The sequence below is a fragment of the Schistocerca nitens genome, chromosome 4 (genome assembly GCF_023898315.1).
Source record: "Schistocerca nitens isolate TAMUIC-IGC-003100 chromosome 4, iqSchNite1.1, whole genome shotgun sequence".
Lineage (NCBI taxonomy): Eukaryota > Metazoa > Arthropoda > Insecta > Orthoptera > Acrididae > Schistocerca > Schistocerca nitens.
The window spans coordinates 239,088,412-239,160,500 of record NC_064617.1 but is presented as its reverse complement, the minus strand read 5'-3'; positions in this window follow the sequence as shown (position 1 = coordinate 239,160,500).

Below are 72,089 nucleotides of genomic sequence, written 5' to 3'. Positions count from 1 at the left end.
ACCAAATGAGTTAAGTTCTGATTGTAATTTCCGTACATTTAACTTCAAATAATGTATAAGTTCAGTACCTATTATTATCAGGATATACAAGGGCCCAACTTTTGGTCAGGATCGAGTTTCAGATGAGGAGCCTGTGTTGGTTAGAACAACAACAATGCTTCAACTTAACTGTGAAATAAGTGTTACACAATTAGGCCATGTGTTAAAGCAATGACAGTGTCTGCTCCGTATGTACCTCCCTATTTGTCAAGAACTGTAAACTTTGTGGTGAGGTTTTTACGTCTCGTAGATGTTCAATAGTAGACTATTGTAGCAGTATGTGGATGTTTGCCTGAAAACTATTAATGAGGCTTATCGAAAGTTAAACAATAGTGCACTGGCCATATAACTGTGTACTATTGGAGGGTTGAACAGTGAAATTAAAGGACTGTGAAATGCAACTGTGCAGCTGTAGGCTACATAATTACAGTAGGCAGTGTCGGAATCCACAACCCATTTTTTGCAGCCAGTGTAGCAACTCAGTACGTCGGCACCGAGGACAACCAACGAAGAAATAGAAGTAGGTGAACGACTACAAGTTTTAAGAAACTTATAATAAAAATATAATGTTGATGAGCTAGCACAAAATTACACTCTCTAGCCAAATTACATGTAGCATTAACAAACAAAATTGTAAAATCATATATTACCATAACTAAGTACTGATATTACAACGCATGATTTTTGTAAAATAACTTTTAAAATCTGTACGAATTTCAATGCCAATTTTGGTTCTGGTTAAGCACATGTATGAAAGCAATACTGTAAGAAATTTGTAAAATGTAAACTTTCATGGCCAGAAATGTCATAATTAATAAAATGTTCCAGTCTATTATGCTGTGGTCGAATGGATTTCACCTTAAAACCTGATGTCTCATCCCCATCCATGGAGGACATTTTCAAGGGGGATCATAGCTTTGTTTAATGTCCAATTGAGACCATGGTTCACTACTGACTCAGCAGTGAGGCAGGGTGTGAATTGGACATTCAGCAAAGCTGTAATACTCCTTGAAAACGTTCTCCACAGATGGGGAAAAAACTTCTAAGTGAGCCATGGTGTGAATCAGACATTCAAGAAAGCTACTAACCCCCTTGAAAATGTGCTCTGCAGGTGGGGACGAAACATTGGATTTTAAGGTGAAATCCATTTGACCACAGCATAATAGCCCATAACATTTTATTAATTGCTACTGTAAGAGATTGTCTGATACTGGAAGTTTTCTGCAGACCTCAAATTTTTTCTGAGGCGAAATGGACATGAAATGTGTACGTTCTAGTGGTCAGATGTTTGTGAGTATTGCTCTGTAATTTACACTATTGCTGAAAACTGGTGAAAGTGATGCAACGTACATACTGGGTAGTTATCAACATACCAGTGAATAAAGGAAGATGTCTACCAGCTTAAAAGTGTTCTTACTTATTTACGAGACAATAGGGTCCCTTAGTACACAGAAACCACATTGAACCTTGAATCTGGGGAACACAATACAACTTGATGAAAACAACTCAACAAAAGATAGGTGCCAAATTTTTATATCTGTAGTCACTTGACCATCTTGCAGCAACAGCTTTTGCAGTGCATGACTCATGAACTATTTGAATTCCAGACAAGAAAGCTGAGTGCAGCTTACAGTAGTCAACTCTGTTCTGGGCAACAGTTGCATGGTGGCCATTCATTCTAGCAGATAACTGGTTTGTGGTCAAGCCCGTATAAAATGCTGTATGTAAGCTGCAGCAGAGGTGGTATACAGTGATCAGAGAAATCAGCTGCCATTCCTCCCTCCCCCATTCCTTCGCTGCACACCAGTTACCTCCCTCTGAGTCACTAGCTATACATTACCAACCGTTCTTCCTTCGTCCTGTCTCATTATGCCTCTACCGTCACCCAATACAACCCCCATGCCAATCACCTGCCAAATTGCAATCCCAGCATTGTGTGCCCAGCTGGCAAAATGTAGGTGTAGATGTAGGTGTACGTGTGTGTGTGTGTGTGTGTGTGTGTGTGTGTGTGTGTGTGTGTGTGTGTGTGTGTGTGATAACTCAACGTATCTGCTATTTGGTGAGTGGTCTTTACTCCCAATTTTTTTTCTAATTCCACCAAATTCAGAGAACAATTTGTAATCAAGAGTTAAAGCTTCATTACCACCAGTATTGTATAATCTTGCATTATCAAGTGAAATACACGCAAAATGCTAAAAAATAAACATTTCAAGTATAATGTAAAAGCACTTGGTAACATTATTAAACAAGAAACAAATTATACACAAAACTGACTTACCAGAAAATAACTGTTGTTGATATAATGACACACTGAATCATTGGCACCATATTCAAAGTTTACTTGTGCAAGTGGGCAGTTAGAGTTGCACTTAGTAATATCAATCATGTCCAGGTGGATTAAATTTACTTCAGTTGACACTTCATGCACAATTAACAATATTATTTTCTAAAATGCAAGAATAAAACTAAATCCATAGGGTCGATGAAAGGTAGTAATTTCATTTTGTATGATGGTGTTTCCTATAGAATGTTAAAATCTTCTGCTGGCTTGATAAGACTACCATTAAAGTACGAGGGCAAGTCACACATTATCTGAAGAACATTTTTCTAATTTACTACAACAGTACAAAATTTACTATAACATCACTTTTCAATAGTCACCCTACTTTTCAGTCCACTTGGTCCATGGTTGCACAGGCTTTCAAATACCTTCAGACGAGAATTTCAATCCATTAGTAAGCACTAATTCAATAGGTATCTGTTGAGAGACCAGGCAAACGTGTGGTTCCTGAAGAGGGGCAGCAGTCTTTTCAGTAGCTGCAGGGGCAACAGTCTGGATGATTGCCTGATCTGGCCTTGTAACACTAACCAAAACGGCCTTGCTGTGCTGGTACTGCGAACGGCTGAAAGCAAGGGGAAACTACAGCCGTAATTTTTCCCGAGGGCATGCAGCTTTACTATATGATTAAATGATGATGGTGTCCTCTTGGGTAAAATATTCTGGATATAAAATAGTCCCCCATTCGGATCTCCGGGCAAGGACTACGCAAGAGGACGTCGTTATCAGGAGAAATAAACCTGGCTTTCTACGGATCGGAGCATGGAATGTCAGATTCCATAATCGGGCAGGTAGGTTAGAAAATTTAAAAAGGGAAATGGAGAGGTTAAAGTTAGATATAGTGGGAATTAGTGAAGTTCGGTGGCAGGAGGAACAAGACTTTTGGTCAGGTAAAATACAAAATCAAATAGGGGTAATGCAGGAGTAGCTTTAATAATGAACAGGAAAATAGGAGTGTGGGTAAGCTACTACAAACAACATAGTGAACGCATTATTGTGGCCAAGATAGACATGAAGCCCACGCCTACTACAGTAGTACAAGTTTATATGCTGACTAGCTCTGCAGATGATGAAGAAATTGATGAATTGTATGATGAGATAAAAGAAATTATTCAGATAGTGAAGGGAGACGAAAATTTAATAGTCATGGGTGACTGGAATTCAACAGTAGGAAAAGGAAGAGAAGGAAATGTAGTAGGTGAATATGGATTGGGGCTAAGAAATGAAAGAGGAAGCCGTCTGGTAGAATTTTGCACTGACCATAACTTAATCATAGCTAACACTTGGTTCAAGAATCATGAAAGAAGGTTGTATACATTGAAGAACCCTGGAGATACTAAAATGTTTCAGATAGATTATATAATGGTAAGACAGAGATTTAGGAACCAGGTTTTAATTGTAAGACATTTCCAGGGGCAGATGTGGACTCTGACCACAATCTATTGGTTATGAACTATAGATTAAAACTGAAGAAACTGCGAAAAGGTGGGAATTTAAGGAGATGGGACCTGGATAAACTGACAGAACCAGAGGTTGTACACAGTTTCAGGGAGAGCATAAGGGAACAATGGACAGGAATGGGGGAAAGAAATACAGTAGAAGAAGAGTGGGTAGCTTTGAGGGATGAAATAGTGAAGCAGCAGAGGATCAAGTGGGTAAAAAGATGAGGGCTAGTAGAAATCCATGGGTAACAAAAGAGATACTGAATTTAATTGATGAAAGGAGAAAATAAAAAAAAATGCAGTAAATGAAGCAGGCAAAAAGGAATAAAAACATCTCAAAAATGAGATCGACAGGAAGTACAAAATGGCTAAGCAGGGATGGCTAGAAGACAAATGTAAGGATGTAGAGGGGTAAGATAGATACTGCCTACAGGAAAATTAAAGAGACCTTTGGAGAAAAGAGAACAACTTGCATGAATATCAAGAGCTCAGATGGAAACCCAGTTCTAAGCAAAGAAGGGAAAGCAGAAAGGTGGAAGGAGTATATAGAGGGTCTTATACAGGGGTGATGTTCTTGAGGACAATATTATGGAACAGGAAGAGGATATAGGTGAAAATGAAGTGGGAGATACGATACTGCGTGAAGAGTACGATAGAGCACTGAAAGACCTAAGTCGAAAGAAGCCCCGGGAGTAGACAACATTCCATTAGAACTACTGATAGCCTTGGGAGAGCCAGTCCTGACAAAACTCTACCATCTGGTGAGCAAGATGTATGAGACAGGCGAAATTCCCTCAGACTTCAAGAAGAATATAATAATTCCAATCCCAAAGCAAGCACGTGTTGACAGATGTGAAAATTACCAAACTATCAGTTTAATAAGTCACAGCTGCAAAATACTAGTGCAAATTCTTTACAGATGAATGGAAAAACTGGTAGAGCCCGACCACGGGGAAGATCAGTTTGGATGCCATAGAAACGTTGGAGCATGTGAGGCAATACTGACACTATGATTTATCTTAGAAGAAAGATTAAGGAAAGGCAAACCTACGTTTCTAGCATTTGTAGACTTAGAGAAAGCTATTGACAATGTTGACTGGAATACTCTCTTTCAAATTCTGAAGGTGGCAGGGGTAAAATACAGAGAGTGAAAGGCTATTTACAATCTGTACAGAAACCAGATGGCAGTTATAAGAGTCGAGGGACATGAAAGGGAAGCAGTGGTTGGGAAAGGGAGTGAGACAGGGTTGTAGCCTATCCCCGATGTTATTCAATCTGTATATTGAGCAAGCAGTAAAGGAAACAAAAGAAAAATTCGGAGTAGGTATTAAAATTCATGGAGAAGAAGTAAAAACTTTGAGGTTCGCCGATGACATTGTATTTCTGTCGGAGACAGCAAAGGACTTGGAAGAGCAGTTGAACAGAATGGACAGTGTCTTGAAAGGAGGGTATAAGATGAACATCAACAAAAGCAAAATGAGGATAATGGAATGTAGTCGAATTAAGTTGGGTGATGCTGAGGGAATTAGATTAGGAAATGAGACACTTAAAGTAGTAAAGGAGTTTTACTCTTTGGGGAGCAAAATAACTGATGATGGTCAAAGTAGAGAGGATATAAAATGTTGACTGGCAACGGCAAGGAAAGCTTTTTTGAAGAAAAGAAATTTGTTAACATCGAGTATAGATTTAAATGTCAGGAAGTCGTTTCTCAAAGTATTTGCATGGAGTGTAGCCATGTATGGAAGTGAAACATGGACGATAAATAGTTTAGACAAGAAGAGAATAGAAGCTTTCGAAATGTGATGCTACAGAAGAATGCTGAAATTTAGATGGGTAGATGACATAACTAATGAGGAAGTATTGAATAGAATTGGGGAGAAGAGGAGTTTGTGGCACAACTTGACTATAAGAAGATATCGGTTGGTAGGACATGTTCTGAGGCATCAAGGGATCATCAATTTAGTACTGGATGGTAGGGTGGAGGGTAAAAATCGCAGAGGGAGACCAAGAGATAAATACACTAAGCAGATTCCGAAGGATGTAGGCTGCAGTAGGTACTGGGAGATGAAGAAGCTTGCACAGGATAGAGTAACATGGAGAGCTGCATCAAACCAGTGTCACGACTGAAGACCACAACAACAACAACAACAACAACAACAGTAAGCACTTCACAGTGGCAAAACACTGCCCTCATGTTTTGCTGAAAGTCTTCTTTGGATTTCAGATAAACCTTCAGATCACAAATGCAGGGTGCAGAATGCCATTCAGAATTGCTGTAAATAGAGAATAGGAAACTATGCTTATTTTGCAAAAGCACAAAGTGAACTGATGTGATAATGAAGAGAACTGTAGCATCTAGCAACTAGCAAGTACACTAAACCATGGGTGACAATCTTGTGTGCCACTTCTACATGGATAAATTGGTGAAATGCGATACATAGTTCACCTCACTCACTCAGTGATATGCCATTTACTATTGCATATCTTTTGTGTTTATTTACTATTATTGAGATAGCAGGTGGACACAGAAACGTAGCCTAGATTAATGATGTTAAAGTTATTGTACATTTTAGTTGGGACTCTACTAATTGACTGGAAGCAGGATGTTGTATTTATGGTGAGATCTTGCATGAAATTAATGCACTGGTTTTTAGGATTTTTAACTATGAATGGTTATTCAAATAAGCTCTTATTTCACTAAAAGTTTGTTATTTATAGTGAAAGTTGTATGTTATGTTACTAATGTGAAATCTGACAGTCCCACTTATTTAATAATACAAAAATATCTCTACAATAATGAGAAAGAAAAATGTTTGCAAATGATCCCTAAATAAGTTAAATAATGCCAGAATGATTACCCATTCTATTGACTCTGTGTAACTGGATGTTGCAGATAAGCTTCCTTGACACATTTCAACTGTGCATCTTCTTGTGTCTTCAAATAGTATTTTCACTTCTCTGTAGACAAAAATATTGAAAGTAACGTGGGCATAGCAATAACAGACAAACATAAGGTTCAACTTTTGCTTACCCTACAGAATGAGGATTAGCTATAAATTACAGTTATTAAGGTGTGATATTTAAAGCACATCAGAGGTTTCATGGAGATAGAACAAGAGTAAATATCTAAATGCTATTTTTGTATATAAATCGCGAAAACATTCACAAATTTTATTTACTGTTCTTCATTTTCAGGGTGACTATCCACTTCTTTCACAGGAGGAGCTGTCCCTAAAGATGTATCTTCAGTCTCCTGTTTACAATCTCGATAACTTGGTTTGTGGAGTCCATGGAATGCCTCCAAGTGAAAATTTCGGTTAAGATTCTCTGTATCAATGTCTGAATTCAGACGCATCACTCCAATGGCTAAATGATCATTATCCTGTACAAACAAATGTTAATTGTTGTGATATCTGTAAGAATTAATAACATTATTATTATTATTATATTATATTTAGACTCATTGATATTTTAGGTCATAGACACTTATCGATAGTGATTTATAACCAGCTGTCCAGTCAGTTATGCTGGCCACATATCCGTGACCATGAATTATCATGAAACTGCATAGCACACCATGGTAAGGCTACTCAGCAAAGCCCTGACCAGTAAACAGGTAGTGAATATTATAAAGGTGCAAGGAAATTAAAGGTTCTATCAACGTGTGACAAGGAATAGATCAAGATGACTTAGAATACTGCCTCGTTGATCTCACAAAAGACTTCATCTTAAAAGTTGGAATGTAGCAAAGAGGAAGTCTTTAATTTCTATAATACGGCTCCTAATACAAATACTGTTTTTTCCCCCCCTATTCTGCTCTCTTTCCTGTATGCAGATATGTATACCATGCAATTATGTATTCTCCAAATTCGTTTCTAAACTATAATTTTCCACATCTTATTTTTCTGTGTGTAGTTTTCAGGCAGCTAATAACTACAGTATAAATAATTCGTGAAATGTTTTCCTCAATGAAATACTAAAAATTTACAATTTGCTACAATGATGTGCACTTCAATTTCAATCCTGCTAATAATTCTCTAATTTAAGATTGACATACTTTATCTAAAGGCCCACATTTTTTCCTCTGTTAAAAACATCTGACCTTTTTCAAAAGTATGTATTTAAAAAGTTATCTTTATTCAAATTTATTGCTGACATAAGAATTCTAGAATGTTTGAGTCTCAGAATGCAGTACTTTCAAAAACCTTTGCCATAGTATTGCAGACCTGCCTTCTTCAGGTAGAAGTGCTGAAGGGGAAGGAAGAAGGGTGAATGAAAAGGACTGTAGAGGTCTAGGAAAAGGGGTAGATTTTTGGAAAATCGCCTAGAACCACTCTCTTTCTGAAGTATAAAACTTTAAAAAGTCTGTGACAGCTTATCAGCTACAAAACTACTTTTATTCTCCCTTGCAGTACCTTATGCATGAAAACATGTAATTCATACATTTAACTGTAAAAGTACAGTGTGCAGTCAAATTTGTAATTATTCAATGTATGAATCCAATTTGCTATAAAAAATTTAATGATATTTGTCTGCTAGTTGTGAAACCAACAAGTAAAAAGATTTTTTGTCTGACTCATTCCACATGTTTACTCTACAGGATGAGAAGGAAAGTCTTTCCTTCTCATTCTGTAGATAAGTCTCCCCTGACCTGCAGTTCTGGGTAACTGGACATCTTTTACCAGAGCTCTATTTGGATGTCTTATTTTGATGTACACAGCATGATCATGTTGTGCTGTGTAATATGAGCAAAATAAAGTGTTGCACACTTATTATTTGTATTTTGTGGTTACCAGTAAACATTCATATGCAAATCCATTCCCATTACATGTTAGGGATTCAGCACCAGTGCTGTTTGCAGATGACACAAATCCATTGACTGAAGTAAATAATGAAGAAGATCTTTCTGCGTTTGCAAAGGATGTTATAAAAGAAGTGAACAAATGGTTTACCAGAAACACACTGATAGTAACAACCCAGAAAACAGTACTCATGAATTTCCATACACATCAAAATAAAAATACAGCACAGCCACTTATATATATGGATAAGCTAAACACTAGTGCTACTACTGAAAATAAATTTCTTGAGATTCATATAAAAGAAAATGTTAAATGGACTGCTCATATCACATCTTTAAATTCAAAACTATCAAAACTGAGCTATGTAATGAGAATAGTTTGCAACAATACTAGTGCTGAAACAGTTAGGGTTTTATACTTCACTTGTATACATTCAATACTGAGGTAGGATATAATTGTATGGAGAAATATACAGCAGATCAAAGCCATTTTCAGGAAACAAAAGGTGATTATAAGACTAATGAAACAAGGAAGCAGCAGGAAACCATGCAAGCCTTTCTCTAAAGGTATAAAAATCTTACCACTGTCCTGCATTTATATGGTGAAAGTAGTTGTGCATGTCAAAAAAGGATACTGAGGAAAGAAAACATTTTTGCTCAAAACAAAATGTCCATGATTACACTACCAGACCACACAGTGGCATACACATTAGCCATTGCAACACCACATTATACCTAAAGGGTGAGTATCATGCAGTAACAAAACTATATAACAGCTTACCCAGAAATATAAAATCTCTTTCTGAAGAATAAAACTTTAAAAAGTCTGTGACAGCTTATCAGCTACAAAACTACTTTTATTCTCCCTTGCAGTACCTTATGCATGAAAACATGTAATTCATACATTTAACTGTAAAAGTACAGTGTGCAGTCAAATTTGTAATTATTCAATGTATGAATCCAATCTGCTATAAAAAATTTAATGACATTTGTCTGCTAGTTGTGAAACCAACAAGTAAAATGAGTTTTTGTCTGACTCATTCCACATGTTAACGATTTATGGTGAAATGATCTATGGAACATTAAACTGTCTCACTAACTAGCTAACTAAATAACTAACACCTAGCAGTTGACAACTGACTCTATAAGAAAATGAATAAGAATTCAGAAAAAAGTGATTAACACATCAGTGATTAACAGACTGTAGTTAAAGTGTTGCTGACATTAATGTCAATTCCTGAAGAAAAAGGAATCTTGAACATAACCATAAAACAAGCTGAAAAGTCAATAGATAAGATGAATCATGTGTTCAGCAAATTGTGACTGCTGTCATAAGTAGCAATAGACAAACCAACATGTCCTTTTTGATAATGAACAAAGTCACAAAGTTTTAGTTATCATCTCAAAAAAATAATGGTACACATTTCATTTGTTCTTCATTTGTAAGTACATTCCCACAGACTCATCCACATTGAAATCTCTACACCAAATACTGTTGCATGCCACTAGAGGATCAAATCAAAGTGTACAGCCCACTGAAAAATTGAAGATGAGCTGAGCCTTTTTACTTTGGCATCTCTACCACTGAGGTATGCTAATGTGGCATGGAGATTTTATTGTGTATGAGGACTGCAAATAAACAAAACAATAATTATACAATGGAAAGTCCAGGTTTGAATATCAACTATATGACTACCCTACACATTCCTTTTCATAAAAATTTAATTATGTAACTTTATAAAGAAGGGAAAGCAGATAGGTGTAAGGAGTATACAGTGGGTCTATACAAGGGTGACGTACTAGAGGACAAAATTCTGGAAATGAAAGAGAATGTAGATGAAGATGAAATGGGAGATACAATACTGCATGAAGAGTTTGACAGAGCACTGAAAGACTTGAGTCGAAACAAGGCCCCGGGAGTAGACAACATTCCATTAGAACTACTGATGGCCTTGGGAGAGCCAGTCCTGACAAAACTCTACCATCTGGTGAGCAAGATGTATGAGACAGGTGAAATTCCCTCAGACTTCAAGAAGAATATAATAATTCCAATCCCAAAGCAAACACGTGTTGACAGATGTGAAAATTACCAAACTATCAGTTTAATAAGTCACAGCTGCAAAATACTAGTGCGAATTCTTTACAGATGAATGGAAAAACTGGTAGAACCCGACCACGGGGAAGATCAGTTTGGGTTCCATAGAAATGTTGGAGCAAGTGAGGCAATACTGACACTATGACTTATCTTAGAAGAAAGATTAAGGAAAGGCAAACCTACGTTTCTAGCATTTGTAGACTTACAGAAAGCTTTTGACAATGTTGACTGGAATACTCTCTTTCAAATTCTAAAGGTGGCAGGGGTAAAATACAGGGAGCGAAAGGCTATTTACAATTTGTACAGAAACCAGTTGGAAGTTATAAGAGTCGAGGGACATGAAAGGGAAGCAGTGGTTGGGAAGGGAGTGAGACAGGGTTGTAGCTTATCCCCAATGTTATTCAATCTGTATATTGAGCGAGCAATGAAGGAAACAAAAGAAAAATACGGAGTAGGTATTAAAATCCATGGAGAAGAAGTAAAAACTTTGAGGTTCACCGATGACATTGTAATTCTGTCAGAGACAGCAAAGGACTTGAAAGAGCAGGTGAACAGAATGGACAGTGTCTTGAAAAGAGGATATAAGATGAACATCAACAAAAGCAAAATGAGGATAATGGAATGTAGTCGAATTAAGTCGGGTGATGCTGAGGGAATTAGATTAGGAAATGAGGCACTTAAAATAGTAAAAGAGTTTTGCTATTTGGGGAGCAAAATAACTGATGATGGTCAAAGTAGAGAGGATATAAAATGTTGACTGGCAATGGCAAGGAAAGTGTTTCTGAAGAAGAGGAATTTGTTAACATCGAGTATAGATTTAAGTGTCAGGAAGTCGTTTCTGAAAGTATTTGTATGGAGTGTAGCCATGTATGGAAGTGAAACATGGAGGATAAATAGTTTGGACAAGAAGAGAATAGAAGCTTTCAAAATGTGGTGCTATAGAAGAATGCTGAAGATTAGTTGGGTAGATGACATAACTAATGAGGAAGTATTGAATAGAATTGGGGAGAAGAGGAGTTTGTGGCACAACTTGACAAGAAGAAGGGACCAGTTGGTAGGACATGTTCTGAGGCATCAAGGAGTCACAAATTTAGCATTGGAGGGCAGCGTAGAGGGTAAAAATCGTAGAAGGAGACCAAGAGATGAATACACTAAGCAGATTCAGAAGGATATAGGTTGCAGTGAGTACTGGGAGATGAAGAAGCTTGCACAGGATAGAGTAGCATGGAGAGCTGCATCAAACCAGTCCCAGGACTGAAGACCACAACAACAACAACTTTATAACTACCGCTCGTATGAGCTGCTGCACTAGATACAGAATTATTAGCCTTATCTGACATGAATTTTTCTACAGAAGTGACTCAGCTGGTGCAATAAGCATCTATGTAGTATGGTTGATAACTGGAGGCTGTTCAGACAAGTAACAGTCTTCAACAGCTGTGTGGATAGATGTATGCGTCATTGGAGTCAAGAGCATGAGGCTGCTGAGATATGTTTCAGGTTGTCCAATGTGCAAACTTCTGTTGCCAGTAATATGACGTGAAGCATATTTAAGTGGAAGAAGTTAAATTTTTACCAGCACTAGACATTTGCAGGAACACTTCTAATATTGTAATCTCATTGAAAGCAGAACACAACACTGAATTTTTTATGAAAAGTGATGGGCTAATTCAAAATTACAATGTATCAATGAAGTGTATCATGTGCAGGTATGACTTGAAGACCAATGTACGGAAAAACAATAAGCTTAAGAGACTACCCTTCACTCCAGTATCTCAATTCCACCAAGAATTGGTGGAACTTTCTACTATGGTACATTCAGTCATTCAAAACATCCTTAACTCCCATATTGATTTTGAAGGTTGAATTACACACAACAAGATTGACCATGTCACATCTTTACTACTGGGATCAGAAATAAGCGCTGTTTACTCACTTTAAACTTGACAGCATGTCCAATGATATTATTTCTGAACTCACTATCTCTGTACACTCAGAGACTCAATTCCTAAGTCTCCACTGCCACCCATGTTAATTTATTTTCATATTTAATCTCTATTCAGAGAATGTCCAATCTACTACAATGATCTACATGTTATCTAGTCTGGCAACATTATGAGAAAACATTACATAAGAATTTAGTGAATTGTCTAAATGATGATTAATAATTACAATAAATTAACCACAGTTGTCAAAAAAGTTAGAAAAATGAACGATAAGCTGTACACCTCACGATTACCCCAAAAATGCAAGTTGCCAAGACCAGAAGGCTACACAAAGAGCACACTTTTTGGTCACAGGGACATACCAGTGTCGTAGCTCTGTACCCAGTTTTCATTTCACATTGCATACATATTTTCTCAAGGTGAAAGTGGAGTGAACAAGAACACAACCACAGTGTTTGCACTGGATGAAATTTGTTTTTGTCTGAAGCATGGACTATAGCATCAGTCTTATTCCAGATATCATTCTTCCTCTAACAGAGCACATTTGCAATCATATACAGTGCATAATTTAATGTTTGTCTTACCCCCCCCCCCTCCCACATACACACACACACACACACACACACACACACACACACACACACACACACAGTCTCACAAAATACAGGCTCCCACAGTCTCACAGAACACAGCTTTGTTAAAGGCAATCTTGTCCAACAATCAGTCAATCACCCTTTCACTGCCACTTTACAACAGCAAGCTCATGCAGTCAACTTCTGTACTAAGTAATGACTAGTGTCACATTCCTGTTCACCTCAGTAAAAGAGAATGAGCTGATGTGTAGGAGTGACCACAATGCCACCATTCTTAGACTTTGATACTCATGGAACTACAACAGGAAGGAAAGAAGCTGGTAAAGCATTGATGTAACAGCAGTGCCTTGATTTCTGCTGTATGCAACCTTCAACAGATGACTTGTAGCACTACATTTCTGATCCCTACTTTATTGCTAGCACTTCATTAAAACAATGCCAAAATTGATTGCTCCTGCTGTTGTTGTTGTTGCTGCTACTGCTGCTGTTGTTGTTGATGATGATGATGATGGTAATTGTGTAGATGATAGTATGATGTTTACTGCTTCACATCTCGGTCTTTAGCACCACTACCAAAATATATGGAGACAAATGTAAAAGCTGGTGAAAAATTAAAAAAAAAATGATACTAAAGCAAATGCAAATTGGACAATATGGAGAAAAATAAAACACAGAAGCAGCTATAAATCCTTAGCATAGCGTCCTCTAGCATGGCCACTGTGTTTCTTATGAATTTAATGAAGAAAACAATGACAGCTGTTTTGGTAAGTTCCTTCACATGCGGGAAAATTGACACAGCTTCCTTACATGTATCCAGAAATTGTCCTGCTACCACATAAAGGTATAGGGATCAAGGACAATTTCTTTAGCATTCCTCATGAACAACTGGAACATGTACTGGATTCGGTTCTGATTTGTTAATGCACTGTACAGCATAGACAATACTGATCTTTGCCCCTACATGAAGAACGGACAGTTGTAAACTTCACTGTTAGTGGAACATACATCCCAATCACTCTTCTCAAAAACAAATTGCCTATGGTGAAAAGCTGTATCTCTGCTGGCAGTACACCTACATCTACATGATTACTCTGCTATTCACAAAGAAGTGCCTCGCAGACGGTTCAATGAACCACCTTCAAGCTGTCTCTCTACCATTCCACTCTCGAATTTTTCTGTGCGAGCTCTGATTTAACTTATTTTATCATGATGATCATTTCTTCCTATGTAGGTGGGTTCCAACAGAATGTTTTTGCAATCAGAGGAGAAAACTGGTGATTCAATTTTCATGAGAAGATCCCCTCACAATGAAAAACGCCTTTGTTTTGATGATTTCCACTCCAATTCACATATCATGTCTGGGGCACAATCTCCCCTATTTCGCAATAATACAAAAGCCATTCTTTGAGCTTTTTCGATGTCATCTGTCAGTCCCACCTGATGCGGATCACACACCACACAGCAATACTTCAGAATAGGGCAGACAAGCATGGTGTAAGCAGTCTCTTTAGTAGACCTGTTGCAACTTCTAAGTGTTCTGCCAATGAATCGCAGTCTTTGGATTGCTCTTCCCACAACATTATCTATGTGATTGTTCCAATTTAGGTTATTTGTAATGGTAATCCCTAAGTACTTAGTTGAATTTACAGCCTTCATATTTGTGTGACTTATCACGTAATCAAAATTTAGTGGATTTCGTTATAGTACTCATATGAATAACTTCAAACTTTTCTTTATTTGGGGTCAATTGCCACTTTCTGCACCATACAGATATATTATCTAAATCAATTTGAAATTTGTTTTTGTCATCTGATGACTTTACAAGATGGTAAATGACAGCATCATATGCACACAATCTAATAGGGCTACTCAGATTGTCTCCTATGTCATTAATACAGAGCAGGAACAATACAGGGCCTATAACACTTCCTTGGGGAATTCCAGATCTTACTTCTGTTTTACTCAATGACTTTCCATCTATTACTATGAACTGTTACCTTCCTGACAGGAAATCACAAATCCAGTCACACAACTGAGGCGATATTCCATAGGCATGCAGTTTGGTTAGAAGATGCTTGTGAGGAAGGGCATTGAAAGCCTTCTGTAAATCTAAAAATATGGAATCAATTTGACATTCCTGTAGAGTATAAAGAGCTAGCTGCATTTCACAAGAAAGATGTTTTCTGAATCCGTGCTGACTATGTGTCAATAAATCATTTTCTTCAAGGTAATTCATAATGTTCAAACACAGTATATGTTCCAAAACCCTACAGCATATTGACGATAGTGATATTAGCCTGTAATTCAGTGGATTACTCCTATTTCTCTTTTTGGGTATCAGTGTGACTTGAGCAATTTTCCAGTCTTTAGGTACGGAACTTTCTGTGAGCGAGCAGTTGTATATAATTGCTAAATATGGAGCTATTGTATCAACATAATCTGAAAGGAACCTTCAGTAGTGAAGACTTTGGCAAGAATGTATTAGCCAAAAGTTTGATGAGATGAGACTAGTGATATGATGAACACATTACTGAATTTTGTCTCTATGTTCAAACACAAATGGACCATTGCAAGTGCCCTGTTTGTCCAACTGAGCACCCATCTCAGTGGACTTCTTTCAGGCAATGTTCTGTTTTGTAGAGGCATACTAGTCGGGAAGTTGTTGACAAAGCATAAATAGTTGACCAGCCCCCACTGAGAAGTTTGTACCAGGCCCAGAGAGAACAATGAAATATTAATGGTTAATAATTACCCCATATTAGTACTAAAGTGTATGCTCTGCCACATGTTCAAAACAAACTTACTTTACTTTTTCTTGTCTGAAAAATATCATCAAAAGTCTTTCAGTCCAGTATTGGGCCACATCCAGTCCTTCTTTCTTGCCAAGCCATAGGGTGTCAGGGATACATCATGTGGGGCAGTTGGAACATTGTAGAAGGTGTTCCATGTCCTGGGCTTCACCACAGACACATCTACTATTTGCTTTGTCTTTCAGGCACTATTTAATTAGATTTGTTTGCCTGTTCTGGAGCAATTTAATGTTCTCCAAATATTTCAGCTTGATGTACTGCCATTGGGCAACTCTTGTCAGGCAGCATAGTACTTTGGAGACTCATTTAGGTAGGAGGTGATGCTCATCAAAAGTATGTTTAAATTATTCCAGATACATACCATTTTCTCACTACATGAAAAACACAACAAACATTCAAATCTCCTGTATTTTCTGCTATAGTATTATGTACATCATTCACCAATCATCTGATGTCCCAACCCCATTTCAGGTTTGTTTACATGCCATTCATTTGAGTTTGTGATCCACCTGGAAAGGTTTGTCTCTACTGTTGTGCTCGTGGTCTTTGATAATACTGTACTACTGTACCCACCCAGAGGGTACCATGAAAATATGGAGTCATGTTAAGTCCATTTCACTATAAAATGTGTCAGCATGCAGCACAATGCTGGACACACCAGTCATGCTCGACAGGAGCTCCCAAGGCTTCTCTCAATGGCAAACACCCGTAGTGCTCAAGCTATTCCATTTGTCTGTCATAATGCTTCCACCTGGAAGAACTTGCACTCATTACCATAGTGTCATTTCTGAAATATAGGTGACTCATATAAACAACTGCCCTGTCACCACAGTTGAGAGTTCAACTGTACTGTCTGAATGCCAGGAAGTATCTCCTTTTCAGCTCAAAGAGTTATCACTCTGTGCTATTCAGACAATTCTGAAACAAAGGCAACTCATCAAGAACTATTCATCACAGCAGTAAAAAGAAAGACAGCCTTTCCATGTGACTGCTCAGAAGTCACTAGCTCCCCTCTTCACTCCCCACCCATTCCCCAATCATATGGACATTTCCATATTAAATGGCATCTTCAGCAATGATACTGAACAACAGTGCCAAACTTTGGCACATACTGCCACCCCCCCCCCTTCCCCCCTCCTTCCCATCTATTGCTTACTGAGGTCCTTGATCAAAATTTAAGCCACAGGACAGGAACTTGACTTAATATGAGAGACAGAAGCATGTACAGTACTCCCCTTTTCCAGGTCCAACAAGACTACTGTTACCGACATTATAAATTTCTGAGTCTCAAGTAGCCTGTTGAATATGGGCAGGAGTTTTTTTGTAACTTTATCACTCTTTCAACTAGATGGCCAAAAATTCCTCACAAAATCCTGACTATCAACGTGGTATGGGTTTTGCTGCCATCCCCTATTGAATTGCTGGTTCTGAATTTTATGTATTCTCAAAATATTCCTCTTTGACCCTTTTCACTGAACAGCCAATTGCTGTGGATCAATTTTTTCTGGCAAAAGGTCATTAATAGACCAAAGGTTGCTCAGTTGGGTGGCAATCCTAAAGCTCGGCAGTAGCTCTGTAGGAGAAGAGTTAAGGCTCTCATGTTTTTCCATGTTAAACACAACCGTCAACCATGGGAGCATACAATCATATTTCTCCTGATCCCTACTATGGTAGATTATCAGTGCTGCCTTCAAATTCAGGTTCACATTTCCTACACATGAAGGATTGGGATACAAGGATTTGTGATTCTATGCCTGATGCCCATGCCGATGCAAATATTTGTAAATCCACAACATGTTGCATTATTACTTACAATGTATTGAGAATATTCGAAAATGCAAAAAAATATTTTTCAAATCCTTGCATTGTTTTTTATTTGGTGGGGTAAAGCAAGGTGAGCTGGGTAAACTCATCAACACACACCAGTATGTATTGGTGTCACCTTTTAGATCTTAGCAAGGGTCACACAAAATCAATGAATAATTTTTGGAAAGTGTAGATGCCAACCATCCCACCTTTGTATTTTATGTGAATTTAGACATAGCACAGACCTTACAACTACCTACTCTGGTATTAATATTGCTGCCCATCCTTTTCCAAATGAATTACTTTCAGATTTTTGCTCTAGTTTTAAAGACGCCTGAATGTCCACCCACTGGCGACTCATGGAAATATTTAAACAACAAGGGAATTGATTCCTGAGGCATGACTATCTTTAAAGTCTTTTTATATTGTGCACAGCAGAAGAGGACATTATCTTTAACAATATGCAGTTTGACAAGCTGTTCCTTCAAGATTTTATTCTTAATAGCAACCAGCTGCTCATCCTTCTCCTGATATTTTCTTATATCTCTAAACAACTGTGTCAAATCTGTTAATATAAAGCTTGTGCAGTGGTAATTCTTCAGTGACTACTTGGTTACCATCCTCCCACTCTCTCTCCATCCCTTCCCTAAATGTGCAGCTCAAACCATTTGCTGTCTGATTCTTGGACCCTCTTATGTTCCAAACTTGAAACTGTAATGTCGAAATTCTAGTCATCCATTGAGAAATTCTGCCTACTTAATGAATCATTATCAATTTCCAAGATAAACTGGGCTTGCTCCAGATAGTACTTAAGTTTCTCCATCCAAAATAGTACTGCTAGGGTTTCTAATTTGTATACTGAGTATGCCTTTTCCAGTGGGTTCAACGTTCTTGATGCATTGCCACAACCAGTGCTGTTACTAATGCTTGTTTTAGTGACACTCAAGCCATCCCCTGTGAGGGATTCCACTCAAACTTATGTCCTTTTCTACACAATTTGCTCGACAGTCCAGTGTTCTTGGCAAATCCTGAGATGAATTTGCGAGTCAGCAGTAGACTACTCACCTCCTGCACCCAATCAGAATTGATTGTTATCCCTTCCAGAGAAACAGTATGCCCTAAGAACTGCATTAACTCATAAGCCAACTTCACCTTGACCGTTTTTACAGTTAATCCTGCTCTTCTAAATCTCTCAAAAAGTTCTCTTAAATGCTGAACATGCTCACCCACTGAACGATTACAAATGGCCAAGTCATACAGGTATTGGTACACAAATTGAAACTTTACATATGACAAAATGCCACCCAGTAATTGGAAGGATACTGTAGGACCCATAAACAGACCAAAAGGAACCCTATTTCCCTCACAGATGTTCCAATTGGTCGTAAATGCTGTGATGGGTGTAGAACTTTCTGACTGGGAAATTTTATACTGGGTCTGGCTAAGGTGTAACATGGTAAACACCCCTGCACTCTGAAATCATCTGAAGCAAGTATGTAGATCAGGCAGTGGTACCAAACATAATATCACATTTTTATTTAATTCCCAATAACCAGTTGTCACTGGCTGATATTCTTCATTTGACTTTGGCACTAAAAATATGGGAGCTACATATATAGTCTTGGAAGGCCAAATAATACCATGTCCAGCATCTGTTTAATTAATCCTTTCAATAACTTTATTCTAGGAGAGATCAAGCAATATGGTGGTTTTTAACCAGAATATTACCTGATAATTCAATATCATATTCCACTAATGAAGTAACTCCTAATTTATGTGTCAAAACATCTGGGAATTTCAGACACAAGCTTTTTATTTCTTGCTGTGTCTCAGGATCCAAGTGCCCCAACTGTATACCTGAACTCTCTTCTTTCTTCTCTTCCCCTGTTACGACTTGTCCACTACTTGCTACTACAATGGCAGCCCAGTCCTCACGATTGAAAAAGGAAAAGCTTTCCTGCAGTGTGAATATTATCAAAAAAACTCTTGTCCCCCAGTCAGTTACCAAACCAGTCATCCAATAATGTCTGCTCCTAAAATACCAGTAGTAGCCAACTTGCCAATAACCTCCATTCTCACTTTCCAAGCAAAATCTTTTGTCCTAAGTTTCATGAACACTACCCCATTTACCTTGATGACAGACTACTGTCCTTATACTCTACATTATCTTCTCTAATTTCCCCATTTGAAAATTCTCTTATTTGCACAAAACCAATCATAATCTATCGCTGAAATGAAACTTCTTGAATCTAGCAAAGTGCAAAGGAGTTCATCATTAATGTTTCCACACATAAATGGTAGTTTTAAAGCTCAGGTGACATCACTGCATGGGCAGCCTTGAGCATCTGCCTCCTTTCTTTCAGCAATTGTGAGGACCCCTGCACCCCTTTCCTTTTCTCACAATTCCTACTTATATGTCCCACTACATTAAAATACCATCACCTTATCCCATTCTACTTGTGATCCACCTTTTCACTCCCTACCTTCCTGTTACCGATTCTCTCCTGATCACCCATACTACCAAACTGAAAATTCTTCCTATTCCAACTCACGCCCTTTTCTCTGTCACCTCAATCACCTTCTGTTCTCTATTGCATCATTTCATTTTACCTCCTTTACTCTACATATCCATCAGCCTGAATATTGTGCACCAACTCCTCCAATAGTACAAAGGCTGTATGTATTTTACAAGAGACTGCTCTCCGCCTGTCTCCAGGCTGCAACCCATGGATAATATCCTGAACTATTTCTTCTCAGTATGTCACAAAAAATGTAACACTAATGCCCCTTTTTTTACTATTTCTGCATATTTAATAACGGTTTCCCAATTAACCTGTTCCCTTCCATACTCATTACACACGGCCAAGCCACATTAGGTGACCACTGCCTATGTTCGATATCAACATGCAATAACTACTCAAGATGGCAGGTGGCAGCACTAGCAGTGGAAGGTATATAAGGCAAGTCAGGGGGATGCAGAAAACAGTACAGCCACTGTCAAAATGAGGAAATGGAGTAATTTATCTCATGTTCAAAAGGCATGGTCATTGGCTTTTGGGTCAATAGTGGAAGCATTTCTGAAATGGTCAAGTATGTAAACTATTGTGTGCCACTAGTTGAAGTATAGTATGAGCGGCAAAATGGCCATGGCTAAAACTGGTGCAGAGGCAACTGTGGCGCACCACAGGTGCTAGATGAGAGGGCTGAATGATGGTTGCACAGCTGTGCAGGAGCAAATAGGCATGCAACTGTTGAGCAACTGACAACAAAGATAAACCAGGAGTCTACCAACAGTGTATCCTTAATGACCATTTAGCGAATGTTGCTGCATATGGGCCTCCACAACAGGCACCTGATTCTTACATCCATGCCGACTGCTGTTCATCGGCGACAAAGGCTGGAATTTGCACACCAATACAACATCCAGATACCTACTGAGTGGTGACACATGGCCTTTTCAGATGAATCATATTTTATGCTCCATCAGACAGATGACTGTTGGCATGTACAGCATGAAATATGTGAAAGCTAACAACCTGCAACAATTGTCAAAAGTGCCCGTGCCAGAGAACATTCCCTGTGTGATCTCTCATCATTCTGGAAGGCACAATGGATCAACACAAGTACCATATGCCTTTATCCTTAGGGACCATATTGACACCTATATGCAATCTGTTTTTCCTGGCACAATAGCATCTACCAGCAGAACAATGCAATGTGTCACAGCTCGCAGTACATGTGCGTGGTTCAAAAATCATCAGAATGAGTTTACCATACTCCCATGGCCATCAAACACGCTGGATTTAAATCCAATTGAGAATCTGTAGGGCCACCTTGATCAGGCTGTTCGTGCTTTAGATCCTCAATCAAGAAATCTAGCACAGCTGGCCACACTACTGGCATCAGCATGCCTCCACAACCCTGTCATTGCCTTCCAGAACCTCACTGACCTCTTTCGCTGTGCCTTGCACAATGGTCTTTGCCAGTGTGTGATTTGCAGGAGGGGATAGGGGGGATTTCCCCCCCTCTGCATCAGACCATCCCCTCCTCTGGTTTTAGTTTATGTATCCCAACCTGGGATGTTTATTTCCCACGCACTGGAATAAAACTTTACATATAATGTAAATTTGTGGAGCTGAACACTGAAAGTTTTTAATAAGTCTTACTATTAACACTATTAATATGTTTCAGTTTTCTATCAGAATAAGTACAAGTGTTCACAAATGTGCTTCTACATTTTGAATTCCCCTCATATATCTGTACCTGCATGTAGATGATTTTGTAAATAAGCTTTACCTATAATGTACTTTTAAAGATATAACAAGGGATGGCTTTTCTGATAATGCATACGTGTCAATAGTGAGTTTCGGCATTAACATCTATTTATAAATAGCTGTTTAACCATGCGTAACACCACGGTCCAAGCTAGTAACATATATAATTCTACTAACCCCCTAATACATCCCCCCCCCCCTCACACACACACTGGTAGAAGCACAAATCGCACCCTGGTCTTTGCTACAAAACGTGGTTTTTCAGGCTTCTGACAGGTGATAACTTTAACGTGACTGGACAGTGTAAATCATTTCCTGGAGTGTTCATCGTGGAATAAGTCTACATATTCTATTATAGTGTAGCTTTCCTGTACAGCTCCCAACATGCATTCCAACAAATTACTCTTAACCTTCCCCATTAGTAACTTTAAGGTGTCCATATCCACTGTACCAACTGCTCTAGCTTTCTGTTTGAATTCTGCAACAAAATATAGAAGCCTAATAGCTCCCCAACCTAATTCAATGATAATCTCTACACACTTCCAAACATCCTTTCAATGGGTTTATTAGCTTGGCAAATGGTTTACCTGACATCACATCTCCCTCAGCTAACATTGCTCACCTTACCCCACTATGCTTCCATTCTCACTCCATGCCTGGCATATACTTGCAAGCCAATCATCAATCCTTTTTCTGTGACTTTTCATTCACTTTTCTTCCTCTTTCTCCATGTCCACCAGATTCTGCAAGTTATCAACGTAAATCGCATGTCTGGTTTGTTGGTCTCCTAATCTGATTATCTGTAAGCAGGACACAATATTTAAAGGCTCAATAGTGTTCAAATGCACCTCCTTCTTTTCTGTGATCTCCCATTTTATTGGGAGTTGTATGTTTGGTCTTAACTGACCTGCGCCAGTTCTGTTATGTTTTCTTTTGATGCTATGCATCTTCTTTGGAATCCATAAGACAGCTCACTTCTCCTCAGATAGGCTGCATCCCTAATACCCCTGGCAGGCATTCTAGAACAGTTAACAAGTCAATATCAGATCACAGTATTTTTATTTGGGTTGTGCCTCTCCTCACCTATCAACCATGCTCTCTGGTACCACTTTTGGGGCACAACTGAGACCCTGTTGCCAGTAGCTAATTAGGAAAAAGGACAGACACAAAACCATGGTTCCAATGACTTCTTTTAGAAAACAGTAAAATTTTAATTCTTTGAAATGCAAGAACCATTGTAGAATAACAAGATGTTACTACCAATTTAACAGAATTAAATAAAAAACACAAGAAACTCTGCTAATGAAAACTTTATGGTGATCAGTTTACCAGAAATTACATTTTTATAAAAAAAAGGAACAACGTAAGTCAGCTACACACAAGTAATACTATTAAGATATTATTAATGCTGTCTAAAGCCTGAATATCAACTCTCAATTAAAACTCAAATTCTCTAAATGAAACAAAAACACAATAGTTAAAGTACAATCCATAAAAAGGTTACCCATATTAATAACAAATCCTTAGTATCATTCCCTCTTATAGAAATTACTTCTCATTGACTTTGGAAGATTTGCGGGTTGGGATCTTATACTTTTGGTTGTCCACACTAACAAGAAGCCATGTCCATGGCCTGCCCCTTATACACATGAGCAAGACTGTTTTCTTATTAAAGTGCAGAAGTTTTGCTGAAACTTAATTACCTTAGGAACAATTCGAATTATTGTCTTACACACACCTACAACACAGATTCAGTACTCTCAAACAAGGAATAAAAACCCACAAAATGCTTGCCATTATGAGAGCAAAGCCGCACAGATAATCATGAAAGTAATCACATATAGTTGTTAGTTATTCTAGTCTGACAAGGCAACATCCATATCAGAAAACTCCATAACTTGCACTGCCCTAGATACTCTCACAAAATACCACTAATGTTTGACAAACAGAAAGCAGCATGAAAATATAGAGTCATTTTGAGCCCACTTCAATATGACTGCATCAGTATGGCACACAACGCTGGACACACCAGTTAATCTCAACAGAACCTTTCAAGGCTCTGCTCAAGGGTGAACGCCCTTAGTGCTCACACCATTCCAAATGTCTGTCATACTGCTTCCACACAGAAGAAGTTCACTCTGTGTCATACAGTAACTTCTTAAACATTGGCAACTCATATAAACAACTGCCAAGATGCTGTAGTTGAGAGCATCATCCATACTGTCTGGCCACCTGGAAGCAACTCCTTTTCAACATGTAGACTTATCAGTCTGTTCCATCCAGACACTTCCAAAACATAGGCAACTCATAAACAACTACTCAGATGCCACGGCTGCAGCAGATGCTGGAGGACCAGGGACTGGTGATTGTGTGTAGTGGAATTTGGTATGGTGGTACTGTATCTGTGTTGACACCGATGGTCATCACATCAAGTCCTACTTGTTAAGCGGACACAGGGAACCATCAGCAGGAGTCAGAGAGCAATGTGAGTTGTGGTATTTTGCATGTAGTGGAAAAATAGTATACTTCCAGGCATAAGTTCATATGCTAAACGTAACTGTCTTGATTCCCACAACAGGTCCTCAATGTCTGCGAAGGGAATTTAGTTACCTCCTATATAGCTTCCCAGCTGGTGTAACAACGAAAAGAATCAATTATGATAAAATTATTTAATTTGATAGATAAATATCTTCTCACCAAGTGGCAGCAGCACTTACATAAAATACTGTTGGGATTGGCAAGTCTTCAGAGCCAGTGGGTAAGTCTCCCCTAACCCACGATTCTGGGTGACTTTCCCAAAATCTACCCCTTTTCCTAGACCTCTTCAGTCCTTTTCTTTCACCCTTCTTCCTTCCCCTTCAACCTTTCTGCCTGAAGAAGGGGCTTGGGCAATTGTTCTTAATACAGTTGGTCAGGTTCCCCATTGATTATTCACTACTTTCCTGAGGCATTGTTCCTGACAGCAATCTTTTGGTGTGTCTTCTTGGAGTGATTTTTGTATATCAGAGATCTGTCCAACGAGACACCCAGTTATGTTGGTTTGTCTGTGGTTCCACTTGGAATCTAAATGCTGGGAGAGCAGCGAGTTTTTTTCACATAAATTATAGAGAACTGTACAATTATTACTTAGGGTCCAGTCACCTTTTCTCTGCAGAGCAAGGTTTAGTTAATTATTTATACCCTGATCACCTATCTTAATATCTGTTAATGGTAACAATGGCCACTGCAATGAGACTATTATTTTTGCAGTATGTATCATTTGAAAATAACTAGTGGGCTCATGCATATTTTTAAAATATCAGTAGAAGAGAAACAGTGGCTGGATAATATAGCTTGAAACAGCAGCTTTTTGAAGTAGGAGCTTTTGTCACAACTGTATAAGACATGCATTTATAGCCTTTTTGAGCAGAGGAAAAAAACCTGCTGTTTATGATTATTAATAAATAAAAGAGTCTCCAGATGTAGTTTATGAAAGTTACTTTTCTTATCAATGTGCACACGGTTATTTGAAAGTCTTGAAAGCTCTCCTTCAGATGTGATCTAGAGCAGTGTTTCTTAAACTGTGTTCTACCAAACCTTGGGGTTCCCTGGAGATCAGTCATGGGTTCTGTGAGAGTTACATGCCTTTTCTTCATAACATTTGAAGTTAACTTACAAAAAATAAAAAAATCACACCTCTATAGAATTTTAGAAAAAGACCATAACTACTAACTCTCACTGATACTTACTAATTTGGATGATGATGATGAGGAGGAGGAGGAGGAGGAGGTCCCATACTCTGAGGAGCATTGGGGACGATGCGGGAGACCTGCACCACTGACTAGGCCACCTAGCAGAGGTGGTTTGTCATTGCCTTCCTCCAACCGTAATGGGGATGAATGATGATGATAATGATGAAGACAACACAACAACACCCAATCATCTCCAGGCAGGGAAAATTCCTGACCCCTACGGGAATCGGACCTGGGACCTCATGCATGGGAAGCAAGAAGCTACCGCAAGACCATGAGCTAATTTGGATAGTCAGTATTAATGCAACATCAGTGGCAAATAAGATCATATGGCAACCTTGCATATGGGAAATTCATCTGCACAGGGCATGATTGTAGAAGGCCATTCAGAGTGCCACCATCATCAGTATCACAAGTCATCTGTCAAGAGAAATTTGAGCCACACTATGCGTTGTAGCCTTAATTTATATGGGGTGTCCCAGCAGGAATGGTCAATATTCGAAGATAGGAACAGTCATGTAAAGCAAACAACTTCATATAGACATATGTCCTATTCTGAATGGTTTCTATATTTTTTTTAATAACTATAAAACCATGACTACCAGCTAAAATCTGCTGAAGTGCAAAATTAACTACATTATATTTGCTTCTAAGCAGGTCCCATTTGTTTTTAATCCAGAACTAATGGTTTGGACAAAAAGAGCAAGGGAATATTGAAAATCTCACTCAATGTGCATTCACTGTAGCATAGGTAGTTTTTGTAGACCAATTCAAGGTAGTTTCCCAACTTGACAGACCTCAGTTCTTCTGCATCAAATTGTTCATCTCAACTTCCTCTACACTACTGTGGCACACTGTAAATGATTACAATGTAGTGAGTAATTCAGAAAGTAAATACGAATGTATATTAAATGAATTGTATTTTGCAAACCATTTGGAATAGTGCATATGTCCAAATCGTTTTTTGCTTCAAATGATCATTCCTGTCACATTGCTGAATACTGAATGTTCCTCCTTTATAAACAAAAAAGAGTGTCTGCATGTTTCTTTGTTATAGTATTATACAGTTTTATAACAAGCTTCAGAAAATTTTGTACACATCATCTAAAAACAGTAATACATTTTAAAAAAGTCCATATAAAATTTTGAAACTATCACCCCAGCTTCCTCCACCTTTTCTCTCCTTTCAGAAAATTATATAAAAGGGAACACTTGTTTGAATTTTTAATTCCATTGTTAATAATATTATCAATATGGTTTTCATATTTTGCTGCAGTATGGAATGGTGGCTCAAAAAAGGCTCTCTAAAGTATTCTTTTGCAGAATGTTACTCTTTTGCTTCAGGCTCAACTAGCTCTTTTGTAAAAAGGTAACTATGGTAGTAATGAGAGCAATATCAATGAAATTGCCTCAGAATAAATTAGGACGACTTGGCATCTCTGCTATATGGTAAGTAGCAACTTTCCTTCTCATAATATTACTAGGACAGTTAATGCTTTACAAGAAATCAACTGTAGCAGTTACTAAGAAAACTAGGAAGTATAATCTAAGTTATAAATCTTTAGGATTCATGAACAGTAATGATAATTCTCTAGTGATAATTCTCTAATGATAATTCTCAGTATCACATATGCAGCAAGGTTCTCTCAAATAGATCTATGGCTATACCATTCTGCTCCAACTGGATTAAGGCAGGTGTCATAACTTCAACAAAGAGAAAGAGAGGACTTTCCTCCCTCAGCATGACTAACCTTGCAAAAGTGAACAATGTAAGAAGTACTTCACTCCATACAAAAGAATATTTAGAAATGTGCTGAATATTGCAAACAAATTACTCAGTGACACTCTTCTGAAATCTTCATACAATAAAAGCAAATGCATGTGGCAAATAATTAATGCAAAAACAGGTTGGAATAGGAATAGTGTTAGTAACATTAAACTTGAGAAAATCATCAGCAAGAGAAGATATGATCCCCTGCTTCCTTTTCCACAGATGCAGCAAACTTATTAGTGAGCCATTGTCTCCTGTAATAAATGCCTCATTTTCAGATGCAATCTTCCCAAGAAAACTTAAAATTGTAAAAGTCATATCCATACATAAAAAGGGATCCAAAGAAGATCCCAGCAACAACTGTCCAGTTGCATTGCAGTCTGTATCCAGAAAAATATCTGAACATGCAATGGTTGCCAGACTAAAATCATTTCTTAGAAAAAAATAACATTATTTCTTCTACTCAATTTTGTTTCCAAGAAAATAAAACAACTGCTGATGCAATATACAATTTTCTTGATAATACTCTATATCTTGTTGACAAAATTCCAGCTATAAGAGTCTTTCTTGACATTACAAAGGGCTTTTGATATGGTAAATCACAACCTACTTTTGCAAAAGTTGGATTCTTATGGAATAAGGGGAACTGCCCATGGCTGGTTCTGCAATTATACCAAAGACCAAGCACAGTACATTCATATAAATAAAGTCAATCAATCAGGAATCCTAAATGGGGTGCACTAATCTATACAAGTCATTAAATATGGTGTGTCACAGGGCTCAATTTTAGGTCCCTTGTTATTTCTGCTTTATATAAATTATCTCTCCTCCAACCTACCCACTATTAAGGCATTTCTCTGTGCTGACGGTACTAGTACTGAATCTCAAATACAGACGAATCTCTCCAGTCAACAGTTACATCTACATCTACATCTACATCTATACTCTGCAAACGACTGTGAGGTGCACAGCAGTAGGTACATCCCTTTGTATCATTATTATCACATATGGAGTGCCAGAAGACTGACTGTCTGAATGCCCCTGCTTGTGCAGTAATTATTCTAATCTTATTCTCATGATTCCTATGTAAGCAATACACAGGGGATTGTAGTCCATTCCTAGAGTCACTATTTAAAACCAGCTATTGTGACTTTGTTAACAGACTTTCTCAGGATAGTTTATGTCTATCTTTATTAGTTTTCCACTTCAGTTTCTTCAGTATCTCTGTGACACTATCCCATGGATTAAACAAACCTGTGACCATTCACACTGCCCTTCTCTGTATACATTCAATATCCACTATTAGTCCTATTTGGAATGGGTCCCACACACTTGGGCAATATTCTAGAAACAGTCACACGAGTGATCTGCAGGCAATCTCCTTAGTAAACTGACTCCACTTCCCCAATATTCTACCAATAAACTGAAGTCTACCATCTGCTTTATACATGACTGAGCCTATGTGATCATTCAAGTTCATATCCCTACAGAGAGTTAGACCCTGGTATTTGTATGAGTTGGCTGATTCCAACAGTGACTCATTGGTATTATAACCATATGATACCATGTTTTCTCATCTTGTGAAGTGCACAGTTTTACATTTCTGATTGTTTAAAGCAAGATGCCAATCTCTGCACCACTTTGAAATCTTATCAAGATCTGACTGAATATTTATGCAGCTTCTTTCAGATAGTACTTCATTATAGATAACTGCATCATCTGCAAAAATCCTGATGTTACCGTTAATATTGTCTGTAAGATCATTAATATACAACTTTAACAGCAATGGTGCCAACACATTTCCCTGGGGTACACCAAAGTTATTTATACATCTGAAAATGACTCTCCATCCAATATAACATGCTGTGTTCTCCATACCAAAAAAGTCCTCAATCCAGTCACAAATTTTACTTGATACCCTATATGATCATACTTTTAATAATAAGCATAGGTGCAGTACTGAGTCCAATGCTTCTCAGAAATGAAGAAATACTGCATCTACCCAATTGGCTTGATCCAAAGCGTTCAGTATGTCATGTGAGAAAAGTAAACTGGGTTTCACAAGATCGACGTTTTCGGAATCCATCCTGGTTAACATGGAGGTCATTCTGTTCAAGATACCTCATTATGCTTGAACACAGAATATGTTCTAAGATTCTACAACAAATTGATGTCAAGTATATTCGGCAGTAGTTTTGTGGGTCACTTCTACTACCCTTTACACTTTTTACCAAGAATTGTGCATGGTTTCTTGTTAAAGGAATCTACGATAGATTATAGTTAGAAGAGGGACTAACTTAGTCACAAATTCAGTATAGAAACCGATAGGAATTCCATTGGACCCTGGAGCTTTGTTCAATTCTAATGGTTTCTCAATGCCACTGACACTAATACCTGTTTCAGTGGTACAAGGACGAAACTGGGCAATTCTCCTGGGTTTTCCTTCGTAAAGGAACATTTGAAAATGGAGTTAAGAATTTCAGCTCTTGCAGTTAATAGAAATACTGCCCAGCTAGACTAATCCCCAATGCAAAAAAGACTGAGTGCCTAACCTTCCATATCATTTAGAACAGAACTCCCCAGGTTCCAACAGTAACACTAAGTGGAAGTAATGCAGAATTTCTCAATGAGACAAAATTGTTAGGGATTCACATCACTGATACATTCACATCCAAAAATTACACTGGCATGATTATTTCCGGGCTAAGCAATGTTTGTTTTATGCTCCAATCAGTGAGGGATGAGCTAAATATACCAGCACAGTGACATGCATGTATTATGCTCTTTTCCATTCTGTACCACACTACGGAATTATTTTTTGGGGTCATGTTACTGAATCAGTGAAATTATTTATAGTGAAAAAAGCAATTAGAATAATCATGCATAAACAGCAAAGAGAAACATGTAAACCACTCTTTAAAAAATTAAACATACTGCCTCTCCCTAGTGGTATATTTGAACAGCTCTGTTTTATTAAACAAAACATCAATATAATGCACAGGAATATGAACAGTCACTAACATGACACAAAGTCAAGAAAACTGTTAAGACTAGTTCCCCATTCTACTAAACTGTATAATAGTAGTGTTAAATGTAAGGGAATCAATCTGTACAACCACCTCCGAAAAGTAGCAGAAAGTATTCAAGGACAAATAAAATTAAAAAGAAAAAAAAAAAACTGAAGAGCACTCCTAACAAAGCATTGCTTCTACAACAAACAAGACTTTCTTGAATGTGATCTATAATACACTAAATTACATATTTTGATTATCTTTCAAAACTAAACTGTTTTATTAGAAATAACCTATTGCCCATTAATGAAGTTTTGCTGTTTATTATGACCAGCATTATTATTTCAATTTTTTTCTTTATTACTATGAATACATACATAATATATCTTCATTGTGACATTGACTATAAGAAATAATGCTATGTATATATATGTTCTCATATCATCTGTTTTATCATGTTCACTGTAAGAAAAAATGTGATGTGTATATAGTTCACAATAAGAAAAAATGTTATGCAAATATGTACGTTTTCATGTAATCTGTTTGACTTGTCTCATATCATGTTGTACAATTCCATACATTGAATGACTGAGGGGATCAATAAAGGTAAACTGGATCGTCCTTCGGAAAATTTTCATGGCTAGCTTAAAGATAAAAACGTTGAATCTTGTCATTCAAAATAATAAAGAACTTTTTGAAGTCCAAACATATCAGACTCCTATCCAGACTGTTTAAGAATCAATCTCACAGCAGGAGTCATTCCGAAGCTTGAAGGACAGTGGTGGTTGTTTTCATTTCAAACCCAGGATAACTAAATATTCTACTGCAAAGGATATGAGACCAGCCACTCTGTCCTTCTTTCTTTTAAAGACATTAGAAAAATTGGGTAATGTACATGTAAGGGAAAGGAGGCTGACTGAGTTTTCTCTACCTGAAAACCAACACCTTCAAGAAATTGCACTCTGCATTTTCCTGAATATCGAGGGGGCTTTTAGCAATATGCTCTTCAAATTCGCAGTTGAAGCTGCAGAATAGTATGGTGTCAAGACCAATACATGTACGTTTAACAAGACCACACTGGGTAGACAAAAAACAGCAGCCACGATGATGGATGTGAAAATCGTGATTGACACCACCAGAGGGTGTCTGCATGGTGGAGCTTTCTAACCATTACTGTAGAACCTAGTAGTGAATTAATTAATTAAAGGGTTAAATGCTAGAGGTTACTTTTGCCAAGGATATGCAGATGATTTAGTCATAGTAAAACTTGGCAAATTTGCAAGTACAATTAGAACATTGGCACATTACACTCTGAACATTGTGCAGACTTGGTGTAAGTAACAGGATCTAAGTCCAATCCTTGGCTTGAAGAAGAGGCGAATTAAACTCATGATAAGTGTAATGACAGGCCATGCAAACTTCAAGGAACATCTATACATGATGAGAACACAGAAAGAAACACCTTTTGTTTCTCTAATTAAATCAAATCAAATCTGGACACTCAGTTTTATTTTAATATTTGTGTACCAGCATGAAAATACATCACTGAAGGATCCCTTTTATGCAAATATTTTATTACTGGAGTAGAAATATTTGGTATATTAAATTCTTTTCCAAATGATTGCATGATTCATAGGCAGGAACTTGCAGCAAAACAAAACAAAACAAAAATTCTGAAGTTATAGTAATGCCTTAATCAAGTCGTCAATATCGTTAACTTCATAAAATCTCAGATAATGAATACTCATTTATTCAAAACACAACATGAGGATATGAAAACTCATCTTTTACATAATGAGGTCAGACAGTTGTGTCAAGGACAGATATTAACCCTATATTCTTGAGCTGAGAGAGGAGGTGTGAGCTTTATTTTTAGAACAAAAGTTTCAAATTGAAAGGCTGGTTATTTGACAGAAATTGACTGCTTAAAATTTCCTATTTAAATGACTTTTTTACAAATGTCAATTGACATAATTTAATTCTTCCAGGCAACCTAGCAAATACTTGAGAAATAAATTCTTCCTTGCAGATTAAAAAAAGAATTTTGGACAATTTGTACGCACTCCAATGGCTTTAGATTTGCTTCCCTACAATAAAAGGCTTTTTAATAGAGAAAGGGGTTTGAATAGGAGAGACATTTATTGAAGTTATTTAGCATTTGAAATGTTTGAGTGAATCTTTTAATCAGTATTGTCCAATTGAAGATCAAAGATCAAAGATCAAAAATAACTGTGGATTAAAATCCTTTATATTATCAATATACGACCTTCAATTCTGTCAGCAGAATAATAGGAAGCTTCTATTAAAATGACAGTTCATTCATCATTGGAAGTATAATTTAAATTAATATTGTTATGAAATTCTGGCACAATTCACGAGATGAACATCTTCAGGTGGCACAAAAGGCCATTATGGTAATTTTATTTGCAACTGTGTATAGGTATGAAACAGTGGTCTCAACTTATGTGTTGACAGAAAATAAATATCACAACAGACTTAATGCCTAATTTGTCATGAGAATGTAGTTTTCATCCATAAAGCATAATATTAAGTATGTCTGTAAAAAATAAGAACCAACATCATACATCTCATTAAAATTCTAATTTAAGAATCCTTTGGATTACATTATTTTAAACTTATTTTTAGAACTTTTGGGTTAATCTGAAATTACTTTTTAGAGTAAATAAATGTTATTTGAAATAACTCTCATTTTGTTGCTAATAATTCATTGAAATTGCTGAATTAAATAATGCTATGGAAACAAACCAGGGGCCCACAATAAACAAAGGACTTAAAAAAGTGTTCCATTTACTGAAAAACTTAAGAAATGTTGATACAGAGAATGTACTTCATAAGTTATACAAATTAATAGACAATAGCACCCATGACCTACATTGTAGCAGAGAAAATAATGTAATAATGTTGATTAGGGTTGTTAGTAATACAGTGAACTTGCAGAAACTATGTTCAGAACTTAGTTGCGTTAGATCGTGGTTTTATTAAATATTTTCTCACTGAGAGGGTTCTTTGAAGGCAGCCGTTGCCAATTACTTTTTGTAAGTGACTTAGTGCTACATGTATAGTGATCACACATCTAACTGGTCAAGTGTTTGCAGTAGTATTTATAGTGACTATAATAATCTATTTATTTTTATTTTGTAAATACTGACCTCAGCGACAATCAAAAAACTCTTATCATCATCTTGATTACATAACTCAGCAAAATAATATTCTCCATACGTATCAAGTATAAACTCAATATCATTAAAAATTTCCATTAAATCATCATTGTCATCTTCCCTGAAATATTAAAAAATGTCACACTTTTAGATGTCATATGCAACATTTGTTGAGATGGAAATTAGAACAAGTACAAATGACAGTTGCAATACTTTTCTTTGGTGTGAGTTTACTGGCCAAGAAAATAAAATATAAAGCTAGTAAATCATTAACAGTATCTATGGCTCTCAATTTCTTTTTAATGATCTGTCATGGCTTCCTGTTGTGGAAAACTTTTCTTTTATTGAAATGCTTCAGTCTGGTTATTTTTCTATATTTTGGCAATTATTGTATAATTTGTGTGAAATATAAACATTAGGAGTCTTTCAGATGATCAAAAATGACAAGTTATGGTTCAATTTATCAAACTGATAAATACCTCTTAAAGTAGTTACCAGTAAAGTATCAAAAAATGGAAAATCCAGGATTGAATGCTACAATATACGCGCATTCACACACACAAACAATCAACGCAAACACATCTCACACACATGTGAGCAGAGTCTCTGTTAGATGGAGCAGAAAAGCTCATGCTGCCAGAGACTGTAGTCATGTGTGTGTGAGTTGCATTTGCATTGATTTTGTGTGTGTGTGTGTGTGTGTGTGTGTGTGTGTGTGTGTGTGTGTGTGTGTGTGTGTGTGAGCACTTGTGTTGTCTATTTTTGACAAAGGCCTTGTTGGCCAAAAGCTGACTGTCCAGCACTCTTTTTGTTGTATCTTTCTGCAACTCAGCATCTCTGCTATGTGGTGAGCAGCAACTATCCTTTTCATAATATTGTACGACTAAAGTATTTCATTTCATAATGAAATCTGTTCATATAAGAGCTGTGCTACTGGCAATTAGTAATCATTATATTATTATTATTCATACAAAACACTAAAGAAACTAATTTACTGTCAACATAACAGAACTAGATGAGAGCCGATGTCTGAGCAGTGAACGAAGGACCTTCTTTGTCATACAGCAATGTAGGTTTCCATGACCAGTGTAAATTTCATTAAAATTCTTCTTGAAGCATTGCCACATGAATATGCAAAATAGAAAAATAGGTAATATATGGCCATATCAGAGTGGGCTCCTCCATGGCAGATGGAGGGTACTTGCACATTTGCATCTCTACCTGGATTGCTTGTATATATCAGTAATCTAAAGTATTAATAGTCCCAAAATATCAATAGTCTGTTACGATATTCAAAGATTCCAAAGCTTACAAGTAAATGGTAATCCACAATGAGTAGGCATTTTATATTATTTAGTATTTTAAGATAGGCAGTGCTGACTATGTAGTTTGTTTAGACAATCATTAGTGTCCACTGAGGCTGCACCTGTCATCTCTCACAGTTAAGATCATCAAGATTGCTGGCAACAAATATGTTGGGAGCCTATAGCCATCCTCTCTGTGAATATTGTTGGGCTGTTACGATTTCATTCATTTCTCTTATGGTGCATCTGCACCTGATTACAAGCACTCCAACCTCCTAGAACTAGGATTTGCACACACGATGGGTTTCTGCCATTGCTGATTTGTTGTGCTATTCCCTTTGCATGTAGTATCAATTTTCTCTTATGCATAGGTTAAATGGCCTCAATGTTTCCCCAATGTAGACAGCACCACACTCAGAGTATGACTGACACGTATCTGAAGTTCCTTGGTTGACACTGATGTTCTGGATCCTGCATGACATTGGCTCAATGAGTGAAGCATACTGCTTATTCATTTGCCAATGTATGTTGTATAAGTACATTAGCAGAAGCTATTTGTCAGTGTCATGTTCTTTGTTTTCATGTCCACTGAACTTTGTAGTCCAGTCCTTATTATCATTTTAATATCATGAGGCTCAGACACTACTACATAGTTATCTCTGTTCATGTTTGATGCTATCCTGGGTCATTAAACTGATGCAACTGAGAAAGCATGACATTACTTTAATAATTTATAGCAGAACATCAGCATTAATATAAATTATCAGATGACGTGAGTGCTTGCAGCTGTGGATTTGACAACATACAACACAAGCAGTGATAGAACTCATAAATGGCAACAAAATTAATAGAGAATTAATAGAGAGTATGACTGTAGCTTCTGTGTTATGTCCTATTTGCCAGACAGCTTTGTAAGATAGCTCCAACGGGTTACTGGACAGCTTCCTCACTAGGGACATATTTGTAAACCATCCAAACTGCACAGGTAATGAAGCAGTTACTTTATTTTTTGCAACTGTGTAAAGTTTTATTTGAGCCAGATGCATTTCATTTTATTTAAAGCAGATCAGTATTTTCACTCCTACATTATTTCCATGCATTTATCTAAACAGAGGAATTTGATTTTTAGCATACTGCATGTACTGATACACAATATTTTTTCATGTACATGTCTGCATATTGGTATCAGCAGAGATCAGTGTGCTAAAAATGGAATGCTTGTGTATAGAAGAACACATTAAAGTACTGTAGGAACCAAAAAAAAGATCATCAAAGATGCTTTAAATAAAGTGATATGCATCTTGGCCAAATAAAGCTTTACATGGTACCAAAAGCTGGAATAACTCCCATACTATTTGTAAAATTGTGATTAAGAAAGAGAAGTCTCAAAAACAAAAAGACAACATATAACTGCAGAGGAATTTTTCAGCGACAGCAAGAAGGAAAATTCATCTCCCAGTAGCTTATCGTCTATCACCAGTGGGCTGTTAATTACCAGCAATGCACAATTCTTGAATAGCCTTCCATATATTTTCTTCTTCTATTCACAAGAAATCAGTGATTTTTAAGGCATATAAAAACTATGAATGATGACACTGGTAGTCTTGTGAGCTTGTCAGATCTCCTGATCAAACAAGCTGTGCTCAGAAGAACATCACTATAAAATTTCCAAAACATTGGTCACTTTAGGTATTTTATTTTGTGATGTGCTCTGTACTCCAAGAAGGATTTTAATGAAAAAGTCTGCTTCGTTATTTTGAAGATCCAATACAAAACAATTTCAGCATCAAGACTTACCATGATAAAATACTAAGAAGCTTCAAAATAATTTCAAGAACTTTGAAGATGAGTTAAAGACACTACATGTAAAGTAAATAAAATAGATTTTATTCGAAAGAACTGTGTGCTACAAACATGACACAAAGGCCATTTTGAAGATCTTTTAACTCTTATGTTTACTTCACAATACATTTACTGAATGACAGATTTTAAGTTGATTGTAAAAATCTGTTTGAGATGAAGTTTGACTCGCAGTGTTGCAATATGACACCAAAAACAAGAGTCAAGCAGACTTTGCTTTCTTGTCTCAGGTTCAATGTGGAGTCAAGAAAATTGAAAAATCCATTATTAGCCAGTTTTTGTACAAACTGTCTGAATATCTAGATTCATGGCATCAGAATTACTGTTACCTACATGGCAAGTGGCAGTGTTCATTGAAAAGCTGCATGACATATAGTAACATAAATTAAACAGAAGTATGTTGTTATAGATTTACAGTTGTGAGTGATCATTGTTCATCTATCTTATTCTTAGTCAGCCCTTCCTTCTTGTGGAATCCAGTTTTTCTTTCATTATTGCTTTGGAAAATCTGTCTTCCTCTTCTTATGTTATAAGCAGGGTATTTACTGAGATTTGAAACTGCTGACCATATCTTTCACTTGTATAAGGTGCTATGGTTCTTAGTTATGTCTTTATCTCCAACCGTTTGTCTCTCTCTCAGTTGCATATGTTTTCCACAATATTTTTCATTTGAAGTCTCTTATGTTGTTTATATCCACTACTGTCACCTTGTATTCTTATCATCCATCTGTAACAACTGGTCATACAAGGAAGTAGCATACTCTTAACTTTGTTGTTGTTCTATATAAAGAGTTCTTAAATATCTGTAGGTTTGCAACATTGGCTCAATTTCCTGCTTGTATCATTTCTGTAACACAATGTCTCAATCTATTATCACTAATCAAAAGGACACCTAGATAACTTAACAGCTGATGCCTTTAAAACATTTGTTAGAGAACTCCAGGTCATATGGTGTTCTTTTGTCCTTAGAACTGGACATTATCATTTGTTTTGTCAATCCTCACCACATCTGTGGCACTCAATAAGCTACATGTGACTCCCAGATCATACGAATTGGCAAGCAACTCAGGTGGCTCAGTCTCTCTTGGTTGGGCACAGGTTTTGTGAACCCAGGGTTTCTAAGCTGTCTGTCCCCTCCAACCATAAGCACAGGGCATATTTAAGCGACCACCATGTGGTTCAGCAGTGAAATGTTTGTCACAGGGAATAGGGATCCTGGCTTAACCACCTGGAAAGTGAGGTTGATACAGTCCTCGGTAAAACAAAAACATCAATCTGTGTCCCAGTGAGGTGAACTGCTGTTGAACCAAAACAGTTGTTAGTGGGAAACATGTGAAAAACCCACCACACTCAGTTGTATGAGATTTACCAGGGTATGTGAGGCTCCACTTGGGTGGACCATTACTCCACCAGCTGCTCATGGTATGCCAGTGGAGTCTACTAATTCTACAAAATGGACTCCAGACAACTGGGTGGACCACAGATGAGCAGTTACATCCAATCAAAAAAGAGAACTCAGCTTTGTAGCCTCCCGCAACATGGTAAAAGCAAAGTGAATTGTAAACTGAATAGTAGCAAATCACATTTGCACATCTGAGAAGCTGTTCCTCTTTTTACATTCAGAACACATTAGAGACAGTGATAAATGACTGCAAGAATGTAAAAAGATGGAAGTCGCTTCAGTCTCTTTTCAATGTCAACATGGTAGAGGGCAGAATGTCTTCTTCAATGCAAGAAACTGGGGGAACATACAGTTATTGTTGAAGAGGAAAGATATCATGCCATGCTGTAACATTATGTCAGTTGATGTAAGTGAGCCCGAAAAGGAACGGTCTGACAAGGATGTTACAGAAGTGAGGTTGAAACAGGTAAATGGTCACCTGGAAAAAACTAACATGTTTATTGTAAAATGTATCTCACCAGTATCGGCAGCATATATAAAGGCTACTTTGCTCTCTCTAAAAGTACAGTCATTCTAATTTCGATATGTTGATATAAACAATAATGCTATGGGCAACAAGTCTTCAATTGTAAATGCAAAGTAACATGTGGTAGATCTGGTGCAACAGACAATGACAAAGGAGTCATGTGCTTTATTGGGAAATTATGGTCCTTTGAGCTATGAATGTCCATGGGTCTTTGAAGAAAAAAGGAGCAGGAAATCTGGGTAGCAAAATAGATTTCTTATACTGAAGTGATAAAGGCCTACAATGCACAGTTGAATCTTACTTTTGCAACATCCTTCACTTCAGTTGCAAAGAAAATAGTACTGAAAGTAGATGCTTCCACTCACATTGAAACAAGTAAGGTCAGCACAAACACCTGTGCTTGCACATACATCTGCTAAGTCGGACTTATACAACAGCAAAAAAAATTTTATATAACATTAAAAGATATAGAAAATACTAACATTCATTTTAGAAAGTTGCTAAACATGGTTATCGGTAGCACACAACATGCAACACCAACATGACTATTAAGTGATAAACATAGAAAGAGAAGAAGGGGCAAAAACCAATAAAGATGACTACAAAACTGTCAGAAGGCCTAATGAGAACCCACATAATGAGTGATGGAATTGGACATATGTCTGCTGGAACCAAAAATCCTTCTATAAATCCCCTGACAATTACAAAATCTCCGAAGTTATGTAAGGGAAAAGGTAAAGGAACTGATGTAGACAAACTGCACCAATAAAATGGCTCCCATTCTATAGTGGAATATGACTGAATTCAGGAATCACATGGAGAAACTGAGATTTGGAGCACAGGAGAAATCCCTGTCTCAGTGTCTTCAGGAAATCAATTTCAAAAGAGTCTGACACCTCTGTGCTGAGGTATTATAGTCTCCACAGAAATTACAGCCTCAATGGGAAAAGAGCTAGAGGTGCTGTAGCCATATTTGATGAACCTTTCCCCCTACCAGCTCACAAGCAATTGCTGTAATAGTGCACATTCCATATGAAGTGACTAGATGTTCTCTGTACCAGCTCCTCAAGGAAGACCTAGAGGTAAACGTTCTCAAGAGCCCTATAATACAGCTACTCCAGCCATTCCTCCTTTGTGAAGCATTTAATGCACACAATGTGCTACAGGACCCGGGATCCTGGCTGAGTAAACTGTGACCCTTTCCCTAAAACTCTCCAGTCCTTTTCTTTCACCCCTCTTAGTTCCCTTACAACTATTATGTCAGAAGGAGCCACTGGCTCTGAAAGCTTGTGTGTGTGTGTGTGTGTGTGTGTGTGTGTGTGTGTGTGTTATCCTGCTGCTTCTGCTTGGTGAGTAGATTTCTTATCTATCCATTCACATTATGGAGTTATAACTAGGCTGGGCTTCCAGGGCAAAGCCTTGGGACCCCAGAGTACAAGCAAAAGATAGGAAAACATGAAACAAAATGGAAAATAAAAGTGGAAAAATAGCAAATATGCATCAACAAACATTCACAAATGTACACGGCATAATGGTATCCAACAGTTTAAGTCCAGAATTAGTGCTTTGGATGTGAGATAAATGGATTTTTACCTGTTTAGACTGCACCAATAGCTCACAGACAATTGACAAGAATATGACACATGCTTACCTTCCATCAGTGTATCACACTTTCATGGGAGGACATAGACAGCTGCATGTAGATTGCTAGGCTTCAGTCCCCTGCCCTAGAAGAAAGCATTACTTGGCACCACAATATATTTATTGTGAAGTAGACAGTTGTGTAGGGAGAGCTACAGAAAATTGTGTGTATCAATTAAATAGTGCCCATTGTCAATTCTCTGATCAACAGAATGTCTCTGGTTACTCATTTTGCAGTCACTACAGAAGCCTTGATGCAGCAGTCATTTCATTAATGTACTCAAGCTCTCTGCTGACCAGTCCTGTCATGATCTCCACATTATCAGGACTATTTGCTTACATGATGTAAGTGCTCCCACTGCCAGGGGCTTTCAGAAATTGATGGACTCATTTTATGATTGTATCATGAAAAAGTGATTGTGTGAAAAACAAAAAAATGATACCTCGCAAAATTCTTTCTCATTATCAACATGGATGTATCAATCAACAGACAAAGGCAGGCTCAAGATTCAGCACATGCCCCACAAGTAAGTGTGATTTTCAATGTAGTTCTGCTACAAATGTGCACCATGGTAACACCAAATAAACAAAAACTCCATCCCAAAAAGGCCTTGAAGGCCCAATGGTACTGACAGACAACTGCACCATCCTCAACTCATAGGCACCACTGAACACTGGTATGGAGAGGCATGTGGTCAGCACACTGCTCTCCTGGCCATTGTCAACTTTCGTGACCAGAGCTGCTACTTCTCAGACAAGTAGCTCTTCAATTGGCCGCACATGGGATGAGTGGACCCCACTTGTCAACAGCACTCAGCAAACCTGGACAGTCACCCACCCAAGTGCTAGCCAAACATGACAGTGCCTCAATTCAGTGATCTGAGAGGAACCAGTGTTACCACTGCACCGAGGCCATTGACATTTGGTAACACCAAACAAAGAAGAAAACAACAATAGTCTCCTAGTGTATTTAAAAGAGTCTCTCACTATCAATTAAATTTTGTGTATTTTAATGGGTTCAGCACATTTGAGGTAAAAATGAAAGTTGTCTTGTGATTTCCTAGTGGTACTTCTCATGAGAAATGTATTATGACTTCATATCTTTTATAGTTTGTGTGTTACACACTATCCAGACTGTTTATATAAGTTGGAGAGGAACGGGGAAAGCAATGGACATTCTGACTAGTACAGCAAATGTGAAGTCATTGGCTTGATTCTTACACTACATGATTCATTTTCAATCCCCAAATTACATTGTAAATCTGTAAGAACTACACAAAGACTAATAAAGTAAAGATCAGAAATTAAGTGAATTTTATTAGATTATTTGAGAACAATGTATGTCAGCCCAATATCTGTCAAGTCTGTTGATACACTGACAAACCAAGACAGTATTCCAATGCCACTTCTTTAGACTGGTCAGGTTCATCCTACTGGTAGTTTTTCTGAGCAGCTCCTTGGTATGAGTGTTCCAGTTGAAATGTTGGTCCAGTGTGATGTTTAGATATTTCTGTTGACCATATTCATTTGAAAATCAAAGCTAGAGGTTTGGATTCTGTAGTAATAAATAATTATTAGGGACATGTGAATAGGTTCCTGCTTTTGCTGCAAATCACAACTTTTCTCAATTTCTTCACCCACAAGTTCTTCATATGGAAACATCCACAAAATAATTAAACATGTCATTGGACAATGAGACTAATTCATCAAACACTAGTTTCATAAAATGCAATGTTTATGTGTTTATACTATGCATGTTCGCTACAGTCTGGAACCGCGTGACCACTACGGTCACACGTTCGAATCCTGCCTCGGGCATGGATGTGTGTGATGTCCTTAGATTAGTTAGGTTTAAGTAGTTCTAAGTTCTAGGGGACTGTTTACCTCAGATGTTAAGTCCCATAGTGCTCAGAGCCATTTATGCATGTTCAATTATTTTCGTCTTGGCCCTGGTGCTTAATTCAAATGTTTCTACCTCTTTCATTCATTTAGTCCCTAGTTACCTAGATCCACATGCATGCATGCATGCTTGTGTGTGTGTGTGTGTGTGTGTGTGTGTGTGTGTGTGTGTGTGTGTGTGTGTGTGTGTGTGTGTGTGTGTTCAGGCCCACATGTGTCCATTTATATGTCTGCAATTTCTTTTCTGATACAATATTTTCAAGTTAGTAGAACAGTTTGTTTTTAAGTCATGTTCTCTATTTGTTTAAAACATTTTTCAACTCTGCTAGCATTTTTTTGTAGGTTATGTGGAAATTTTCTTCAATGGTGCAACTTTTGTTTAGGCTGCCGATGGATTTAATGTAATATCATGTTTTGTTCTATGTTTGTACGATAATGTTTCTATATCATTAAATAGCCAACATAGGGGAAAGTGAGACATTATATTTTAGAGTTTTGAGGTAGTATATACAATGATCTACAAAACTATATCAAGAAATTAGCACCTCGCCCCATTTATCTGTTGTGCAAGTCACAATTTAAATTTCGTACTTAATGACTCCGTAGAGACTAATCAAACCAGTTCTGTTTTTCAAAACAATTGAGAACAACTCTAATTTTTTTTGGCCACCCTGTGCTATGATGGCATCATTTAAAAACTTGTCCCATGGGTATATCCAATGTAACACTAAATCCATCAAACCTGTCACACAAGAGTAACAGATATAATAACTGAGTGTAATAAAAGGTCAAAGAGAAACTGGAATCCCGCAGATTTGTTATTCGTGTAGTAATTCAGTACAAAGCACTACAAAAAAAAAAAAATCAGTGGAACATTTAAGGCATTACAATTGCATGTAAACTCTTTAGAATGCCAATATCAGAAATAGCTAGTAGCAGGAATAGCAAGGATTATTCAAGAAGTTGCTCGACACAGCTTTCAGTATCTATGAAGAATCTGACAGGCACTGAGTGTAAAGTTCCTAACAAATGAATAACACAGCAAAGAAACACTTTGATGATCTTGGGGATGACAAGAAGCTGACAGAACTAGTAACTGGACTTGACACTTTTTACACAAAAATTGACATTATTTATTTGCAACAGAATACAAGTTCCAAACCATGAAGTAAGTTATGGATGCATACAGAACAAAACAACCTCTGTTAATATCAACCACTTGCAACAAAAATCTAAAAATGAGGCAGTTAGTTTTACAATGTCACTCTGATGAAATTCTACTTCTGGTTTCAGCACATTTGATAGGTCTGCACATCAACTGGAACTCGCCACTGTATTCCTTGAATGACTCCATCATAGTACTGACCTTGTGACTCATTGAAAATTGGCACTGCTGTCGGGAAACATGATTATCACGAAGAGGTGTACATGGTCTGCAACTAGTGTATGATACTCCTTGGTATCATGGGGCCTTGCACAAGCTCCACTGAACTCACGGCTGCCCACATTAATGTTCTCCACAGCATAATGGAGCTGCCACCAGCTTGTCACCGTCTCACAGTACCAATGTCAAGGAACTGTTCCCATGGCAGTCAAAGGATTCACAACCTCCCATTGGCATTATGAAGAAGGTATTGGGATTCATCAGACCATGCAATACTTTGCCCCTGCACTAATGTCCAGTGCCAATGGCCATGTGCCCATTTCAGTCATAGTTGCTGATGTTGTGGTGTTAACACTGGCACCCCCATGGGTTGCTGATTGCAGCAGTCTATTATCAGGAATGTTCAATGCACTGTGTGTTGAGACACACTTGTACTCTCCCAGCATTAAAGTCTGATGTTAGTTCCACCACAGTTCACCACCTGTCCTGTTTTACTATCTGCCTGGCCTAAGACATCTGACATCTGTAATGAGGGGTGGTCGCACAATCCCACGATGTCCAGACATAATTTCACCTTGGTTTTGCCTCTTGTTGAAGACACTCACCACAGCTGTCCTCAAACATCCAACAAGTCATGCAGTTTCTGAAATGCTTATGCCGAGCCTCCGGGCCATCACAATCTGCCCTCAAACTCTAATAAATCATGTGCCTTCCCCATTCCGCATATGGAAAGCATATTCACTGACACTACATGCACCATGCGTGTGTATGACTAGCAGTCATTCCTCACCAGGTGACTCTGCTATCCCCTGGGTGGGTTTGTATTGATAACAGGTTGGTGATTATAATGTTCTGGCTCATCAGTGTAGCTCACAAATATCAAGGTACACTATTGTACACACAGCTGACTAGATAATCTAAAGTACTTTTGAGTGCTGCACAAACTTCTTACACTCTACACTGATATGGGAAGTGTTAACCGGACTGGCAATATATCAACAGAAAATGAAAGAGTATAAATTTCTTTTCAAAACTATGCTTGAGAATTTTGCAGATACTAAAGCAAGAAAAATATAATTTAAATAACATAAAAATTCCACTAACAAAGCATATAGCACATAGAAACAAGGTCTGGGATCCTGTGCTCAATTTATTATGAGCTTGGCGGGGGGAAAAGCTGAGAGAATTTGCACCTAACAGAACATCAAAGACCATAGTGTGCATCAGGAATCAGACTCAACTATAAACATGGGAAATTTTTGGAGGATTCTTGCTATTTTAAATGAAGTGTTGCCAACTAAAGGAAGAAAAGCTAAAGATTGTTCCAGCATGTTCTCCTCTTTATTCACTTCCTGCTTCTTAGTTTTAAATGTTAGTGGCCTGTTGATCTGCTGGATGGAATACCCATTTTTGCTGAATACTGTCCTTAGATGGATGAGATCTTGAGGTAAGCTATTTAGATCTGAGACAGTATGAGCTCTATGAACAAGTGTTTTAAGCAAACTAATGGTTTGTGATGGGTGATCCTCCGAAAACTTCAGGTAAAAGTGGTTTTCTGCCCACCATCGAAGATTGTGGACCTTATGGGAACAGTTAAGGACAATCTGTTACTACAAAAGGCCGGACTTTACAAGGTACTGTGCCAATGTGGTATGGCTTACATAGGTCAAACCACATGCACCGTGAAAGAATGCTGCACTGAACATCAATGTTACACCCGCCTTTTGCAGCCAAGCAAGTCCGTTATTGCTGAACATTGTATTTCTACTGGACATTCAATGGAGTATGAGAAAACAATGATTTTGTCCACAGCAACGTCTTTCTGGGTCTCCATTATTAAAGAATCCGCAGAAATACGACTGGCGGAAAATCTGTTAAACCGTGACAGCGGCTACCAGCTGGACAGTGCATGGAATCCCATCATCTCCACGATTTGTTCAAATCGAAGACGACACAGTGCGTTGACGGCCATGGCAAACAGCAATGCAGAGGGCGACTGAGTTCCGCTATTCCACCAGCGAGGGCGCTGCGGGTGGGCAGTGTCGTTCATCTATAAAATTTTCGACGCATGCGCAGAATAGATACAGTACTCTATATATTGCGGAACGGAGGACGTTTTCGCCAGCCTGCGATGGCTCACCTGAAGATGACTGGCAGGTGCCCAGTTGAAATATTGTGTGAAGTATTGAACGACGACCGGCTGCAAGCCCGAAATTTGTTTGAACACTGCTGTAAGTGGTTCTCCATGTGGCAAATATGAGTAAATTTACAATTTTTGTTAAATACTTGCAGTGGGTTTAGCAGATAAATTTTAGCTTTCGGTTTATTCCTCCAATGTGAAAAATTTCAGGGTAGGTTTTGGCATGTCAGATTGGATCATGTGCTTGTTAACTGTAGAGAATTCACTGCTTCATATTTTTGGGTTCCCAAAACAAATTACTACATTTTTATTTTCTGTCTTCATTTCCCTACTATTCACTTTTAACTATTCTTAATTTTTCTGTATTCTCGTCTTTCAATTTTTCCATCTATTTTTCTTGCTCCAATTCATCTCCTTGGTATTTTCCCCTTCGCAGTGATTTGTTCAAAAAGCTCATTGTCGATGTTTCATCACAATTGTGTCAAAAACTAAATAAAATCCTTTATCTAAATATCATTGTCCAAACACAGAACTAGAAAAAGAGTGGGTTACCTTTCCTGCCATCTTTTTACACATAGAGGCCTTTCCAGTGCCCTTTTAGTACTATTAAGGTATCTTTAATATTGAAACACAGATAATTATTGTCTACTTTCTTTGTGACTATTGATCGTTAAGTTATACTAGTATCATTCCTTCTACATATATTAATAAATGGCTCACAGAAATGTGAGATTAGTGTATTTTTAAAGCATGTACTCACATTGCAAGACGAATATTCAGTTTTGGAACATACTTTTGCCTCGTGCTCAAGAACAGCCACTGTGCTCTTTGCTTTTCACCCTCACAGGAAAGAGGATATATGCGTACAAAATGCTCATCAAATATATCACCTGAGCAGAAAACGACAAACAGAACAATGTGTGATTAATACATATGACATCAGTTTCAGTTCCAAACATTGTTTCATTGACAACAGAGGATTCATATTATTTAATCTGAAAATATTTATTCAGAAAAGTAAGCAATAATGGTTTCATGTAAAGTCCGTTAACATACACCTTGCAGAACATTATCTAAAACCTCGGTATTCTACAAGTATGAGGTGTGTGAGAATGATTTTTTATCTACCAAAGTTTTTATTTTTTTTTTTTTTCAAACAACATATTGTCCCCAACAATGTAGCTCCACTTGGCAGCTACGCACCAGTGGAATCACTGTTCCCAGTTTTGGTAGCAGTGCCAAAAGGCTTCAACTGGTAGGGTCTTTAACATGTCAGTCACATTTGTTTGAAAGTCTCCAGAGTCTCAAAATGATGACCTTTTAAGACATTTTTCAATTTTAGGAAAAGAGAAAAGTTACAAGGACTGATATCAGCTGAATAGAGGAGCTGTGGAACAACAAGGGTGTCTTTTGAGGTCAAAAATTCCATGATGGAAGTGGCTGTGATGTGGGATGTTGTCATGATGCAGCTTCCACTTGTGTGCAATGTCCGGTCTCACTCGATTCACCCTTTTCCTGAGCCTTTCAAGGATGTCTTTGTGAAACCTAATACCTCTACTGTCAAAAAAGCAAATTAGGATTGCTTTGATCTTTGATTTGCTCATTCGAGCTTTTTTGAGTTGAGGAGATATCTCAGTGTGCCACTCCTCACTTTGCCACTTTGTCTCAACATCATATCCTAAAATCTGGGATTCATCACCACACAGAGCAGAACCATTTGTGCTCACTGGCAATCCTCTCAAGAAGATCAATACACATGTTTCTTTGATTGTCTTTCTGCTTAGACGTCAGGTTGCTTAGACTTCAGGTTTCATGGCACCATTTTGGCACAAACCTTTCACATGTACAAAACTTCAGTCAAAATTTGATGTACAGTGAAAGTGTTTAAGTTTAACAGGCCACTCATTATCCTTAATGTTAAACATCAGTCTGATCTTACAGGAGCACACACATTTGTTGTTTTCAACAGTTTTTCAAGTTGAAGGCTCTCTGAGTGAGGTTCATCTTCAATGTGTTCTTGGCCTTCAAAAAATTATTTATTCCAGTGAAAAACCTGTGTTCTTAATAAGGAAAGTTCCCCATAGGCCTGTTCCAACTTTTCAAAGGTCACACTGCAAGATCCTCAAGTTTAACACAAAACTTGGTGACATAACACTAAATTCCATTGTTCCATTTCAGTAACACACAACAAAAACACAACTTCATTTATGGTACTATCAAAAATTATGTGATGGCTGTAAGAAGCTGAAACTCAGACTGAGCAACTGGAAGGAGTGAAGACACTAGTCTATACAAGAAGAACAAAGTAGTGTTGTCAGTCTCATTACTTATCTCACTCACTCTTTCTTCTCAGAACATTTACTCTTTAAAAGTATGTAGCTGGAAAATTGGTTTCAAATGACTTCTGATACATACCATCAAAATTATAAATCTCTTTCTTCCCCTTTCCTTATCTAGTGCAGCCTACTCACTCTACCTTCATCTCCTCTGCTTTCCTTTCTCTGTCCATCTCCTCCTCTTCCATTTCTCTGCCCATCTCCTCCTCTCCCCTCTCTCTGTTCATCTCCTCCTCCTTCCTTTCTCTGCCCATTTCATCCTACCCCTCCGTCTGTTCATCTCCTGCTCCCCCACTCTCTGCCTATCTCTTCCTCCTCCCTGTCTCTGTCCATCTTGTCCTTGTCCTCTTTCCTTTCCCTGTTCATCTCCTCCTTCCTCTCCCCACTGTCTGTTTCCCCCTTCCCCTCTGTCTGTCAATCTCCTCCTCCCCCCTATCTGTGCTCATCTCCTCCTTCCCTCTCACTCTGTCCAGCTCCTCCTCCCCCTTCTCTCTCCATGTTGTCATGGTCATCCCAATGGTAGTTGGTAGTTTTTATCTGCACAGTATTTCTTTCTATATTGTAACTAATATGTTTGCTGAATTTGGTTGAAATTGTTCCAGGGGTTAGGATGAGCATTTTACCAATGACTTTGCCATGTAAGCACATTTCAAATATATTGCACATATACTTAGCATTTTTCACACATATTTCTACAGATATTTCACCTGAATCTCTAGCGAATTTCAACCTACAGTTTCATTTGCAGGCAGTTCAACATCTTATCTACTGAACTGTTTGCTGTACGATATACAGAACATAAAATCCCGTCTGAGGCCTGTGATCATTTTTATGTTAATAATTGGCAACCAATGCTGTACAATTGCAATAAAGTCATGAGATGTTCAATTGACTCTTTTACTACATGTTACGCATTTTGGGATTACACCCATCTTGAGACACCACAAACTTCAACTCCTTCCTAACCAACCAGACGTACAGCCTTGACAACTCGAAGAAAGTGTCGAATAACATATGACTGTGACACAACCAGTCTTGAAGCAGATCATAAGTCTGAAGATGGATGTAATCCCAAAATGGGTAACATGTTCTAATAAAACAGTCAATTGAACATCTCATGACTTTATTGCGATTGTACAGCATTGGTTGCCAATTATTAATATGTTTACTGCAAAATAATATATTTTTTAATACATTCAGTGACACATGCAGACACCGTCTGTGAAAAATGTAGCAAGTAGAGCTAGTAGTAAGTAAGAAATAAATTAAATCATCATACATCATGCCACAGTTTTTCACACATGTCAGTATTTGATATCATACCTCCTGAACTAAGTGTCGTACAATGATATATTTATTTGTACAATGATATATTTGTGTAGGTACATTCAGCAGTAGATATCGATACTGTCTGCAAAAAGTGTTGCAAGTAGAGTGAATAGCAACAAAGTAATAAATTTGTATGTCTAGTGTGCTACAGTAGTTTTTCATGCATTTCAGTGTTTATGACGTCATATCTTCTGAACTGTGTGTTGTACAATGATGCAATTTTTTGTGCATTCAGTGATATATATGAACACTGTTTACAAAATGTTTCATGAACACAGTTAGAAGTAAAGAAGTAATAAATTAAAAGTCATGCTTCATGCAGCTGTTTTAGTGCATGAACAGTGAAAATTTAGTAAGCGATAAACATTTTCCTTTTATTGTTTTGTGGGGCTTCGCCTCTGTCACACATACGCCATGATCACATAAGTTCAATTCTGCCAATGTAACAAGCAGCCCCATCAGTATTATCATGCCTGGGCTGTGACCCTCCACGACCTTAGTCGCAAGTGCCATTTTGTCACAGTGAAGTCAAAAGTGCCATGTGCAGATGTCATGGTTTGCTATGCCCCAAGGAAGTCTGGCAATGTGCCCTCCCTTGAAGAAGTTTTGTCCACTGCCCAGTTGGTTGAGGTCTCACACAATCCTGCTCAGCAGCTGGAAACATGATGCGATGTCACAGCGTTACAGGGTGTCCCAACTCTGGGGAGGACAATGTCGGGGTGGTGAAAGCCGGCTGATCCAGCAACTCCTGCACAACATGTAAACAGCCTTCCAGTCAGCGCTCCCTGTTGCCTTTGTGGGCGTCCTTTTACCCCTAACATGATAGATGAAAACGTCCCTTGGGTTGGGCTGTCTGTCATAAGTGTCATAAAAAAGGCAACATTGCATCAGTCTGCCACTGAACCACACAGAATGCAGTATCATGGAGCATTGACAAGGATATCCAGGAAGGGCCATCATTAGGGCCAGCTCCCAGTCAGTATTACAACTAGGTTTTTATTGAGGTTTTGGTTCTCTAGCAGCAGCTGTGCCTGCAGCTTCTTTGCTTAATGCCCAAATGTGTTGAGACCTTGGCTCTCCACTACAGTCAATGGTAAACAGGTGCCTATGGGGATATGGTAAACAACAAATACCCTTGCTTGGCCAATTCATAGCTGGCATTACCTATAGATCAATGACTTGTTCTATTACCCTTACTGTTGTCCATGATGCTAGTTAAACAAACATTTTCAGGTTTTATGCCATTTAGGCCTTTGGCTTTTCAGTCACAGACTCCATACTGTTGGCATCTGCTGCAGTCCCCTATCAGTCATCCTTGCTGCAAGAGCTGAAAGCTATCCTGGGTAAAATTGCCTATCAGCACTGGTTCTTTCTTGGGGCAACCACCATTGCACGCCCTTTCTACCCTCTTTTTCGCAAGAGTGCTTCCTTTCTCTGGTCTCCTGCGTGACAAGGCATTCTTCACACAGAAGGACTGCCTCAGGTTGGCAACGTGTCTAGCTGCTTTTAATCCCAACAAACCACTGGTTTTGCCTACGGACACATTTCAGTAAAGTGTGGGGGAAGTCCTCACCCATCAAAATGCAGATGGCTTAGAGCAGTCCCTGGCGTTTGCATCCAAAATTCTGTCCAGCATAGGTCCACTACTTTCAGGTCAAGAAGGAGGCTTTGGCCATTGTGTATGCAGTCACCAAATTTTACATTTTGTTGCATGGCACAAAATTCCAACTCATTACAGACCACAAGCCATTAGTTTCATTCTTTAGTCCGTCCACCTGGGTCCAAGATAAGGCAGCCCCAGACTGCCTTGTCCCTCTCCAGATACCACTATGACATCCATTTTCGCCCCACTGGATGCCATGCCAGTGCATATGCCTTATCCTGGCTGCCCGTTGGTCCAAACCCCAAGTTTGACTGGGAGGAGCTCATGTGTTTTCATTAGGTTACTGCCTCCTGCAAGGGTTAGGCATGTTTCTGATCACAAGTACTCACGTTACCGAGGCCACAGCACCTGACCCCATCCTCAGGCATGTTGTCTGTCTTGTCAACCAGAGTTGGTCATCTCATCCTCCAGGCCGCATCTTCTTCATAACTACTTTGTATTGCGTCATCAACTTAACAGTTCCCAGAGTGGTTATTCCTGGGAGTTTGCAGTGGGAGGTCTTACAGCTGTTATCAGAGGGTCACTGGGGTGTTTCCCACACCAAAGCCTTGGCTAACAGATATGTATACTGACCTGGCACTGGCTGGAAGCTGAGCATTTGGTTGCTGCTTGTATCCAGTGTGCTAGTTAACAGGCAGCTACTGAGGCCTCATTCTCCCCATGACCTCCAGCAACCCAGCTCAGGGAAGCATCCCTATGGACTTTGTGGCTCTGTTTCAGAATATGTTTGGACTGATTGCCATTGACACATTTTTGCATTTTCCATGCAGGGTCTGGTGCTCCTTGACCACTATTGAAGTCACTATTCAGGCTCTCACAAAATTTTTTCTGTCACAGGTCTCCCAGTTACTCTCATTTCTGACAACATATCTCAGTTTCTGTCCATGGCATTTAGTGATTTCTGTGTGCAATCAGGCATTTGCCATTGTCACTCCCCTCCCTTTCACCATCAGTCTAATGCAGAAGCTGAGCATGTGGTTCACACCTTTAAGACCCATACAAAAAGTTATCTGCTGTATTTTCCCACTAAGGCTGCATTACAGTTTTTCTGACAGCCTATAGGATGACTCTTATTGGTTCCTGTAGCCCTCCTGTGTTTCTCCATGGATGCCAGTTGTCCACATTCTCACCTGCTGTCATGTTCTGCTGCACTGCATTTCCCACCAGGGAGAGCAGTCTGGACATTACTGTGCATCAGAACAGCTGTACCTCTATACCCTCCAAAGTAGAGACTGGGAGATCCAGCACCATCAACTTCAAGTTGGAGTCGGGGTGGACACCCATCCTCTCATCCCAGCCATACCACCAACTATGATGGTACCCCATTCACTGGGTGACGTCCATGTATCAGTGTTCTGATCTCCTCTTTTCTGCTTGCATCAGTACCTCCTCCCTCTTCACAGCCTCCAGCAGTGGCTCTGGTTTTTCCCTAGCCAGTAGACATGCCCCTTGATGGTTCTATGTCTCCTATAGTGCCTCATCCTGCAAAGGAGTCACCTCCATCTCTCACACTGCCGCCAAACATTGCCAGGGATCCCGGCTTGGATTGCCCATCACCGTGCCTGTTATCTCATGCCCCGACAAGGAGGAGTCGGGGAGCTCTTCATGCCAACTGCTTTTACCCATATTCTAAGGTCTCCAGTGACCAGGAATTACTCTCCCCTCTCATCTCCATTGATGTGGATGCCATCTTCACATTGTGGTCATCTGCACTGTGCCCAGGGAATCAGCGATGTTCCATCCCCAAGGGGACGGGGGGGACGGGGGGGACGGGGGGGGGGGGGGGGGGGATGGAAGGTGTAGTGAGCGACCTGTGTAGCTTTCACATCCACAATTACGCTGCCCAAATGTACAGTGTGCCACAGAAGTTAGAAGACCTTAGCACTGGCAGAGGCCTCCAATCTTGGATGCATGTGAGCCTCTCCACAGTGCACTGTACCGGCTGGCTGACAGCTTACATATTTGGGCCCAACCAGCCTCACTCTCAGACTAGTAGTGCACCCACCCCATGGAACGTGTCTTCCTGTACAACTATTATATACAAAATAAAGTTTGTGTCCATTATTACTCTGTGTTCTTGTGGTTAGTACAACAAACTTGTTCATTAAGCAGTCTCATTACTTTCTTATTAACATCTCAGACTTCATTCTCAAGCTTTATTAGTTTATGCAAAGAAAGGTTTGCTGAACTAACGCACTTTAAATTTGCCAACAATATCCCCAGATGTTGCCTTACCAATGAACAATGTCTCTAAATAATGACTCACAATTTTTTTCTGAGCTGCTGACCAACAGAATACCACTGTTTCTAACTTCTTTGTACCAGCACTGTTGTTTCATGAAAAAATCTGGAGCCACACTGCTGCTGTGGTCGCAGGTTTGAATCCTGCCTCGGGCATGGATGTGTGTAATGGCCTTAGGTTAGTTAGGTTTAAGTACTTCTAAGTCTAGGGGACTGATGACTCAGATGTTAAGTCCCATAGTGTTCAGAGCCATTTGAATGATACACATTATTTATGTCATTCAGCAGCTGATTTTTGAAATGTGGTTGCTTCAGTTATAAAACTGGAATTTAGTTCTAGACAAACTGAAACCTTGTGGAAAAACTCCAGGAAACACAACCTCAAAAAGATCATGAATGCCTTGACATGAAATGCCTGAATAGTTGGAACAAACACTTTTTAATATCTATATTGTTTCAGCAACATTGGCATGTCCTTGATAGCATATAACTTTACTGTTGGAAAACATGGTGATGAACTGAACTTCACAGAAAATGCTGAACTACATGATGCAGACATAAGACAAAAGTTGTGGTGCTATTTTCGTACAGATTAGTTGTTTATACCTTGATGTCACTGCATATTGTTTCACAGACTGAAAAGCTGTCTTCTCCACATTTATGACAGTATCTCACATGACATAAAGAACTTTATGATTACTGTGTTTTCTGGCCTACTAACACATCTTGACTTGCTTCCATCCTCCTTGGGGAACCCGTCATGTCTCAATCCTTGTTGGAGAACCAGTCATGTCTCAAAGAACATTTGCCCACTGTCCTTGGGATGATACACCAGTGCAATAGGTTGTTACAGAAGAAGATACAACAACTGGAAACTCTGATGTCACACTCTCACAAGACCTTGGATTGCATGAACATTTTCATTTGCAAAGCTTATCACATTCAAATTTGCATACACACTGTTCCTCCAAATCATTTTTTAATCTCTCTGTCTCTCTGTCTGTCTGTCTCTCTTGCTCTGCTACCAGGCTATCCAAATCACCTTAGAATACACAAAAATTGACAACTAGAAGTGAGTTCTAACAAGAAAAAGCAACTAAAAGTGAGCTCAAGGTAAAAAGGTGACTGTCAAATTCGTTAGTGACCATAGCCTGAAGAATGTTTCAAAGTAAAGCTTGTATCAAGTTTTTATGTCATAACAGATATTTCATTTTGGCTCTTACTCACTTCAGTTCTAAAGGGCAACTCATAATATTTGTAATGTATCAGATGCTTAGTTGCTGTTTGTAAGCAGCTGGAAATCATCCTGACTACTGCCAACTAATTGGGTGTCTTTGGAGTGCTACTGAAAGTCCTGTAACACAGATATCAAAGGTATCTCAAGTACTATCATCTCCCCTGAATACTGTCTCTCCTGCAGGAAATAGGGAATCTTTCAGTACTCATCCACTTGAATGTGAGTGGTGTGTCAATGATAAATCTAAGTAGTGCAGGGAGAATTGAGGATACTGCATTAATGAAGCTGTTGTCTTTCACTGAAATTGAAAGTGAGCCAATAAGACTCACTTCACTTGTTGTAAAACATGTGAGTCCCTTGTCAAGGGGAGGCAGACAAAAAAAGATAGCATCTATTAATCGTTGGCAGTTCACATGTATGGTGAATAATGGTACCCCTTAGGGAAATGGCAGCAAAGGATGGGTAGGAAAAGTAGGTGCAGTCACAGTGTATGCCTGAGGGCCTCATTCAGTATGTGTAAGAGCCTGTTCTGGCAGCCACTGAAGGAACAGGGTGTACGTAGCTGTAGACTGTGGCTCATGTTAGAACAAATCAGGCCTGTTGTTTGGGCTCAATAGTCATGCTTGGTCATACACCTTCCAGTGACTGGCAGAGAGGGTTGAGAATACCATCCTTGCTCATGGAGTTTAAACAAACCTAGCAGTCTGCAACATTGACCCAAGAACAGATCACGGCGCTCTGGTTCTCCTCGAGTGAAAGGCTTGACAGTGAAGGTTCTGTGACAAAGTAGTTTGTTATTTCCTGTACTTACACCATAGGGTTGAGAACTGTAGGAGCTCCCTAAATAGGTCAGGTGCGCATTACACATCAGAGGATGCTGCCCAGACAGCTGATATGCATGGAGTGCAAACAAGGATATTTTTTTAGATGAGGCAACTCTCCATCTAGTCTAGATAATGTAGGAGACCCAGAAGTATGAGTGTGTAAGACCCAAGGAAATGCCCTCTACAGGTGAGAGTATTAAAATCCTAGTGGTTGATTGCCGAAGCATTGACAACAAAGTGTCTCAGTTTGAAGTGATCCCAAAAAGCCATGAAGCTCACCCAAAGCTGGTTAAAACCCAAAATTGAGGGCAGTGAGATTATTGAAGCATATAACAAAAGAATACGCTTATGGGAAATGGAGATGGTGTATATGTCACAGCAGACAAGAAATTCAAATCAACTGAGATAGAAATTGAAGCTGCATGCAAGAATGTTTGGATATAACTCAGTATCAGGGCTGGGAATAAAAGTATCATTAGATCCTTCTATTGAATGGCTGACTCACCTCCTTATGTAGCCAAAAACTTTAGAGAAAATCTTAGTCCACTAGTGTGTAACCTACCCATCATACTGTAATCAGCTGAGGATACTTTAATAATCCAACAATCAATTGGGATGATTACAGTTTTATTAGTTGTGAGCATGGCAAAGCATCTTCTGAAACATTACTACATGCCTTTCCTGAAAACTATCTAAAACAGATGGTTAAGAACACCCTCTCATGATGGAAATATTTACATACAATGGCAACGAACAGACCTGACCTCTTTGAGGATTTCCACACTAAAACTGGTATCAGGGACAATGAGACAGTTGTAACAACAAGAATTACCAAAGTATAAAGGCCAACTAAAGCAAGTAAAAAGATTTATATGTTCAGTAAACCAGATAATTAAGCAGTATTTCAATGAGGCACTCGCAATTTTCAGTTCAGGACAGGAGCATGTAGAGCAACTAAGGCTTAAGATTAAAAAAAAAAATACATTGGTTGATGGCTCTGAGCACTATGGGACTCAACTGCTGTGGTCATAAGTCCCCTAGAACTTAGAACTACTTAAACCTAACTAACCTAAGGACAGCACACAACACCCAGCCATCACGAGGCAGAGAAAATCCCTGACCCCGCCGGGAATCGAACCCGGGAACCCGGGCGTGGGAAGCGAGAACGCTACCGCACGACCACGAGATGCGGGCATTGGTTGATCATACAATGGTTTGATGGTACCAAGTACAGCAATTCACAATGGGAGTGACTCTCTGTGGTACACAGTCATTGTAACAAAACTTCTAACACCAGAGACTACCATATAATGCATGCAGTTAGGTACGTGTTCCATTGATCAGTCTCACGGAACCCGTTATGATGTGGAACGTTATAAAAGGATTTATCCAGGAAATATGATTTCAATTTATTTTTGAAAGTAATACCCCTTTCTGTGCCAAAGATAGGTTATGTAGAGGACAGCGTAAGTCTTTCTTTCTTCTGGTATTATAATCATGAATGCCACTGTTGTTTTTAAACTGGTCTATGTTGTTGAGAACAAAGTCCATTATTGAGGGAATGTACTGTGAGGCTGTTGTAAGAATTCATAACCTTTTAAACAGATGCCTACAAGACGTGTGACTATGAGCCCCACACTTTATTCTAACCACTTTCTTTTGAGCAGTGAATATTTTTTGCATCAGTGTTGAGTTACCCCAAAATATAACTCTGTATGACATCAGAGAGTGAAAGTATGCAAAGTATGTTAGCTTTCTAATTTCTGTATCCTCAAAATTAGCAGTTATTCTGATTGTAAAAGTTGCTGAACCTAGTCACATTAAGAGATCCAAAATATGAATTTTCTAATTAAGATTCTCATCTATATGTACACCCAAAAACAAAGCATAAGTATATAGATAAGGAAATGTTAAATGGAATGTGTTTAGCAGTTAACAGAGGAATGCATGAAGCCTTTAATGATTACTGTAGCAGAATTTTGTCGAAAGATCTTTCACAAACCCCAAAGACATTCTGACTGCTTGTAAAGGCATTAGTGGCACCAAAGTTAGTGACCAGTTACGCACTGACGAGAAAGGAGCTAAAATGAGGGCAGCAAAGCACAAGTGGAAATATTAAACACAATTTTCACATGTTCCTTTACAAAACAGAACCCAGGAGTATTTCCCCAATTTAATTCTCACAGCACTGAAAAGATGAGTGAAAGAGGTATTACCACCAATGGCATTGAGGAACAGCTGAAACTGAAAAAATTAAACAAAGTTCCAGGGTCTGATAGAATTCCTATCATAATCTATAGCTAGCCCCTCTTTTAACTCTAGTCTACCATAGATTCCTGGAACAAAATACCACGCTCAGTAGTTGGAAAAATGCACAGCTCTCACCCATCTACAAATAGGATGACAGAAGCAATCCAAAAAACTTCTGTCAATAGCCTTATCATCCATTTTTTTAGAATCTTAGAACATATTATGAGCCCAAACATGATGAGGTGTATTGAATAGAATGACATCCTATATACCAACCAGCAAGAATTCTGAACACATAAGCCACGTAAGCGGCACACATGATGTACTGAAAGCCATAGATGAAGGCAGGCAGACAGATGCAGTACTCCTTTATTTCAGTACCACACATATGCATATTATCAAAAGTGCAATCGGAGGGTATCAAGCAAAATTTGTGATTGAACTGAGGATTCTTTGGTAGGGAGGATGCAGCAGAATTTCTTGGTTGGACTATCATCCACAGTTGCAGAATCAGATTCGTTTGTGCCCCAGAAAAGTGTGTTGGGACCATTGCTGTTAATGTTGCATGTTAATGACCTTGCAGACAATATTAATAGTGGCACATCCTGGCAAATTAAAACTGTGTGTCAAACCAGAGTTCAAAGCTGGGATCTTTATGTTTTGTGGGCAAATGCATTACCAACTGAGCTACACAAGCACAAGTCATGAACTGTCCTCACAGCTTTACTTTTGCTACTACCTCATCTCAACTTTCCAACTTCATAGACGTTTTTCTCCATAACTTGCAGGACTGGCACCTGTAGGACAAAGGATATTATGGAAATGTGGCTTAGTCACAGTCTGGGTGATGGTTTTCAGAATGAATGTCTGCTTTACAGTGGAATGTGCATTCATATGAAAAATCCTGGTAGATTAAAACTGTGTGCTGGACCAGAACTCTAAACTAGGACCACCGCCTTTTGCGGGCAAGTACTCTACCAAATGAGCTACCCCAGCATGACTCGTCTTGTTTCATATCAGTGTACACTCTGCTGAAGAGTGAAAATTCATATGAAATATTAATAGTAACCTCTGACATTTTGCAGACGATGCCATTATCTATGATGAAGTACTGTCTGAATGAAGCTGCACAAATATCTCAGATCTTGAAATGATTTGAAAGTGATACAAATATTGGCAACTTGCCTTGAATGTTCAGAAATTTAAAACTATGTACTTCACAAAATGAAAAAAAAAGAAAAGAAAAAAACATAGTACCCTATGGCTATCATATCAATGAGACACAGTTGCAATTGGCCAAATCATACAAATACCTGCATGTAACAATTTGTAGGGATATTAAACAGAATGATCACATAGTCTCAGTTATAGATAAAGCAGGTGGCAGGCTGTGGTTCATTGGTAGAAAACTAGAGAAATGCAATCAGTCTAAAAAAGAGACTGCATGTGAAACACTTGTGTGTCTCATCTTAGAAAACTGTTCGACTGTGTCAAACCCACACAAGATAGGACTAACAGGGGATACTGAATAGACACAAACAAGCATTACACAAATGGCTGGAAGCTTACTGAATGCATAGAAGTATGCCACAAAGATGCTGAAAGAACTGAATTGGCAGATTCTTGAAGACAGATGCTAACTATCCCATTAATTAGTCGCAGAGGGTGGGCTTACTGGTAGTTGGGAGCTCCAACGTCAGGTGCGTAATGGGGCCTCTTAGGGAAATGGCAGCAAGAGAGGGGAAGAAAACCAATGTGCATTCCGTGTGCATACTGGGGGGAGTCATTCCACATGTGGAAAAGGTCCTTCCGGATGCCATGAAGGGTACAGGGTGCACCCATCTGCAGGTGGTCGCTCATGTCGGCACCAATGATGTGTGTCGCTATGGATCGGAGGAAATCCCCTCTGGCTTCCGGCGGCTATCTGATTTGGTGAAGACTGCCAGTCTCGCTAGCAGGATGAAAGCAGAGCTCACCATCTGCAGCATCGTCGACAGGACTGACTGCGGACCTTTGGTACAGAGCCGAGTGGAGGGTCTGAATCAGAGGCTGAGACGCTTCTGCGACCATGTGGGCTGCAGATTCCTTGACTTGCGCCATAGGGTGGTGGGGTTTCGGGTTCCGCTGGATAGGTCAGGAGTCCACTACACGCAACAGGTGGCTACACGGGTAGCAGGGGTTGTGTGGTGTGGGCTGGGCAGTTTTTTAGGTTAGATGGCCTTGGGCAAGTACAGAAAGGGCAACAGCCTCAACGGGTGCGGGGCAAAGTCAGGACATGCGGGGACCAAGCAGCAATCGGTATTGTAATTGTCAACTGTTGAAGCTGCGTTGGTAAAGTACCGGAACTTCAAGTGCTGATAGAAAGCACCAAAGCTGAAATCGTTATAGGTACAGAAAGCTGGCTGAAGCCAGGGATAAATTCTGCCGAAATTTTGACAAAGGTACAGACGGTGTTTAGAAAGGATAGATTGCATGCCAACCGGTGGTGGAGTGTTCGTCGCTGTTAGTAGTAGTTTATCCTGTAGTGAAGTAGAAGTGGATAGTTCCTGTGAATTATTATGGGTGGAGGTTACACTCAACAACCGAGCTAGGTTAATAATTGGCTCCTTTTACCGACCTCCTGACTCAGCAGCATTAGTGGCAGAACAACTGAGAGAAAATTTGGAATACATTTCACATAAATTTTCTCAGCATGTTATAGCCTTAGGTGGAGATTTCAATTTACCAGATATAGACTGGGACACTCAGATGTTTAGGACGGGTGGTAGGGACAGAGCATCGAGTGACATTATACTGAGTGCACTATCCGAAAATTACCTCGAGCAATTAAACAGAGAACCGACTCGTGGAGATAACATCTTGGACCTACTGATAACAAACAGACTCGAACTTTTCGACTCTGTATGTGCAGAACAGGGAATCAGTGATCATAAGGCCGTTGCAGCATCCCTGAATATGAAAGTTAATAGGAATATAAAAAAAGGGAGGAAGGTTTATCTGTTTAGCAAGAGTAATAGAAGGCAGATTTCAGACTACCTAACAGATCAAAACTAAAATTTCTGTTCCGACACTGACAATGTTGAGTGTTTATGGAAAAAGTTCAAGGCAATCGTAAAATGCGTTTTAGACAGGTACGTGCCAAGTAAAACTGTGAGGGACGGGAAAAACCCACCGTGGTACAACAACAAAGTTAGGAAACTACTGTGAAAGCAAAGAGAGCTTCACCCCAAGTTTAAACGCAGCCAAAACCTCTCAGACAAACAGAAGCTAAACGATGTCAGAGTTAGCGTAAGGAGAGCTATGCGTGAAGGGTTCAGTGAATTCGAAAGTAAAATTCTATGTACCGACTTGACAGAAAATCCTAGGAAGTTGTGGTCTTAGGTTAAATCAGTAAGTGGCTCGAAACAGCATATCCAGACACTCCGGGATGATGATGGCATTGAAACAGAGGATGACACGCGTAAAGCTGAAATACTAAACACCTTTTTCCAAAGCTGTTTCACAGAGGAAGACCGCACTGCAGTTCCTTCTCTAAATCCTCGCACAAATGAAAAAATGGCTGACATCGAAATAAGTGTCCAAGGAATAGAAAAGCAACTGGAATCACTCAACAGAGGAAAGTCCACTGGACCTGACGGGATACCAATTCGATTCTACACAGAGCACACGAAAGAACTTGCCCCCCTTCTAACAGCAAGTCTCTAGAGGAACGGATGGTTCCAAATAATTGGAAAAGAGCACAGGTAGTCCCAGTCTTCAAGAAGGGTCGTTGAGCAGATGCGCAAAACTATAGACCTATATCTCTGACGTCGATCTGTTGTAGAATTTTAGAACATGTTTTTTGCTCGAGTATCATGTCAATTTTGGAAACCCAGAATCTACTATGTAGGAATCAACATGGATTCCGGAAACAGCGATCATGTGAGACCCAACTCGCTTTATTTGTTCATGAGACCCAGAAAATATTAGATACAGGCTCCCAGGTAGATGCTATTTTTCTTGACTTCCGGAAGGCGTTCGATACAGTTCCGCACTGTCGCCTGATAAACAATGTAAGAGCGTACGGAATATCAGACCAGCTGTGTGGCTGGATTGAAGAGTTTTTAGCAAACAGAACAGAGCATGTTGTTATCAATGGAGAGACGTCTACAGATGTTAAAGTAACCTCTGGCGTGCCACAGGGGAGTGTTATGGGACCATTGCTTTTCACAATATATATAAATGACCTAGTAGATAGTGTCGGAAGTTCCATGCGGCTTTTCGTGGATGATGCTGTAGTATACAGAGAAGTTGTAGCATTAGAAAATTGTAGCGAAATGCAGGAAGATCTGCAGCGGATAGGCACTTGGTGCAGGGAGTGGCAACTGTCCCTTAACATAGACAAATGTAATGTATTGCGAATACATAGAAAGAAGGATCCTTTATTGTATGATTATATGATAGCGGAACAAACACTGGTAGCAGTTACTTCTGTAAAATATCTGGGAGTATGCGTGCGGAACGATTTGTAGTGGAATGATCATATAAAATTAATTGTTGGTAAGGCGGGTACCAGGTTGAGATTCATTGGGAAAGTGCTTAGAAAATGTAGTCCATCAACAAAGGAGGTGGCTTACAAAACTCTCGTTCGACCGATACTTGAGTATTGCTCATCAGTGTGGGATCCGTACCAGATCAGGTTGACGGAGGAGATAGAGAAGATCCAAAGAAGAGAGGCGCGTTTCATCACAGGGTTATTTGGTAACCATGATAGCGTTACGGAGATGTTTAATAAAGTCAAGTGGTAGACTCTGCAAGAGAGGCACTCTGCATCGCGGTGTAGCTTGCTCGCCAGGTTTCGAGAGGGTGCGTTTCTGGATGAGGTATCGAATATATTGCTTCCTCCTACTTATACCTCCCGAGGAGATCATGAATGTAAAATTAGAGAGATTAGAGTGCGCACAGAGGCTTTCAGACAGTCGTTCTTCCCGCGAACCATACGCAACTGGAACAGGAAAGGGAGGTAATGACAGTGGCACGTAAAGTGCCCCCCACCACACACCTTTGGGTGGCTTGCGGAGTATAAATGTAGATGTAGATGTAGAATAGCTACTTACAAAGTTTCTAGAACCAACTTTTAAGTGATGAGTCTATGAATATATTACAATAAATTACATATTACAATTAAGAAATTAGACTATGAACCATGGACCTTGCCATTGGTGGGGTGGCTTGCGTGCCGTACTGTAGGTGCAACCACAACGGAGGGGTATCTGTTGAGAGGCCAGACAAATGTATGGTTCCTGAAGAGGGGCAGCAGCCTTTTCAGCAGTTGCAGGGGCAACAGTGTGAATGATTGACTGATATGGCCTTGTAACACTAACCAAAATGGCCTTGCTGTGCTGGTATTGTGATCGGCTGAAAGCAAGGGGAAACTACAGCTGTAATTTTTCCCGAGGGCATGCAGCTTTACTGTAGGGTTAAATGATGATGGGGTCCTCTTGAGTAAAATATTCTGAAGGTAAAATAGTCCCCCATTCGGATCTCCGGGCGGGGACTACTCAAGAGGATGTCGTTATCAGGAGAAAGAAAACGCGCGTTCTACGGATCGGAGCGTGGAATGTCAGATCCCTTAATCGGGCAGGTAGGTTAGAAAATTTAAAAAGGGAAACGGATAGGTTAGTGTTAGATATAGTGGGAATTAGTGAAGTTCGGTGGCGGGAGGAACAAGACTTGTGGTCAGGTGAATACAGGGTTATAAATACAAAATCCAATAGGGGTAATGGAGGAGTAGGTTTAATAATGAATAGGAATGTGGGTAAGCTACTACAAACAGCAAAGTGAATGCATTATTGTGGCCAAGATAGATATGAAGCCCATGCCTACCACAGTAGTACAAGTTTATATGCTGACTAGCTCAACAGATGACCAAGAGATTGATGAAATGTATGATGAGATAAAAGAAATTATTCAGATAGTGAAGGGAGATGAAAATTTAATAGTCATGTGTGACTGGAATTCGACAGTAGGAAAAGGAAGAGAAGGAAACATAGTAGGTGAATATGGAATGGGGGTAAGGAATGAAAGAGAAAGCCGCCTGGTAGAATTTTGCACAAAGCATAACTTAATCATAGTTAACACTTGGTTCAAGAATCATAAAAGAAGGTTGTATACATTGAAGAAGGATGGAGATACTGACAGGTCTCAGATAGATTATGTAATGGTAAGACAGAGATTTAGGGATCAGGTTTTAAATTGTAAGTCATTTCCAGGAGCAGATGTGGACTGTGACCACAATCTATTGGTTATGAACTGTAGATTAAAACTAAAGAAACTGCAAAAAGGTGGGAATGTAAGGAGATGGAACCTGGATAAACTCACAGAACCAGAGGTGGTAGAGAGTCTCAGGGAGAGCATTAGGGAACGATTGACAAGAATGGGGGAAAGAAATACAGTAGAAGAAGAATGTGTAGCTTTGAGAGATGAAATAGTGAAGGCAGCAGAGGATCAAGTAAGCAAAAATACGAGGGCTAATATAAATTCTTGGGTAACAGAAGAGATACTGCATTTAATTCATGCAAGGAGAAAATACAAAACTGCAGTAAATGAACCAGGCAAAAGGGATTACAAACGTCTCAAAAATGAGATCGACAGGAAGTGCAAAATGGCTAAGCAGGGATGCCTAGAGGACAAATGTAAGGATGCAGAGGCGTATATCACTATGGGAAGATAGATACTGCCTAAAGGAAAATTAAAGAGACCTTTGGAGAAAAGAGAACCACTTGCATGAATATCAAGAGCTCAGATGGAAACCCAGTTCTAAGCAAAGAAGGGAAGGCAGAAAGTTGGAAGGAGTATATAGAGGGTCTATACAAGGGCAATGTGCTTGAGGACAATATTATGGAAATGGAAGAGAATGTGGATGAAGATGAAATGGGAGATATGATACTGTGTGAAGAGTTTAGCAGAGCACTGAAAGACCTAAGTCGAAACTAGGCCCCGGGAGTAGACAACATTCCATTAGAACTACTGATAGCCTTGGGAGACCCAGCCCTAACAAAACTCTACCATCTGGTGAGCAAGATGTATGAGACAGGGGAAATACCCTCAGACTTCAAGAAGAATATAATAATTCCAATCCCACAGAAAGCAGGTGTTGACAGATGTGAAAATTACCGAACTATCAGTTTAATAAGCCACGGCTGCAAAATGCTAACACAAATTCTTTACAGACGAATGGAAAAACTGGTAGAAGCTGACCTTGGGGTAGATCAGTTTGGATTCCATAGAAATGTTGGAACACATGAGGCAATACTGACCCTACGACTTATCTTAGAAAATAGATTAAGGATAGGCAAACCCATGTTTCTAGCATTTGTAGACTTTGAGAAAGCTTTTGACAATGTTGACTGGAATACCCACTTTCAAATTCTGAAGATGGCAGGGGTGAAATACAGGGAGCAAAAGGCTATTTACAATTTGTACAGAAACCAGATGGCTGTTATAAGAGTCGAGGGACATGAAGGGGAAGCAGTGGTTTGGAAGGGAGTGAGACAGGGTTGTAGCCTCTCCCCGATGTTATTCAATCTGTATATTGATCAATCAGTGAAGGAAACAAAAGAAAAATACGGAGTAGGTATTAAAATCCATGGAGAAGAAATAAAAACTTTGAGGTTCACCGATGACATTGTAATTCTGTCAGAGACAGCAAAGGACCTGGAAGAGCAGCTGAACGGAATGGGCAGTGTCTTGAGAGGAGGATATAATATGAACATCAACAAAAGCAAAACTAGGATAATGGAATGTAGTCGAATTAAGTCAGATGATGCTGAGGGAATTAGATTAGGAAATGAGATGCTTAAAGTAGTAAAGGAATTTTGGTATTTAGGGAGCAAAATAACTGATGATGTTCAAAGTAGAGAGGATATAAAATGTAGACTGGCAATGGCAAGTAAGACGTTTCTGAAGAAGAGAAATTTGTTAACATCGAGTATAGATTTAGGTGTCAGGAATTCTTTTCTGAAGGTATGTGTATGGAGTGTAGCCATGTATGGAAGTGAACTGTGGACAATAAATAGTTTAGAGAAAAAGAGAACAGAAGCTTTTGAAATGTGGTGCTACAGGAGGATGCTGAAGATTAGATGGGTAGATCACATAACTAATGAGGAGGTATTGAACAGAATTGGGGAGAAGAGAAATTTGTGGCACAACTTGACTAGAAGAAGGGATCGGTTGGTAGAACATATTCTTAGGCATCAAGGGATCACCAATTTAGTATTGGAGGGCAGTGCGGAGGGTAAAAATCATAGAGGGAGACCAAGAGATGAATACACACTATTTAGAAGGATGGAGGATGCAGTAGGTACTGGGAGACGAAGAAGCTTGCACAGAATAGAGTAGCATGGAGAGCTGCATTAAAAACCAGCCTCTGGACTGAAGACCACAAGAACAATAAACTTCCACATTTTAAAAATTCCATATCATCCTACTCCTCATATTTCTTCCCAGGAGGTTTTTTTCTGTTTCTTAACATCAGAAAAGCACTTAATGGGGAGAATATGTTTGACTAAAATGTGCAAGTAATCTCCAGAGTTGGAAAAAATATAGTTTATTTGTAGAGAACACTGAAAAGAAATGGAATCTCTTTGGGCAAAGTGGATCAAGCTCAGTGGAGATTACAGTGAGAAATAAATTTTGTTATGTAAAACAACACTGTTTCAGATTTTTCAGACAAAATTTTCACATTTACCACCAATATCAATCATTAACAAAACTTCGTACTGTTTCATCACAATTTACAAAATTTGTTGATCCTCCTTCACTACAAACAAACATAACTCCAAGTACCAGTATTTTATTTCTAATTGCCTAAAAGCAAAGTGTATATTACTTGGCCAAGAGTATAAAGTGTTTCAGATCAGTCACTGCACTCTACAGGAGCAAGACAGACTCTTACTACAACATTCAGTATGCATGATGAAAATTTGGCAAGCGATTCACATAATGTGATCAGGCATATAGTGTGTTCTTATTGGCTGTGAGCAAACAGTGGAGACAAGCATTTGCATTCACTGGCCTTCAGTTGATGCATGTACTTGGTGCAAACACTCTGCTGTATCTACATCAAATCCTTTGTTCTGCTGGTGTATGATATTGCATTCAAACTTCACATACAAAATACAGAGAACAGACCATTATAATGCTAATTCTGTACGGCTTTCAATCTTAAGACCAGATTTATGCCATCCTTCATCTTTTTCTATCTTGTGCTACCCATCTTATCATCATATATAGCTACTAGTTCAAAGTCTGTCTGTTTTAGCTGAGTGGTAATGTGCCTGCCTACCATGCAGCGGGCAAGGGTTTGCTTCACGGCTGGGATGGAGATTTTCTGTGCCCATGGACTGGGTATTGTGTTGTCCTCATCATCATCTGATTGTCACTGATGCGCAGTTTGCCCAATGTGGCATCACCTGAAATAAGACTTGCACCCAGTGGCCAAATGTTCCCGGACAGGACCTCCTAGTCAACAATGCACATGACCATTTCATGTTTTTTACTGAAGCAAACAGACTTCATAACTGGTTTTGAATTGTCTACTTCACATTGTTGTTTTGTTGTGGTCTTCAGTTTGATGGCTGGTCTGATGCAGTTCTCCATGCTACTCTATCATCCTGTGCAAGCCTCTTCAACTCCAAATAACTACAGCAACTTATATACTTTTGAACCTGCTTACTGTATTCATCGCTTGGGCTCCATCTACAATTTCTAATCCCCCCTCCCCAACTTCTCTCCAGTACTAAATTGGTGGTCAAGTGAGGTCTCAGAATGTGCTCTATCAACTGATTCCTTCTTTTAGTCAAGATATGCCTCAAATTTCTTTTCTCCCCAATTCTATTCAGTACCTACTCAATAGTTACATGATCGACCCATGTAATCTTCAGTATTCATCTTCATATATCCCTACAATTTATATCATCTATTGTTCTCAAGATACCATTAGTAGGTGTCCAGTAGATGGTTGTTTCCTTTGTTAAGGTTTTCTTTACTGGTTTATTATCTCACCTTCTCATAGCATATTTCTCCACACTGAACTTTACTTTGCATTTCATTTTTAACATTCTTCTGCAGAACCACAATTCAGATGGTTCTATTGGCATGTATATGGGCATCTTCTTACTCCTTACATCTGAAATCTTTCTGGATGACACAAAATTATTTCAGTGACTTCCTCTCAGGACTTCTCACAGAACTCTAACATAACTGTTGAGTTATCAATTTGTAATACACTTATTACTGTGTAACTTCTCATGTATAATATCATTTTCTAAAAGGGTCCAGGAAAAAAATAATTACTGATGTTACTTCTACTACCAACTCCATTTGTGAGATAATTTTCTTGAATTGTTAGCTGTTTCATAAATCAAAGATTGACTGCAAGCACTAGATCTATTCCTAATCACCTGGTTCAGCAAGAAGGCCCTCTATTCATCTATTAGTATAATAAAAGTTAGTTCTGATGTAACATAAGAGGCCCTTGTGGCTGTTACATAAAACTGCTTGAAATTATTCGTCTCTTTCCATGACAATCTTTTAGTGTGTGTTTACTTTATCAGCTTTCCTCATGCGGTTCAAGTTTTCATGTTTGGTTTCTGTTTTGGAAATTATTCCAATGATTACTTGCACATGCTGAAAGTCAGAATTGACTTTTATTCACAGTGACATAATAGGTTTATAGGGGATACAATCCATGAGGTAATCCTGCAGAACCTGACATGACAGCACTGTTCAACATAGATTTTAGCACATTGTTTGAAGAACATATTGAAGCAGCTGAAGTATCCAAATCAATGCACAAGGTTGAAATACCACGATACAACTAATTTGTTTCATCCAAACAAAAGTTCTAAGTAATATTAATTAATATTAATATTAATTAATATTAATTCAAACATCAAAATAAATGAATTGATAACTTAAAGAGATACTTTGTCCTGAAAATATCCAAGTTCAGATTTGTGAGCTATGATAAAAATGCAATATTTTGTAGTAATTTTCGTTTTTGTATGTTTTTAGCCTTTCTAATCCCATGTCATCACAGTACAGTCAGTATGCCCTATTTTGCGCATGATTTGCACCCAAGCAAATCGCAATCTGTGACAGCCTCTGAATACTATTTTGCTCAGTTGAATCATGCTGAATATTGGTCTTCTGTGCCTTTGGAAATTATAGGAACATCTATTTGACACTTTTTAATTGTGATGTAAGCCTTGTCTGATGGTGCAGGAATGATGTCACAAGCCATGACAATAAAATAACCCATCTCAGGTGAAGGTTGACAGTTGAGGACAGTTCTATAGAGTGTTCAGTTAACCAGACCACTTACTAGAAGTTCCAACAATTTGTTTCTGCTAAATAGTATTCTGGTAGCTCTGACCAATGACCACAAGATAAGTATAAATATCTTCATGACAGTCGTGGATTTTAGAATCTACTGGTGGCTCAAAATTAATAAACAAGACAGCAATGTATAGATCTCCAATGGTGGCTTGTCCACAATTTGTTTTGACATTATTATCAGCTTTTACAATGTGTTGCAGAAGAAAAACTCCTAAAGTGAAAAACCATTGAACGTCATGGAAAATGGAGTTTGCCTATTCACAGTGATTAAATTTTGATACCTGAAAGTTGTTACTAACATTCTTCATACTAGACATAACAGAGCAAGCAATTTCTATGGTTTTTATTCTTTTTGAAAATGAACTGTTGATTCATGTGAGGTCAAGGAAAGTGCTACAAAGGCTAACACTGACATAAAAACAATCCAGATACTGGGGAACAGGAAGAGAGTAATGTAAATTTAGATGAACATAGTACTACTGTTCAAGCAAGGCCAGCTAACCTTTCTGATGATTAAATGTTTATTATGGCCTCCCTCTCCCTCAAATAATTAAAGACTGATAATGAATGCTTGTCATATGAGATGATCTATTGTATAATCGAAAATGTTAATGCTGTTAAAGAAGAAACTGATTCTTTACATGCAGCTTAGAGAAAAGAGTTTTGTGAGAAAGCTGACAATCTATCATTCAAAGTGAAGAAGGTAGACAACAGGATGGCTGGGGTGGAAACTTGTTTAAAAGCTCATACTAATGCTATAGGAAAGGAATGCTCTTTTGTACAGCTCATTAGTGGACAGAAATCCAAAAATATTCATGAGCTTACTGAGATGAAAAATCACAAATTAAAATCAGAAATCTCAATAGTTGAGTCTCATAGTGTCATCACTCATAGTACACAAGCCCAAATGGGTGAAGCTCTTAATAAATCTGAAGGCTTGATTAACTTTTGGTGTGAAATATTGTCACGTCAAAACCATAATCAAGTCCAAATCTTAAGGCAGGGTCCTCAAAGAAGTATAACACTTAGCACTGAAAGCAAACTTGTTGACACCAGCATATAGCCAGAACAGAACTGTGCTCTTGTATGGGGAGAGCTGCTATTTATACAAACACAGAATCTTTCTGAATGTACAGACAGTACAAACATAAGAGATTTTGAGAACCTTGTAGAAATAACCAATTCTAAAGAATGTATAATTTCTGAAGGTTCGGTTTGAACTGGGAACCCACAGCATGCCAGCTAGCAACATTAATTGTTATGTCACACTGCATGCAGTACAGCTCATGGCATTGCTCTCTCTCCTCGAGAAATAGCAACCTGCTATTTCAGAAGTTCTCATGGGACTGATCGCAGCTTCCTGGATCTAATAGTCCCTGGAGGAGCCTCACATTCTGGCCATATTGTCTCATCCTCTTCACTGTTACAAGCACGAAAGGAAGCCCCTCTCATTGAAGTTTTGCAATCCTTGAGCAGCTTTCCACTTTCCTTGAAAGAGAAGGCCCCATCATTGATCTGCACCTGAGGACCATAGTAGGGCTGTACATACAGGAAATGAACAGCGCCTCTGGGCTTTTTTCTAGATGTTGAAGGGTCCCAATCCTTTACTTCATTATGTGACACTGATAAGCAACTAAGGATACAATACAGCCCAAAGTAACACTTGAGTAACTTTTCTGATAGTTCCACTTTCTGCACATAATAAATCCCCCATGCTGTATCTCAATGGCTGGTGCTTGGTGTTATAAAGTTCTTTGTCCTTCTCCTGGATGTCCAGTATCTATTTATGAGCTAAATTTCTTACTTCTTTGGCCCAGGTGATGAAAAGCTTCACATAGTCATTCTGAGTATCATCTGATGAAATGGGAACAATGTATCCATTGTTGTTTCGGCCTCTTGACTATGGAGCAGAAGAAATGGTGTGACGCCTGCCACTTTCTGCACATAATAAATCCCCCATGCTGTATCTCAATGGCTGGTGCTTGGTGTTATAAAGTTCGTTGTCCTTCTCCTGGGTGTCCAGTATCTATTTGTGAGCCAAATTTCTTACTTCTTTGGTCCAGGTGATGAAAAGCTTCACATAGTCATTCTGAGTATCATCTGATGAAATGGGAACAATGTATCCATTGTTGTTTCGGCCTCTTGACTATGGAGCAGAAGAAATGGTGTGACACCTGTTGTTTCTTGCTGGGCTGGGGCTGTGTTGTATGCAAATGTCACAACAGGCAGTATTCAATTCCCATCTCTCTGTTCACCATCAAAGAGCATTCAGAAAACATCTGCCATCTTATTAAAGCATTCTGTGATGCCATTTGTCTGTGAGTGATAGGCAGTTGTCATCCTGTGGGTGATGTCACAATACACAATTACTTCTGGTACTAGTCTTGACTGATGAAGTTTTACATGATCAGAGATGGGCAAAAATGGTGCACCATGCTTCAAAATGAAGTCTTCTTCAATGATCTTCACAATTTCTGGAACTTCAGCAGTCAGCACAACTTTGGTGACATACCAGGTGAGGTAGTCAGTGGAGGCTACTGTCTATCAATTCCCGCTGACTTTGGGAATCCCCCACAAGAGGCCGATTCCAATTTGGTGGAATGGTGTTGCTGCAGACAGAAATGGTACCAGATGCCCCTTAGGTAACTGTGGCACAGGTTTCCATCATTGGCATTCCTTAGAGTGGCACACATAATGTTTAACAGATTGGCAGAGACCTGGTCAGTGATACCTACATCTGATTCTGCTTAGAGTCTTCATGAATCCCATATGACCCGATGTAGGAGCATAGTGGAAATAGTATGAAGCTGCTCCTACCTCTGCACCAAATGATGCAAC